Source organism: Tamandua tetradactyla, chromosome 17 (genome assembly GCF_023851605.1).
Source record: "Tamandua tetradactyla isolate mTamTet1 chromosome 17, mTamTet1.pri, whole genome shotgun sequence".
Classification (NCBI taxonomy): Eukaryota; Metazoa; Chordata; class Mammalia; order Pilosa; family Myrmecophagidae; genus Tamandua; species Tamandua tetradactyla.
Window position 1 is genome coordinate 68,413,002 of NC_135343.1, and position 72,089 is coordinate 68,485,090.

General features: G+C 36.4%; 1 long non-coding RNA gene across 1 annotated transcript; it reads left to right on the plus strand.

Annotated features, from left to right (window-relative positions):
* Window positions 1-7,692: 7,692 nt before the first annotated feature.
* On the plus strand, window positions 7,693-37,123 carry LOC143661228 (uncharacterized). The gene is made up of 4 exons (XR_013164461.1): window positions 7,693-7,764; window positions 23,954-24,025; window positions 34,225-34,263; window positions 37,043-37,123. It is a non-coding gene; the product is annotated as an uncharacterized LOC143661228 (long non-coding RNA).
* The last annotated feature ends 34,966 nt before the right edge of the window (window positions 37,124-72,089 follow it).

Genomic DNA, 72,089 nt, shown 5'->3' on the forward strand with positions numbered 1-72,089 from the left:
TAGCATGGAAGGACATCAAAGGAGGGTCTGGGAACACCCATGATGTACATCTGCCATAATATTTTTACCAGGGTGGTTCTAACAGTACTCTCACAGAGGTGTTCTTTAGGTCCATCAAGCAGATTTCTCCTGGCCAAATGCCTCCTCCCTCTTTTCATACCTATTGCTAGGTCTACAGTGGGTCTCACACTTGCTTCTCTTGCTGACTATTTCATTCCTATAACCCTTAACCCATCAGAATGTATGCATTCTGTTTCACAATTCTTGAGAATTGTTAATTATATTTCATCTAATTCTTATATATTTTTGTCACTCCTTAGAATATTTTTTAAAAGGGAGTTTTCCAATTCTGCATTTTTTAGTTATTTTTACTGTAGTAGTATTCATTTTTAAATGTTTTGAAATATAAACAGAAATACTTTTCATTGGATTACTAATGCTCCTGCCAAAAACACAATTGCCCAGTGAAGTAGTAGTCCAGCTGCCTTGATAAACTTTGTTTACATCAATTCCTGATTTCTTGTTTACTTCAAATCTTACTCTATTTCCATTAAAACTACAGGCCACCAAAATAGTCTTTATTTGCATATAATTAGTAATTTCACACTTGTAAACCCCAAATAAAAATATAGGAAAAAGGATGTTAAATCAGATGAAATTATTGCATCACTTGTAGTCTTGAGTATGAACTGGAAGGTAGGAAAATTTACAATACGAAAATGTAAGGAGGAGTTAAGTGTATGGCTTCTACCTCCCTATTTAAGTTCACTTAGTGAAGAATCTAGGATTGCAAGCATGCCAGGTATACCCCTATTTAGGAACACATATCAGAACTTAATATTAACAACTGAGGGTTGTTGAAAATGTTACCCTTCTGTCCCCCCATTGTTGAAGAATCTTTCAGAATTACTGAGTTCAATTTGATGGAGTCCCCTTATTGCTTCTCTGTGTGTTTATTTTTACAATAAAAACTCTTTTACCTTTGCAGAAAAGATGTGTGTTAATAATTGTGTTTATTCTGAATTGCTATTAAATACTAGCAATTGAAAGAGAATAGGGAAAAATTAAATTATAAAGGCGACACTTCACATAGCTTACTGTAAAATGGAGATTAAGATACCACAGCGTGAGGATCGCACAACCACTTATTTTAATAAAGTTTTATTGAAACTCATCCATGCTAATTTGTTGATACATAGCCTATGGTTGCTTTTCCACTGCAATGGCAGAATTTAGTAGTTGTGGAAGGACCATACGGCCTGCAAAGCCTAAAATATTTCTGGCTGGCTCTTTAAACAGAAAGTTTGCTGACCCTATTGCAAATACTTGCTTAGAACACAAAATTTACATAATGGTTAGTTTTAAAAACAATTCATCTCCCTAGCTTTAGTATCTGTGTAATAGTGACAAAATGTCCTATGAAATATTTGAATAAGAACACTAAGGACAATTCATTTAAAATCAATTTCCATGTTGTCATCAACAATGCCTTTTAATGTTATACTTTCAAAACTATTGCTATCTTCCATCTTTTATTGGTAAACATTTTTAAAATGTTCTTTATGTAATGCAAAGAAATCTTGCTGTCTCAGCTATTTTTTTTACCTAAGGAAAAGTGTTTTGCTTGAATTTACAAGTAGTGTGCCATTTTTTAATCAACTGTTTTTACATCTATTACAGCATAAGACTGATAACATCATAGGCCAGTGCCTTTTCTTATATTAACGGGTAGTTCCAAAGGACAAGGTGCCATTTCAAAGAGCATTCTAGTTAAGATGCTCTTTTTTGGTTTCAGATTCTACATTTTCTACAAGACAACAATTGCTGACTTCAAAAATAAGACTCAAAATTAAGAACTAGAGGGCGGGCCACGGTGGCGCAGAAGCAGAGTTCTCATCTGCCATGCCAGAGATCCAGGTTCAATTTCCACTACCTGCTCAAGCGAAAAAAAAAGAAAAAAAATTAAGAACTAGAAATCTGACTGAAGAATTTTCTACATATGCTGAATTTCAAAATCTAGCAGCTGAATGTGTTACCCATGCCTTGAGGAAAATAATTTCCCAGCTTCTATGAACTAGAACTTCTATTATCTCCAAAGTAACTATAAAATTTCTTCTATCATTTCCCTTTGAAGTACAATTAAATGTAAAATTTTTCATTATGAATTTCTCTCACTCCTCACATTCATATCACTGCTTATATTTGACCCATAAATATGGGCTAGGGGATTATCTCTCAACAAGGTGATTCCAGAATAATTGATGATGTACTTTCTATCTCACATCTACTTTAGCCTCCCTTCCATTCCGATATTCTCTTTTCTTGTAATAGCCTATTTTTCGATGCATATTTTAAAATCTTAATTTCACCATCCACAGAAAACATGTGCTGTTTCTTCTTTTTCCTTTCATTCTCTACGTCTCTTTTCCTTTTTAATCATTAAAGCTCACGTGCTGTTTCTCTTCTTTCCATCCCAGTTCTAATGGTCATTTTAATTGTGCCTGAAGTATTCTGGCTTTTTGGCTGTGCCAAACCTTCTGAGCCCCAAAATCTAACTTTTAAGATTAATGGAGTAGTGTCAACTGTTGTTCTTCACAAGCTGGAGCAAAACAAATTGTTTGTAGGGTCATTAGTAGACATTGCTTTGCTGGAAGGGTTTCCCTGTGAGCTATACCTATCATTTTCTTTGTACCACTCTAATACCCACAGGCTGCACACTAATATTTTGAAAATGCTTGCCCAGATGATAACTTCTTGGAAATGTATTAGGTACTGTTTGATACAATTCACAAAAACTAAACCAGAACAAGGATGGAAGCATAGCTGATCCCAGGAATGACTGAATCTAGAGAATGGAAGCAGTGCTAGGCTCACCACAAATAGCCCAGCATTTCTGAGACTGCTGGCTTCACAGCCTCCTATGGCAGCCTGGTTTTTTTCACATGGGAAATGTTTAACTTTTGACTCTAACTACACTCACTGGGGGAAGGTTGTGGTGGCTACTGAACCTCTTCCCTAGTCCCAATTAGAGATGTCCTATAGAAGGACTCTGAGTGGTCATTCTTGGGCACTGAGCCAGGTAATATAACTGATACAGCTTCACTAGGAAATCATGGTAGGAGTCAGGACAAGGGCAAAGTACCCTTATTAGAATAAAATACTACTCATAAAGAAAAGAAAATATGATAAGCAACAGAGCAGTAGATTTTCATTCCTGACTATTATTCCATGGTGTTTTAATTATTGGTAGTCACACCCATTTTCTTCTCTAAATAGTAATTTTGCCAAAGGTAATATCTAAACTTATCATACCTGTTTCCCTAGTACAATGCCTGGCCTATAGTAAAAAAAAGAATACATTTTTATTGAATTAAATTAATAAGATTCTCCCCCTGGAAGATTTCTTTTGATAAAGACAATCAGTTACAAAAAAAAAAAACATAAAAGAGAAAATCATCACTTCTTTACTGTTTGTCATTGCATCTATAGTTTTTCCTCCTTGTTTGTTCTTTGTAACTAAATCTGTTAGCACATTGGTTTATAGCAGTGTTTTATCCATCCTGCTTAACATAATCTGCAGTCCAGTGCCAGCACTCAATAAATGAAATATAACAGTATATTCCTCATGCACTCTCACCATCTCCTAACCAGCAATGTGCTATAATTTATGTGCTGTCTTGGACTAATAATTCTTTTCTTCGGGACATCTCAGATTATATCAGTCCTATTGACCTTTCCCCTTCTACTCTGACTGCCCTAGAGACTTCATCTAAACTTCAGCTTGATCATGAATTTCAGGAGGTTTCCTGATTTTCTGTTGGGTTTCTTGTCTCACAATCAGCCAAGGACTGCCCTATCACAAGTCACTGACCTCTCCACCATCTCACTCCTTTGTCGGCTTCCTAAAACTTTGTCACTCTTGAATAGAGATATGGCAAATGCCCGAGTACAATGTTATCTGTGTTTATACATAATTTGGGAATTAGTGTTTACCATGAATCACTTCAAGTGTTTTCATGAAAGCTATTCACATTTTCAGTGACACCATCAGTGTATATTTCTTTCATTAAGTCAGAATAACTTCAAAAGCAGTTTTACTAAATCATCTACCTCTCTTTATCTTTTAAAAACTAATCTACTATGATCTCCCAATTTTATTTATTGAAGTACTTAAACCACAGTGTATTTCCAACAGTCTCAGATAACATAACTAGCATATGGAAACTGAAATACAGATCCTATTGTAATTATATTAAATTTTCTTTTATGCTGCTTTAATTACTATCAAGTCAAAAACCATGGAATTATAAGTTAAGAGATTTAGTTCAGACTCTGCTGTGACATTTGAGCAAGTAATTTCTCCCATTTTCCTCCCCTTGGACTGTAACAGAAATTTCAAAATAATGTAATAAGTACCTAGTAGGACTTATCTCTTTGTCCCAAGCCTGAAGACTGGGGCACTCATTAGTAGGAAACAAGTAACACTGCATGCTCCATATTCTAAGGCAAACAGCCAATAATTGTTGCCAAATAACACCTAACCAACAGATGGCAGAAATGTGCCTAAGATTATCAGTCATGTCTCCCAATTCATATAAGAAGAGTAAAGAGAAGAGAGGACAGGGATACCTGTGAGTCATCAGCATCCTAGGCTATGTGAGGAATGCAGTATTTCTGTTCGGGGACCTCGATCCTATGTTCAGGATGGGTGACTACCAAAAGCAGTGGCCAGCCATACCTTTCTGGGATGTCACATTAAGCATCAGCCTTGCTGGTCATCCCCCATACCTTTCTCATCTAATTTGAAGAGAACTGGAGACAGATCGCAAGGACAAGAGAGGGCACCAACAGTACCTGCTTCTAGTCCCACTTTAGGCTATGGCAAGCATGTGTGGGTTTCTTGCAGACATTGCAGAAGGTTACTCTTTTGAGTCGCCCTGTCAATCTTGCATCCAAGAGAATGGACTCCCAAAAAGGGCCACCAGCAACAAAACTGAATGGGAAGAAGTGTCAGTGTGGGAGAAAGGGAGGGCTTAAAAAGGTCTAGTGGAGGAATTCTGCAACAGGCAGCCACTGGAAAACCTCTCCAAATAACCCATCCACACCACTCTGCTTTTGGACATGTCCTCCCAAATGTCAGTTAGCCTTAATGAGAGAGTCATCAAAAGCCAATACGAAGTGGATTACAATAGTTAAAAAAAAAATGTGAACCACCCTTCCTACTCTGAACTGGTCTTGAAAAGTTTTTCCTCCAGTTCCTTGATGATACATCTTCAAGAAACTCACCTTCTCACCAAGATAAAGAGACTTGTTTCTTTGTTTAATGTGGGATTAGGTGAGCCTGACATATTTAGGACTGCGTTTACTGATGATAACATTAATTGTTGATGTTAATGACTTCCAACACACACTACTGAATTATTAGGACCATAAACTTTCTTTTGCTAATTTTCACCCCAGGATCACCAAGGATACCGACATATTGGCGTGTTATCACCTGTGAGGGAGGGTTCATGATTCATAGCCTGTACTGAAGACCAGTTTCTGTTTTATTCTTTCCATAAACTTCCTTTATGCCTCAGCACTCCAAATGAGGTCATTCTTTCCCACCCGTCCATCAGAAGTTCTGTGTGTTGGAAATTTAAAGAAGCAGAGATTTAGAACCATTGGAGAAAATTAGGACAAAAGTAGTTCTTGTTAATATCAAAATTTTGAGAAAGTCTTCTTGAATACTCCCCCCACAAAGAGATGTGTTGGCAGGATAGAGTTCTACGATCAAGAAGGGTCAGGAGAAGAAAGAGAAAAGAGTAAAACTTTAGGCCAAGAAAACAGTTGCTCATAGTGGGATTATGGACAAAGGAGCCCTGTAGTACTGCTGAAATCGTTAGAAACAAAGCACAAAATAGTAATAACAAATAAAAGAAATAAGATCACTAGTCCATCACAGTTTTGAAGTATGTACTCTCTAGCTCATATTTAGATAATCATAAACATTCATCATTAAGAAGGTGATTAAATATGAGCTTCTGAAAAATCTCACTTTGTTTTTGGATAAAGTAATGGCATCAATGAGTTTATCAAGAATTATTGGGAAGTAAGAGGGACTTGAGAAGTTTACAAACACAGAATAATTTTATGTAAAGAAAAAGACAAGGTGTGTAAAAGTATTCCATAAATGTCAAAATGTATTATGTATACCTATACATGGTCATTAAATAATATTTGTGAATAGAAGACATGAATTATTTAGCTGTAGGGTACAGTCCATTGTGAAAGTAATTACTGTCAGTTTATGATCCTCAATGTGTTTGTTTATGAAAAAGTCTTTCTGTGAAAATATTACAAAAGACTATGTCATTTAGTGAAAATCAATACTTGTGTAAATCAGTCATCACTGGCAAATGTTGAAAATTGTAGTTTTAGTAAAGGCAAAAATTATGATGGCTAACTAGTTCAAAAGATCATCTTTTTAATGAAGAAAATAAATGTGATCAAACTTTACACTTCAAGATTCTCTGATCATTTCCCCCCAGGGTGATATTTGCCCTAGTTGTACCTTTAGTCTTTATATAATTAGGTGTCCATGGAAAGTAAGACTATATAAATTCATTATTTCAGATTTAAATACAATAGTGTTTTCCTGTTCCATGCATATTTGCTATTTCTTTCATTTACCCATGAAAGGCTTATTTATTAAAGTCCAATTTTATTTGACAATAGAACTAAATATTCATTATGGGAATCAGAGTTCTAAGAATGGCCCTCTGAGATTCCTGTCCCCTGTTTATTCAATCAAAAGTTAATCTACATACTGCTGTGCAGGAATTTTGCAAATGTAATGGAAATCTCACATCAGTTGACCTTCAGATGCAGTCTATTCAGATGGGTCAGATGCAACCAGGTGAGTCCTTTTCTATAGCCCCTGTCACAAGGTGAAGTGAGATTCAGAGCCTGAGGGCAACACAACATGCCCTAACTGGGTTTGAAGAGGGAGGATATCATTGACGAAGTATGTAAGGACCTTTAGTTGCTGAAAGTGGCACCTAGCTGACACAGAGCAAGGAATTGGAGATCTCAGACCTACAGTCTCAAGGAACTGAATTTGGCTCTCAATCCAAATGAGTTTGGGCATGTGTTCTTCCCCAGAACCTAGGGGTAAAAGAGTAACCTGGCTGACACCGGCTTCCGGTCTGGTGGGACCCTGAACAATTCCAACCTACACATCTGTGAACTCATAAGTGAATATTGTTTTAAGCTGCAAAGTTTGTGACAATTTTGCTACACAGCAAGGGTAAGTTAATGTCTTTCATTAAGTGCTAGCTCTAGCTACATGGCTATATACACAATAATATATCCTATCTTTCCAGCTTCAGTATTTTGCCTGTTTTGTAAAGCAGGAAGTATTTTGTCCAATTTGCCAATAAGGCACAGAGAGAAATGACTGGCCCAAGGATTTAGGGATAGAGTCAAGGCTAGAGTTTACATTTCCTGACTTGTATTTGAGAGCTGTTTTCACTTAAATATTTTACTCTTTCTGTTATGAAATTGTCACATGTTATTTATGACTTTTGTTTCTCAATTTGTGCTTTATCAAATCTATTCTGCCATATCATTTTTAAAGCAGATTCCAAGCCTTTCCTTTCCAATAGGTTTCAGAATTTAAACTACTCTCTCCATTCTAAAGCTTTAATGATGTATCAATTCAGAGCCTCCTTCCTCACCCAGCCCTGGCTGAACCAATGGTCAGACTTGGAGCTAGAAGAGGTATGACTTGCTCGATTATTCCTTCACTTTTCTACCCTATTTGGTTTTCTGTAGTTTTGTTTTGGGGACTAGTTGACGGACAAAGAAATAGCCAACATCCAGAAGAAAGTAAAAGAGGAAAAAACAGAAGAGGAAATACTGTTTGGTCAGCATGTCCTGTTATCCTGTAGGGACTCTTGTTGTTGACTATTTGGGCTTTAGAGCTCATCCTTCAAAAAGGAGGAAATATTAGTTGATATGCTGGCTTCAAATGCCCAGGGAAGGAATATCTCTCTTCTGGGAAACAGAGAAAATAACCAAACTCCTGTAAGCATGGGAGAACTCCAAAACAAATAATAAGCAAAAATCTAGGACAAGACAGAGGCTCTGAAAGGCAGGGAAAATCCTGTACATGGCATTTGCCTTAGGCAGACCTTCCTAATAAGAAAGTTCTTTTTTGTTTTGTTTTGTTTTGTTTTTTTCACATAGACAGGCATCAGGAACTGAGCCTGGGTCTCAGGCATGGCAGTTGAGAATCTGCCACTGAGCCACCATTGCCCATCCTGATAGGAAAGTTGAAATTCAAAAAACTTTCTTTCATCACCAACTGGTTATAAAACCAAGAATCAGATATCTCAGGGAATAAATCCCAAAGCTAACATTTTAAAATATTAAAATGTACAGTGTGCAACAAGATAGTACAAGACAAACAAAGGAAAAACAAATGATGGTACAGCCAAAGGAGGAGCATAAAAATCGAGAAAATGCTAATGAATCAGATGAGAGTGTGGATATACCAAACAAAGTCTTTAAAAATGATATTTTAAAATGCTTAAGAAGATGATGGAAAATGCAGAGGAGAGCTTAGCAATGTCAGGAAAATAATGAATGAGCAATATGAGAGTTTTAGTAAGGAGATAGAAAATTTAAAAAGGAGCTGAATGGAACTACTACAGCTGAACACCACAATAAATGAATTTAAAAATGTCCAGGAGGGTTTCAAGAGCAGATTGAAGCTGGCAAAATAAAGAATCAGTGACCTTGAAGACAGACCACTTGAAATGGGTCAGGCTGAGGAGCAGAAAGTAAAAAGAAATATTAAAAGTAAAAATAAACTAAGAAAGCTCCCTGACACCATCAAGCACATCAGTATATGCATTATGAGAGTCTAAGAAGGAGAGAAAAGAAAGGGGCAACAGGAATAGTCAAAGAAACAGACAACTTTCCAAACTTTGCAAAAGACATGAATATGCACATGACTGTGCCCAGAGCACACACACACAGGATAAACATGAAGAAAAATACATCCCTCAATATATCGACAACACTATAAATGCAAAGGACAAGAAGAGAGTTTTGAAAGCTGCAAGAGAAAATCAATATTTTATATACAAGGGTATCCCAATTAAATTGAGTTCTAATTTCTCATGAAAAAACATGGAGGCAAGAAGGCAGTGGCTTGAAATATAACTGCAAGAAAACAGCTGCCTGGCAAGAATGTTATATCAAGTGAATCTTTATTTCGAACATTAGGGAGACCAAAGACATTCTCAGATAAACAAAAGCTGAGAGAGATTTCATCATCATAAGATAATTCCTAAAATAATGATAAAGGGAATTCTTCATAAAAAGGAAAGGCACTAGAGAATGATTGAAAGCAGCATAAAGAAATAAATACCTGCAGGAAAGGTAACCATTTGGTAATATAAATGCCAGTATCACTGTAGTGTATTCGGTATTGAACTCTACTTCTTACTTCCTACAGGTGCTAAAATGCGAATGTATCAAAGGTAATTATGAATCCAGTTTTTTGGATGTGGAATGTACAAAGATATAAGTTGTAACTGGGACCAAAAAAAATGTCCTAACTATATGTTGTCTGCAATAGACTCACCTTAAATTTAGAGATATAAGTGGATTAAGGGTGAAGGATGAAAAAATATATATCATGCAAGTAGTAACCAAATGAGAGCAGAGGTGGCTATATTAATATTGGATAAAATAGACTTTAAGTCAGAAACAGTTATGAGGGGCCAAGATGGTCATTATGCAGAGATTAAGGGGACAATTCAACAAGAAAATGTAAGAATTAAAAGTATATATGCACCTAACAGAAGAACCTTAAATATGTGCAGAAAATACTGACAGACTTGAAGGAAGAAATTGATGGTTCTGTATTAATAGTAGGAGATTTCAATACATTACTTTCTGTAACAAATAGAACATATAGTCAGAAGACAAATAAAGAAGTACAAGACTTAATGATACTCTAAACCAACTAAATCTGAGACATATATAGAACACTATACTACATAAAAATAGAATACACATTCTTTTCAAGTGCACATGGATCACCATCTGTTTCAATAAATTCAAAAATATTGAAATCATGCAATGTATACTCTCTGACCATAGCAGAATGAAATTGGAAATTAATGACAGAGGAAGAAATGGAAAATTCACAAATATGTGGAAATTAAACAACATACTCTTAAACAACCAATAGGTTAAAGAGAAAATCAGAAGTGAAATTAGGAAATATCTGAAGACAAATGAAAATACAACAAATCAAAACATATGGGATGCAGCAAAGGCACTCCTGAGAAGGAAATTTATAGCATAAAATGCTTACAGTAAAAAAGAAGACAGACTTCCAAATCAGAGACGTAACCTCAAAACTGGAAGAATAAAAAACAGGAAGAGAGCTCAATGGAGTAAATAGCAAAGGAAGGAGTGAAGATAAAGGAAATAGAAAAAAATGCAGAATTAACAAAACCAAAAGATGGTTCTGTGAAGAGAACAATACAATTGACAAACCTTTAACTGGATATAAAGAAATAGAGAGGGGCGGGCCGCGGTGGCTCAGCGGGCAAAGTGCTTGCCTGCCATGCCGGAGGACCTCGGTTCGATTCCCGGCCCCAGCCCATGTAAAAAAAAAAAAACAAACAAACAAACAAAATACAATAAAACAAGAAAATGTTTAAAAGATGTTTCCCTTTCTTCCATCCTTCCTTCCTTCTCTCTGTCTTCCCTTCCTCCCTCTCTCTTTTAAAAAAAAAAAAAAAAAAAAAAAGAAATAGAGAGGATACAAACTAAAATCAGAAATGAAAAGAAGGATATTACTATTAATGCTATTGAAAAAAAGAGAAGGAATAAAAGAGAATACTATGAACAACTGTATGTCAATAAATTAGATGACCTAGGTGACATAGAGAAATTCTTAGAAACACATAAGCTACCTACATTGACTCAAAAAGAAATAGAAGATCATACCAAACTAATTACTTGTAAAAGGATTGACTCAATAATCAAAAATCTCCAAAGAAAAACCAAGGACCACATGGCTTCCCAGGGGAATTCTAACAAACATTCTGAGAAGATTTATTCCAATTCTGTTCAAACTCTTCCATAAAATTGAGGAGGATGGAACAGTCCCTAATTCATTTGGTGAGGCCAACATCACCCTAATACCAAAGCCAAATAAATATACCACAAGGAAAAGAAAATTACAGATCAATATCTCTTAAGAATATAAATGCAGAAATCCTTAACAAAATACTAGCAAACCAAATCTAACATTGTACTAAAAGAATCATACAGCATGATTAAGTGGCATTTATGCAAGATTGGTTCAAAACAATGAAAACCAATTAATGCAATACACTACATTAGCAGAATGAAGGGGAAATTGCACTTGATCATCTCAGTTAATGCATAAAAGACTTTTGACAAAATCCAGCACTTTTTCATGATAAAAACACTTAGAACAATAGGAATAGAAGGAAACTTTCTTAACATGATAAAAGGCATATATAAAAGGCCCACAGCCGGCCTCATACTTAACAATGAAGACTGAAATCTTTCACTCTAATATCAGGAACAAGATAAGGATGCACAACGTTACCACAGCTATTCAATATTGTACTGGAAGAGTACAGTTAGGCCAGAGAAAGAAATAAAAGGTATCCAATTTGAAAAGGAAGAAGTAAAAGTTCCCCTATTTCATATTGTTCTAGTTTGCTAGCTGCTGAAATGCAACACCAGAGATGGATTGGCTTTCAATAAAAGGGGATTTATTTAGTTAACGTATAGTTCTTCAGAGAAAAGGCAGCTAACTTTCAACTGAGATTCTTTCTTAGGTGGGAAAGCACAGGACAATCTCTGCTGGCCTTCTATTCAGGTCTCTGAGTTCCAACAGCTTTCCGCGGGATGATTCCTTTCTGTATCTCTAAAGACCTAGGCCAAGCTGCGAGTGCTGAGATGCGGTACACTTTGCTGCCTGGACGGTGCTATGTTGAGTCTCTCATTTAAGTACCAGCCAATTAAATCAAACATCATTCATTGCAGCAGGCATGCTTCCTAGCCGACTGCAGATGTAATGAACAACAGATGAGGTTCACATGCCACTGGCTGATGTCCACAGCAATAGAACTAGGCACCTTCACCTAGACAAACTGACACCTGAACCTAACTACCACACACATGATATGATCCTACATACAGAAAATCCTGAAAAATCCACAACAAAGCTCTGAGAGCTAATAAGTGAATTCAGCAGTGGGGCAGGGTATAAGACCAACACCCCAAAATAACTACTGCTTCTATACACAAATGATGACCAATAAGAAGAAATCAAAGAAAAATTCCACTCACAATATCAATTAAAACAATCAAATACAAGGAATAAATCTAATCAAGGACACAAAGGACTTGTTTGCAGAAAACTACAAAACATTGCTAAAAGAAAGCAACAAGCTAAATAAGTGGAAGGACATTCTGTGTACATTCATGGATTGGAAGACTAAATATCATTACTATGTCAATACTCCCAAAACAATTTATATATTGAGTGCAATCCCAATTAAAATTCCAACAACTGTCTTTGCAGAAATGGAAAAACCAATCATCAAATTTATATGGTAGGATAAGGGACTCCAAATAGCTGAACTCATCTTGAAAAAGAAAAATGAAATTGGACTCACACTTCCCAATCTTAAAACTTATTACTAAACCACAGTAATCAAAACAGCAAGGTATTGGCATAAGACAGACATACAAACCAAAGGAATTGAATTGAAAGCTCAGAAATCAACCTTCACATTTAGGGCCAACTGATATTTGACTAGGTTGCGAGGGTCACTCAACTGAAAAAGAACAGTTTCTTCAACAAATGGTGCTGGCAGAATTGGATCTCCATTGGAAAAAAAATGAGGAGAAGGATTTCTGCCTCATACCATATACAAAAATCAATGCAGGAGCGGGCCACGGTGGCTCAGCAGGCAAGAACACTTGCCTGCCATGCCAGAGGACCTGGGTTCAATTCCCGGTACCTGCCCATGTAAAAAAAAAAAAAATCAATGCATATTGGTTCTCTGTCTCCTGATATTGTTTTTTCTGTCTTTTGGGAACAATGAAATTAACTAAAATTGGGAATGTTGATGGACTGTGGACTCTGGGCCCTTTACATGATGCCTGGTGAATGCAGGTGACTGAAGGATGCACTGACAGAGAAGTAGATTGGCGAACAATGGTGTATTCTTATGAATGAAAGTTGTGCTGCTACAAAAAGGAACAAAGTTATGAGGCATGCAATGATGTGAATGAACATGTGGGACATTTGATGAAACAAAATAAGTCAGAAACAGAAAAACAACAATGGTAAGGTCACCTTTAGAAAATGCTAATAAGAAAATAGGGGCCTAATTTGTAAGCCTTTAGAGAAGACACATTAAGTCCGGAGTGGTGATTATTATTTCTGGATTTTGAGAGGCTTTTTTGTATGTATATAGCCTGATACTTAGAGAGAAGGATGAAGCTGAACATGTTGGGGTTAAAGTAATTCAGAACATAAGGGTAAGGAAGACAGTGTCTGTATTTTAGAACCACACATATTCTTTGGCACCATGAAAGAAAGATTTATTTGATCTGGAACTAAAATTTTCTGTAGTGCATAATCTAATTCACCCTATCTTTATAGCTCATTTGACCCTCTGAAACACAGGGAGCACAGAATGAGAAAGATGTCCTTTAATGCTATATAGATTATTGTAATGCCTGGAAACATCCTTGAGTATATGAAGCAGATAATCAAAAGTATTCTCAAAGTCCCCTGAGGGAGGGGAGAAAGACTATAGAACTATTAAACCTTGCTATCAGGGAATCCTCTGATACTGTGTCAAACTTTAGGGGTGCCAAAATCGATAGGCCATGCCTCAATCATGAGGCTAACTCTTGCAAAGTTTATGTAGGTAGCAGAGAAGCTTAGATTACCTAAAGGCATGCCTAAGAGTTACTTCTGGAGAACCTCTGTTATTGCTCAGATTTGACCTCAGTCTCTCTAAGCCCTACTCTGCAAGTGAAATCATTGCCCTCCCCCCAGATGGGACATGACATCTGGTGGTGAAAGTCTCCCTGGCAATCTGGAAGAGTACTCCCAGGGATGAATCCAGACCTGGCACCTTGGGATCAACAATTACATCCTGACCAAAAAGGGGAAAAGAAGTGTAAGTAATAAAACTCAGTGGCAGAGAGAGTTCAAATAGTCAAGAGGCTACTCTGGAGGTTGCCCTTATGCAAGCTTCAGGTAGACCTTGCTACCTATCATAACCTGCCAACCCCCAATCAGGACCATTCCAGCCAATTCTAAAGAACACTTAGAGCTATATATAAGATTCCACAAAGTTTCCATCCACTAGAGTAACTTTCCAGAAACCTACAACCCCCAGATGGGTCCCTGGTCCAGATAAGCATTGAAAAATAGCCCAGCCTCTCCAGAACATCAGATAGTTCCATCTCCCTACTTCATATTAGTGACAGACCCTTCCAAAATCAAAAATTTAGAATTTCCATAGCCCAAGCAGTCCCAAAGAGAGGTATGGGAGGATCAAAGGTGATGGTGGAATTATACACAGAAGATAGGACTTAACAAATGAATATGAATGCTGAATCATTAAATTGATATCTCTTTCAATCTCCAGTATTTTAGAGCAGCTAGAAGTAAAAACCTAAAATTGTAACCCATGTCAAAGTCTGAAATATGTTCTACAACTAATAGTGGCGCAGTGCTTTGAAATGTATAGTTTTTTTGTGTATAGGTTATTGTTCACAAAAAAAGAAAGAAAGAAAAGTCGATTGTGATGATAAAAAAGTATTTAAGCCCTCTAGCCTCCTATATTCTGGAGTAGCTAGAAGGAAAAATATGAGAGGATCATGTGGTAGGCCATGACAAACTTGGAATCTATCCTGTGATCACTTTTTGAGGAGTGTTTTGAAAACTATTGCTTTTTTATTTCTTTGATTTGTATATATGATATACTATACAATAAAAAAGTTTTAAAAATCAATGCAAAATGGATTAAAGACTTAAATATAAGAGCTAGAACTATCAAACTTCTAAAGGAAAAGAAAAGGAAGCATTTTGAAGATCTTGTGTTAGGCAACGGGTTTTAAGAATTTCCAACCAAAGCACAAGCAACAGAAGAAAAAAAGATGAATGGGACCTCATCAAAATTAAAAACTTTTGTGCCTCAAGGAATTTTATTAGAAAAGTGAAACAACAACTTATGAAATTGGAGAAGATAGTTGGAAACCACCTCTCCAATAAGGTTTTAATATCCAAAATATATTTTTAAAAACACTTTAATTTAACTAAAAAGATGAAACAACCCAATTATAAAACGGGCAAAAGACATTAACAGACATCTCTCCAAAGATGACTTACAAATAGCTAGAAAGCATAAGAAAAGATGCTCAACATTATGAGCCATCAGGGAAATGCAAATCAAAACCACAATGAGTTACCATTTCACACCCAGTAGAATGGGTTCTACTAAAAAACAAACAGAAAAGTACAAGTGTCAGAGAGGATTTGTGGAAAAAGGAACACTCATTCATTGATGGTGGGAATACAAAAAGGTGCAGCCACTATGGAACACATTTTGGCAGTTCCTCAGGAAGCTAAATCTAGAACTACCATATGACCTGGGAATCCTACTACTAGGTATATACCCCTAAAAATTGAAAGCTAGGACTCGAGCAGATGCTTGCACACCAATGTTCATGGCAATATTATTCACTTTTGCCGAAAGATGGAAGCAACCCAAGTGTCCATCAATCGATGAATGGATAAACAAACTGTGGTATATATATATATATATATATATATATATATATATATATATATATATATATATATAATGAAATCTTATTCTGCTATAAAATAGAAGTCAACTCTTGATACATGCAACAACATGGATGAACCTTGAAGATATCATGTTGAGTAAAATAAGCCTGTCTCAAAAGGTAAATATTGTATGATCTTACTGATTTGAAACAATTAGAATAAGCAAATGCATGCAGTCATAATATAGAATAGAGGTTACCAAGGGAAGAGGTGGCGATAGGGAATGGAAAGTTAAGGCTAGATATGTACAAGGTCAATATTTGGAATGATGGAAATTTTTTGCTAATGGACCATGGTAATGGTGGCACACATTGTTAAGGCATTTAATAGCATGAAATATATATCTGACTATGATTAAAAGGGGAAATGCTAGATTGTATATTTAGTAATGGAATAATGATTTAAAAATCCACAGAATTACATTGCACAAACAGTGAACCCTGAGCTAAACCATGGACTTAATAGTATCATTATAAAAATTTACTATCATCAATTATAGCAAATGTTCCACATCAATGTAGGGTTTTGGTGGTGGGATGGCGTATAGCAATCCTGTATATTATGCATGAATGTTCTGTAAATCCACAATTTCTCTAATAAAAATAAGTGGGCATAAAAAAAAAGAAGTTGGTAAAAAAAAAAAAAACTCATGCTTTATAAGGCAACTCAGATTTTCTGAAGCTTGTGTGTTCCTCCAAAATATATTGACCATATGAAATATGTGATCCTTTGGACTGTTAACAAATATAGAATTAACTGAATATAAAATTAGTAATAAGTTACTTTTTAGGATGCTAAGAGGAAAGATGCGACCGTAGTCACAAAGAATATATTTTCAGGTATTTGCATAAAGGGCTACAGGATGTTACATTTTAGGTTGTCCACAGTGTGTTATGGCAAATAATCCATTTGATCAGGTGGCATCTGCTATGGATGACACATCGTTTTGAATTTCTCTACTTAGAGTCATTCATTTTTTAAAAAGCTGAGTAGTGGATGGTGGTAGGAGACAGGAAATTTTATGCATTCCTTGCCTTTTTACTCATAACTTGGAAACTGACAAGATATAACGGTGGAAAAAGTGCATACTGTAAAGCTTCTGAGAGTTTGTGAGTTTCCCATTCTTGTAAAACTTCGCCTCCTTCTTATACTAATTCATGATTCTTGGCTCTTAGGTGAAAAAGAATATAGATAAAATAATACTGAGATGAAAACACATAATAAAAACAAATAAGAAGTTTCTATCAAAAATATAATTATAATTACAAAAAACCTGGAAGTGAAAAACAGGGAATCAAAGCATTAAGGATTCAATTTATAAAAGGTGCATAAATATTGAAAACCACATTTGTTGGGTAGTGTCACAGTCAGGTTCATGTGTTACCTTGGCCAGGTGGTGGTATCTGTTTGTCTGGTTGGGCAAGTGCTGACCTGTCTTTTGCTATGAGGACATTTCATAGAATTAAACCATGATCATGTCAGCTACATCCACAGCTGATTCCATTTGTAATCAGCCAAGGGAAGTGTCTTCTTTAATGAATGATACTTAATCTAATCACTGGAAACCTTTTAAGGAGGATTCCGAAGAGACAAAGCTCTCTTCCTGCTTTGGTCAGCGAGCCTCTCCTGTGGAGTTTGTCCAGACCTTCCATCAGAATAGTCAGCTTCACAGCCTGCCCTACAGATTTTGGACTCTATGTTCCCACGATTACATGAGACGTCTTTATAAATTTCATATTTATGAATATGTCCTGTTGATTCTTTTTCTCTAGATAACCCTAACTAATACAGGTAGCGAGATCACTTCCTTGATAATCAATTAGGTTCTCATGTTCCCTATAAAATGGCAGGCTTATAGGTAGGGGATGGGTGGAAACTCCACTCAACAGAGAGGATTGGAAATTTTAAAAAGAATTATTATGTCCAATGGACAGAGTCTTCTAAAATAGATTTTATGTTGCCTATGAATAAGGGAGTTCATTTAAAATATATTTATTTTTTACTTTAAAATGCAGAAGATTTATTTATTTCTCAGGAACAAATTATCAGGTAGAGTTAACTTTTCAAAAATGGGAGTATAGAGGGTGTAAGTGTAGTTCAGTGCTAGAATTCTTGCCTGCCATGCAGTAGACCAAGTTTACATGCATGTCCCAAACAAACAAACAAGCAAAACAAACCAAAAACCAAACCAAAATATTCAACAAATGGTGCTGCAGTAAGGGGATCCTCACACGGAAAAAGAAAGAAATGTGACCCCCTGCCCTATGGCATACCAAAAAAAAAAAAAAAATGGGAGTATAGTGAGTGGTATCTCAAACATGCACATCCCATCTGTTGAAGTAAAATGAAAACAAGTCAGGATAACGGCGGTAAGTTCGGCCACAGTCAGCCTGTGATAAGCAGGAGGGGCACATGTGGAAGTGATAGCATGTATGTTTTCTAGGAACTCCTGGGGAATAAGTTCTCCATGAACCACTAATTGTAGTAGGCTTAGTAAAACTCCCTCAGACTTTCATGTCCTAATCCCTGAGACCACTGGATATGTGATCTCACGTGGCAAAATGCACGTTGCAGGTGTGGTTAAATTAAGGTCCTTGAAATTGAGAGATTATCCTGGATTATCTGGTGGGAGGGTGATGTAATCACAAGGGCCTTTATAGAGGGAGATAGGTCAGCAGTGGGAAATGAGCAGATGGATGCAAGCAGCAGGAGTGGTGCAAAGGAGGGGCTACAAGTCAAGGTATGCAGGTGGCATCTTGATGCTGAAAAACTCCAGGAAATTGATTCTCCTCTGAAATCTGCAAAAGAATTGCAGCCTTGCCTACACCTTGATTTTAGTCATCTGATCTCCAGAATATTTAAGAGAGTAAACTTGCACTGTTTTAAGCCACTGAGTTTGTGGGAATTTGTTGTAGCAGCCAGAGGAAACTTATATGTTAATATCAGTATTTCTATGGTAATGAAACTATTTCTTCTAATATTGTTACATATTTCAGAAATTAAAGTGCTGGATAACAAAATTATTTTTCAGAGGAATGTTATAGACTTATAAGGAGGTTTTTAACTCAAATGACAAAATTGAAATAATCATTAAGTAAATATAGCAATAGCCATTATTTATCAAGTATATTCTATGTGCCAGACACTCTGCTAATCTTTTAAATTACATTAACACTTTTAATTGAATTCTCATGCAACCGTATTTGTTAAAAGTTAATAGCCACCTTTTGTAGATAAGGAAACAAGGTCTAAGGAGGAATTAAGCTAGTCAGTAGGAGAGCTTTCAAATGCTGCTGCAGGTGCGTGTCCATCATCCAAAGGGCAGCGAGGGCTCAAGGGAAGAAATTAGCTTTAAAAATGGTTATATTCCAGAATGAAATAAAAATACCTCAATTTTTGTCAGAATTTTCTACTTAAAAGGGGATGGGGTGTCATTCTCTATTAATAGTAGCGTATCTGATGACTTTAAATATTGAGCGTACAGTTATATTAAATATGGTGTTGACGTTAGAAACAAATCCATTAGATAATTCTGATTTCTCTACAAATCTAACAAGGGAAGTTTTATGGCATATTGATTTTCCTTTATACTTATTTCACAATCTCAGTTGGAACCTTAAAAGATATTTTTTACATATGTCTACATTATATTGCAATGGCAACTAATATTTTAAATGACATTATCAAATTCTTGCTTCTATAATGTTGCTTCAATCATTTTATAATACGCTATGTCAAATGATTCTTGAATAACAGTAACAGAGTTCCAATTTTAGTATACTCAGAAGGTCTCAATATTGGAATAAAGAAAGCGCAGTATTCAGCCCAGTATGATTGTGCCTGCATATACTCAGTCCTTAGAATTCAAAAGATATAAGGTGCAGCTTTTTTTGAAGAACTATGAATGAATTTTCCCAGCTGCTGTAATGTTTTGTGACATCTAACACACTTGCTTCTCCTTTGGAAATGTTTTCATGGCTAAAATAATCTTTTGAATTAGACATTCTAAGTTGACTAATACATGTGCTTAAACTGTGTGATTTCTACATATCAGATATACATCACTAAGCCAATTTTCCAATTTTCAATAAAGAATAGAATTTCCACACTGCCTGGGAACAGTGTGGAAGAGCTTTTCACCACATTTCCTATCAAGTAGAGGACTGGAGACAAATGACCAATTGTTTGTCTTTAGATCGTCTTTTTCCTAGCTTCTTTGTAGAAAATCACTTTTCCTTCAATATGCAGTTTCTTCAGACAGATTCAGTACATTTATAGGAACACAGATTTTTTTCAACATTATGATTCCAGCCATGGTTCATCTGATTGGGCATTTGCATTTCATAAATGTTAATCCAAAATACTTGAAAACTATTCTCTTCATAGCATACATTTTTGAGACATTGACTTCAGTATTATTGCTCATTCCTCCTATTTCAGAGAAACTCTGATTATCCATGAATTTATTTACCTCACTGTGTTTCTCTCCTTCCCTCTTTCTCTATCTATTGTTTTATTTTCTCCCTCTTTTTTCATTTCTTTCTCTGAGACTTTCTTCTTTTCTTAATTTCCTTCCTTTCCTTTCTCTTGGTAAGAATCCAGTGTTCTTCCCTGGATGATGAATTGGCTGAGTAGTCTCCTGAGTCCTTCCTTTCATGTGTCTCAGGTAGGATGCTAGTAGCTCACACCTGTTTCCCCTCAATCAGAGCAGCTGGGGTTCAGATACTCTTATTTTTTATAATTTCTTTCTTAAGTCAGAGCAGCCTGCCTGCATGCGCCATAATTTCTACACAAGCTATACCTGTCAAATCAAATTAATAACTCTTGGACAATTTCCTCTTCTTATTTAAACAGTTAAGATTTTTAAAAATCATTATCTAGATGTCACGGTAAGATGGTTGGGAGATACTCACCAGGCCACAGTGTAGTCTAATGGAAAAAGCTGGGCTTTAGAATCACACATCTTGCAATCATGGAATCAGTCTGAAGGTAGCAGCACAGCTATGGGTATATGTAATATTTATAACTAATGAACCAATATTGTTGCATTATTAGAAACCAAAGGCCATAGTTTACATTAGGGTTTACTTTTTTTGTTGTAGCATTCTAAGCATTATAATGCCATGTATCCATCATGACAGTTTCATACATAATAGTTTCACTGCCCTAAAAATGCAGTGTACTCTATTTATCCCTCTCCTCTACAATCTCCTGGCAGCAACTGATAATTTTACTACCACTATAGATTTTCCTTTTCTGTATGTCATATAGTTGGAATCATGCAGCATGTATCCTTTTCAGACCAATTTCTTTCACTTAGCAATATAAGTTAAAGTTCTTCCATGTCTTTTATATAGCTTAACAGTTCCTTTCTTTTCATTGCTGAATGTATTAGTTTAAGTTACCAGAATGCAATATGTCAGAAATGGAATGGCTTTCAAAAAGAGATTTTAATAAGGCACAAGTTTACAGTTCTAAGGCCATAAAATCCCAACTAAGGCATCCACAGAAAGATACTTTAGCTCAAAGAAGGTTGGTCTGTGAAGGCACGTGGCTGGCATCTGCTGGTCGCTTGCTCCTGGGATCTGTTGCTTTCAACCTCTGTTCCTGTGGGGGTTCCTCACTTTGCTTCTCCAGGGCTGGCCTTAATCTCTTGGCTTCCCTTGGCTCTCTCCAGATTCTGGCTTGCTTAACATCTCATGGGAAGGACATGGTGACAAATGCTGGGCTCCAAGCATCTCTAAATATCAGTGTCTGACAGCTCTGAAGCAACTATTTTCCAAGCATCTCTATTGACTCTGGTCTCCAAGTATAGCATCTGTGTCAGCTCTGAGGTTTCTTCAAAATGTTTCCCCTTTTAAAGGACTCCAGTAAACTAATCAAGGTCCACATGAATGGATGGAGTTACATCTACATCTCATCAAAAAGTTACACCAGCAAATGGGCATATCACAGCTCTGTGGAGATAATCTAATTAAAAGTTTCTGCCCTATGGTGTTGAATCAGGATTAAAAGAAACAGTTGCCCCACAAAATTGAATCAGAATTGTAACATGGTTTTTCTGGGATACATAATAACTTCAAACTGACACACTGAATAATACTCCATCATGTGAATGTACCACAGTTCATTCATTTGAATGAACTTAATGGTTTATCCATTAACCTACTAAAAGATCTCTCAGTTGCTTCCAATTTTGGCAATTATGAATAAAAACTGTTATAAAGAATCACATGCAGGTTTTTGTGTGAACATGAGTTTTCAACTCATTTGGGTAAATACCTAGGGGCATGATTTCTGGATAAGATGAAAAGCCTATTCTTAGTTTAGCAAGAAATTGTCAGACTCTCTTTCAAAACAGCCTTACCAGTTTGCTTTCTTACTAGCAATGAAGTAGAGTCCCTGGTGAGCCACATTCTTGTTGTTAGAGTTTTAGGCTTTACCCATGCAAATTGGTCTGCACTGGTATCTCATTGCTCTTTTAGTTTGCAGTTTCCTAATGACAGGATGATGAGCATCTTTCCATATGCTTATTTTCCATCTGTAAATCTGCTTTGGTAAAATGTTTCTTCAGACCTTTTGCCCTATAGTAAGGCTCAGCTTCTCTGATACCTACATAAGTTTCACAAGAGTAAGACTCCAGACTACATAAACCTTTCTTCCTTTGGTCTCAAAGAGCACATGTGATTTTAAAATATAGACAGTATCTTCCTTACCTCGGTTGTCTGAATTGATTTAACTCCAACCTGATTGGCTCCATTCTTATCTCTAAATATGGAACTATTAAACCTATAGGTATGCCCAAGGGTTCCTTCTGGAGGACCTCTTTTGTTATTCAGATGTGGCCTCAGTATCTCTGAGCCCAACTCTGGAAGTGAAATCATTGTCCTCCTGTCCTATGTGGGACATGACATCCGGGGGTGAAAGTCTCCCTGGCAGTGTGGGAGATGACTCCAGGGATGAGTATTGTATTAGCACTGTGGGATCAACAATTCCATCCTGACCAAAATGGGGAAAAGAAGTGTAACTAATAAAGTATCAGTGGCAGAGAGAGTTCAAATAGAGTCAAAAGGCTACTTTGGAGGTTGCTCTTATGCAAGCTTCAGTTAGACATTGCTACCTATTATAACTTGCCAAACACCAACTAGGACCATTCCAGCCAATCCTAAAGAACACTTAGGGCAATATATAATATTCCACAAGGGTTCCATGCACTAGAGTAACTTTCCAGAAACCTACAACCTGCAGATGGGTCCCTGGACCAGATAAGTCCTGAAACCTAGAAAGCCCAGCATTCCCAAAACTTTAGATAATTACATTTCCTTACCCCATATTATTGACAGACCATTCTAACATGAAAAAGTTACAATGCCCATAACCCAAACACCCCTCAAGAGAGAGATAAAGAGATCGAAGGTGATGGTGGAGTTATACAGAGAGGATAGGATTTAACAAATGAATATGATTACTGAATCATTAAACTGATATCTCTTTAAGTCTCCAGTATTTTAGAGCAGTTAGAAGTAAAAACCTAAAATTGTGGAGTTGTAACCCATTCTGAACTCTGAAATATGTTCTACAACTAATTGTGGTGCTATGCTTTGAAATTTATTGCTTTTTTTGTATATATGTTATTTTTCACAAAAAAAGGAAAGAAAAGTTGATTGTGATGATTAAAAAAAAACTATTAATGCTCTCTAGCCGCTTATATTCTGGTGCAGCTAGAAGGAAAAATCTTAGAGGATTGTATGGTGGCCCATGACAAACTCTGGGATCTGTCCTGTAACTGCTTGTTGAAAACTATTGGCTATTTCCTTTTTTGCTTTGTATATATGTTATATTATACTATAATTTTTTTTTAAATCAGTTGACCATAGATTTGGTGGTCTATATCTGCACTTTTCATTCAGTTACATTGGTTAATACTTCTATCTTTGTGCTCATACCATGCTGTTTTGACCACTGTGGCTTTATAATAAGTTTTAAAGTCCGGAAGTGTTAATCCTCCCATTTTTTCTTATTTTTCAGTATGCTTTTAGCTATTTGCGGTCAGTTTCCCTTCCAGATGGATTTGGGAAAAAGCTTTTCCACATCTTCAAATTAAGTTGCTGGGATTTTGATTGGTACTGTGTTGAATCTATAGAACAATTGGATAGAATCGACATTTTAACTATATTTAGCCTTCCTATCCATGAGCAAGGAATCTCTTTCCACCTATTTAGAGCTTCTTTGATCTCTTTTAGCAATGTTATGAAGTTTTCTGTGTACAAGTCCTTTACATCCCTAGTTAAGTTCACGATTCTTTTAGTTGCTATTTTGAATGGAATTTTTTCCTTAACTGATTCCTCAGCAAGGTCACTGCTTATGTATAGAAATGTTATTGGTTTTTGCACATTAATTTTATATCTCACCACTCTGCTGAATTTGTTTTTTTGCTCAAGTAACTTTGGTGTAGATTTCTCAGGATTTTCCAAGTATAGTATCATGTCATCTACAAATAATGAAAGTTTTACTTCATCCTTTCCAATTTGGATACATTTTGTTTCTTCATCCTGCTTGAGTGTTCTAGCTAAAACTTCTAGCACAATGTTGAATAATAGTGGTGACAGTGGGCAGCCTTGTCTCACTCCTGATCTTAGGGGGAAAGTCTTCAGTCTTTCTCCATTGAGTACAATGCTGGCTATAGTTTTTTCATACATTCCCTTTATTGTATTGAGGTAGTTACCTTTGATTCTTATCCTTTGGAGTGCTTTCACCAGAAAAGGATGTTGAATTTTGTCAAATGCTTTTTCAGCATCAATCAAGATGATCATGTGATTTTCCCCTTTCAATTGTTAATGTGTTGTATTACATTAATTAATTTTCTTGTATTGAACCATTCTTGCATATCTGATACAAACCTGACTTGGTCGTGGTGTATAACTCTTTTAATGTTACACTGGATTCGATTTTCTAATATTTTGTTAAGAATTTTGCATCTATGTTTACTAGGGAGATTGGCTTGTAGTTTTTCTTTCTTATAACATCTTTACCTGGTTTTGGTATTAACATGATGTTAGCTTCATAAAAAGTTAAGTAGAGTTCCTTTTTCCTCAAGTTTTTGGAAAAGTTTCAAAAGGATTGATGTTAGTTCTTTCTGGAACATTTGATAACATTTCCCTGTGAAGTCATCTGGCCCTGGATTTTTCTTTGTAGAAAGATTTATTTTATGACAGATTGAATTTCTTTACTAATGATTGGTTTGTTGAGATCTTCTATTTCTTCCTGAATCAGTGTAGCTTTTTTCTGTGTTTCCAGGAATTTGTCCATTTCATCTAAGTTGTCTAGTTTGTTGGCATAAAGTTATTCATAGTATCCTCATATGATTTCTTTTATATCTTCAGGGTCTGTGGTTATGCAACCCTTCTCATTTCTGATTTTGTTTGCATCCTCTCTTTTTTTCTTTATCAGTCTTGCTAGCACATCAACTTTATTGATTTTCTCAAAGAACCAATTTTTGGTTTTATTGATTCTTTTTATTGTTCTTTTGTTCTCCCATTCATTTAACTCTGCTTTAATCTGTGTTATTTCTCATCTATTTGCTTTGGAGTTGGTTTGCTATAACTGCTCAAGTTATAGCAGATGAGTAGTTAAGTGCTTGATTTTGCTCCTTCTTGTTTTTTGATGTACACATTTAGGGCAATAAATTTTCCTCTCAACACAGCCTTTGCTGCATTCCATAAATTCTGATATGTTGTATTCTCATTTTCATTCAGTTCCAGATAGCTACTGATTCTCTAGCAATTTATTTTTTGACCCACTTGTTATTTAAGAGTGTGTTATTTAATGTCCGTATATTTATGAATGGTCTCATTCTTCAGTGGCTATTGAGATCCAGCCTCATTCCACTGTGATCAGAGAAAGTGGTTTAAATAAGTTCAATGTTTTTGAATTTGTAAAGATCTGTTTTGTGCCCCAGAATATGATCTATCCTGGAGAATGTTCCATGAGCACTAGAGAATAATGTATATCCTGATGTTTTGGGATACAATGACCTATATATGTCTGTTAGGTCTAATTCATCTATCAATTTGTTTAACTTCTCTATTTCCTTGTTGATCTTCTGTCTGATTGTTCTATCTAAAGAGCAGAGTGGTGTATTGAATTCTTCTACTATTATTGTTGAAACATCTTTTGCTCCCTTCAGTTTTGCCAATGTCTGTCTCATGTACTTTGGAGTCCCTTAATTGGGAAATAAGCATTTATGATATTTCTTCTTAGTGAACTGTCACTTTAATTAATATATAGTGTCCTTCTTTGCCTCTTATGATGTCTTTACCTTTAAAGTCTACTTTGTCTGATGGTATAGCTACTCCTGCATTCTTTTGGTTACAGCTCGCATTAAAAATCTTTTTTTTCCATCCTTTCACTTTCAATCTATTTTATCCTTGTGTCTAAATTGGGCCTTTTCCAAGCAATATGTAGTTGGATTATATTTCTTAATCCATTCAGTCTATCTGTATCCTTTAATTGGTAAGTTTAGTCTGTTAACATTCAAAGTTACTACTGAAAAAGTATTCCTTGAATCCACCATCTTATTTCTGGATTTTACTTGTGAGATCTATATATTCTTTTCCCTCTTTCTCTTTTTGTCCTTTAAGTTCAACTCCATGCCCACCTCCAGACCTCCCTCTCCTGGTCTTTTTTTTTTTCAACTGGCAGAACTCCCTTCAATATTTCTTTTAGGGCCAGTCTCTTGTGTAAGAGAAAAATTTAATCTCTCCTTCAGTTTTGAGGAACAATTTGACTGGTTACAGAATTCTTGGCTTTAAGTCTTTCTCTTTCAGGATCTTAAATATATCATACCACTGCCTTCTTGCCTCCATGGTGCCAGTTGAGTAAGTCTTAACTCAGACTTCTGTGGTTTCCCTTATATGTAGTAGATTCTTTTTCTCGTGCCACTTTCAGAATTTTCTGCTTCTCTTCAACATTTGACTGACTAATTAGTATGTTTCTTGAGGAAAACCTATTTGGATTTACTCTATTTGGAGTTCTTTGCGCTTCTTTGTCTTGTATCTTTGTGTCCTTTAAAAGGGTTGGAAAGTTTTCCCCCATTATACCTTCAACTACTCTTCCTAGCCTTTGACTCTTCTCTTCCCCTTCTAGGACATCAGTGATTCTTATGTCTGTGTGCTTTGTTTTCCTGTCATTTCCTTGCAATCCAAATCAAATTTTTCTTTTTATTTTTTTTTTTGCCATTTGTTGTTTTGAGTGTTTGAAATCAGTTTTCCTGTCCTCTAGTTCACTTATTCTTTCTTCTGTCTCTTCAAATTTGCTGTTGTGTATCTCTAGCATGTTTTTTATTTGGTTCACAGAATCTTTAATCTCTGTGATATCTGCTATTTTTCTATTTACTCTTTTAAATTCCTTTTTATGCTCTTGTAGTGTCTGTTTAATCTCTTTTATGTCATTACTCATCCCATTTATTACATTTAGTATAGCTATATGAACATCTTTGATTAGTTGTTCCAAAGTCTGTGTCTTCTCTGGTGTTTTAATTTGGTCATTAGGCTGGGCTATGGGGCATGGTAGATTTTAAATACATTTATGAAAATGGAGCTCCAAAACAGTCATATATGTGGGCATCAAATATATTCATTCATAAATTCCACAAATATGCAATGATGGCAATAACACAATAATGACCCATTACATGTGAAGCATTGTGGAAGATGCTTGAGATATAAATGTACATAATAGTGAATCAAAAGAATCTGAAAATGGTCTTTGAGACTGTGCCTAGGTATGAGACTATATCTCATGAAACAAAGAATATATTATTTTAAAATACAAGCTGTAGATAGTTCCAGAAAGATGGCAGAATAGGATAGATCGAGTTCAGCCTTGCTCCAAGTAAAAGTTAGAGAAGGGACGGGAGGGTGACTGAGTTGGTGATTCTAGAATGTAACTAATCTGGGAGATTCTTCTGCACCACATAGGGTGACCCTGGCTGCAAAAGCTGAGGAATTGAGAAGCAGAGAACCGGAGCCTATCACAGAAGCCCGGAACCCTCAGGAGTGCACGGATGGGGAGATAGGGACTAGGAAAGCCAAGCCACGTTCCTTGAATGTGCTACCCTCACCAGTGCAGCCCCATGACCCATGACTCACCCCACACCCCACGCACCTGAACCCCATCACCCACCCCCACTCCCCATGCTCCAAGCACCCCCGTCTGGCCAACACCTTGCACACTACACTCTCACCCCAAATGCAGCCCAATCCACTTCTCCTCAGTCCCTCCCAGGTGCCACCTCCCCCTCCCTGCTCCCTGCAGGCTGTCACCAAGCGCGTAAAGGCTTCAGGTGTTTGCTTACATACCCAGGCTACACTCCCCCCAGACCATACAGTCTCACAGCCTCCCCCACCCCCAACCCCCTGAGCTCTTCACAGGGGTACATCAGTTTACAGCACTCCTGGACCGGTACTCCTTGACCAGTTCATGCATATGGCCCCCAGTCACGCCCCCCAGCTCTGGGAAAGAGCTGACCTGCACAGCGGGGTAGCATCCACCCCCAGCGCATGCAGGCTTAACACCAATGCGCTGCCATAGCTCTGCGAATGCACACAAAGGGCCAGTGCCTTAGACCAGTGCACTCCAGGGCCATGCCCCCTAGACTCATGCACCCACAAGTCACATTCTCCCCCACCACTGGACACCCATGTTCACAGGCACCAACATAGCATCCCCAACCTGCGCTAATTCCTGCACTGCAAGGTATCATTGCACTGTTGTGCCCTACATCCTGCTACACATCCATTCTGCAAACACAAGGCTTTAGATGATTGAAGGAAATAATTCATTTTTTTCTTTTTTTTAACATGGGCAAGCACCAGGAATTGCACCCGGGTCTCTGGCATGGCAGGCGAGAATTCTACCACTGAGCCACTATTGCATGGCCCATAATTCATTTTTTATATAATAAAATAACTTGCTGGGATTTGATTGTCATTGCACTGAATCTATAGATCAGTTTGGAAAAAATCAATATCCTAATGATACCAAGTCCTTTTACACATGGATATGTGTATGTTTCCACTTGTTAAGACCTACATTGATTTCTTTCATCAGAGTCTTATAGTTTTCCTCATAAAAATCTTATGCATATTTTGTTAAATTTACAATTGTGCGTTTCTATTTTTTGATTCTAACATAAGTGCTGTTTTGCTTTTAATCTCAAATTCCAGTTATTCATTGCTGAAATATAGGAAAGCAATTGATTTTTGCATATTAACCTTGTCCCATGCAACCTCGCTATAATTGCTTATTAGTTCCAGGAGGTGATTTTTCTCTCAAACCTTACTACATGGCCAATCAGATCATCTGTGAATAGTTTTAAGTCTTCCCTCTTATATTAAGCTTTTCAAAAACATGTCTTAATTGAGCCTTAAAAACTTAAACACAGTAATTAAAGACATTTTGGTACTGAAAACATTAACATGGTTGGGTAAATGGAGAGTTTTGATATAATTAACTGGTAAAACGAGCTAAATTTCATTTTATAATATTTTCCTAAGTGGAGAATAGCCAAGCTGAGAACATGTGCAAAAAGATGAACAAGGTGTGGAACACGAAATAACTGCTTCTGTACTTTTTCATCAGCCACATCAAAGTCATATCTTAGACATTAAATGGTCCCACAAAACAGAAAACCCAAGAACAACAGAGTAGACCCAGAAAAACTCAGATTCTCTAAAGAAGATGATCAACCTCAAAATGGTAAATAAGACTGGGAGTCAAGACACCCTAGTGTTTTCCTGATGGAAAGTGGGCTTGGGGGATAAGGATGGTTATTGATCCATTTGGTCAACGCTCAGTCCCAGAGGGAGTAACTGTTTCAAATTTATACTTTAGATTTTATCTCCAAATGATAAAGAATTCAGTCACAGAGATATACTGAAAGGAAAGAAATAAGACATTTATCCTACAACTGCAAATCTGTGTCCTACTGCCAGTCCACACCTCCTACAATATGCCATAAATGAATATTTAAGAATAAACACTGCGATTCTCCCATGAATAGAACTCTGAAATAGCATTTATGTATATATTTTTAAAACATTATTTGCTAAATTCAAATTAAGTTTATTAAAATGAAAATACACCGCACTTCTTGTAATCCTGCTCTTTCTATTTTAAAATGTTTCAAGAAGAGACGTGGATCTCGCCAAGAGACCCTGTTTGCCTTGGGTCTGTGCCTACCTTGCCCTGTGTTGTTAAATAAGTGGCTTGATATTTCTAAATGTCATTTTCTTACTTATTATATGAAATGGATAAGGTTAGGTGGCTTCTCAAGTCCCTTCCAGCTCCCAACTTCCTGATTTTCCCTCCTTGTCTTGTGGCTATGTTTATACCTGTTTTTCCTTCATTTAACAGACAAAATATTTTTTATTATTTGGATACACTCTTGAGCTGTATGACTCCTGCCTTCCAATACCACAAAAGCAGTGATATTTCAAAGTATAAATAAGTTTTGCGGGTCCATATAGAAATGAAAAATAAAATAGAGTAATAGCAGAATGCCTGGCCTAAAGATTTGTTTTCATGAAACTTATGTTTCCAAATATATTGGTGGAACTGGATTGAAGGAGAAAATGCATTGCTTCCTAATCAAGGTCAGAAAAATCTGAAAGCCAAAATCTAGAGCCCAGTAGGCATTCAACACGTCTATGTCAATGTGTAATACAGTTTAATATTGCCCTCGGTGATTTCAGAGGTGTTTTATTTCCTTATTTCTTGCAAAGTTCTCTTACCAGAAAATCCTCACTAGACAATCACATTGCAGCTGTCGTCAGGCACCTTTCCTCACACTGTCTGCTCACTGGTGGTCTTCGCAGAGCTGCCGTGCACATCACAGTCCTGTTCAACATCCCGTCATCAGTGCCCAAGCCAGGGCACTGACGAATAGCTAGTGAAATTTTATGTTTAAAATGAGAAGTAAATTTAACATTAATCAAAATGCAAGAGAAAAGGATTGTGTTTACCTTTATAAATATGACTATATTTAATTTTTAAGACTTGTTTAAATAATATATAAAAAAATTAACTTTAAAGCTTAACGTAAACGTGATTTTAAAAGTCTAATTAATGAGATGACAACTGTTTAAAGATATATTCATTTGTAACTGTTCCTTCTCATGCAAAAGAGCCCTCTTCGTATATTAAAATATCATTAATTATAAGGGAATAACTAGTTATGTAAAACCATTTCAGTAAAATAATATTCAACACAGCATTTTTTTATTAACCATTTTGCAAAAGGCTATGTTCAACATTAAAAATTGCTTACATAATATTTTAGATTTTAAATCTATAATATTTTAGATTTTAAATACTTTAAAAATACTTTAGTATTTCAAATACTTAAAATTGAATAATAACAAGCAACTAATTTACATGAAACAGAATATATTCTGATTCTGTATAAAATTGTGCATATATGAGCACAGAGAGAAAATGATAATAGAGGTATGAATATTATCAGCTATGGACAGTATGAAGTGTCAGAGATTTCTAGTTCTTTCAACATTCCTTATGCCCTAAGCACACAGCAATAAAAGTGCATTTATTCCATTTAGAATACAGATACATATCACAGTCTCTCTTGCATGTAGGTACAACAATATGATTAAATGGCAGCTCCCAAACACCTCCATGGATGAAGTTAATCAAAACAAGTTCTGAGGTCAAGCTGGAGTTATGGGAAAAGGAAACAGACTTCACCTCTTTCTGGGAGGCGTGGCTGGCACATGTGTACGGAAGACAGGAATCATTTGCGCTCACCTTTGGAAGCAATTTGCCTTTCTGCTTCTTTCTTCTAGCCATGGGGGCATTTAAATTCCATGTAAATTGGAATTGCTGGAAGTAAAATGGTTACAGTTTTGCTTATCAGTTCTCCTTTTAAGGATCTTTCTTAGTTTATTTCAATTTATTGCACAAATTACTTATATGGATTGAATCCTGTCCCCCACAAAGTCATGTTCAGGTACTCACCCCACAGCCTGTGAGTATGTACTCGCCTGTAAATAGGGTCTGTGAAGATGTTCAGGCAGAACAATCAGAGTGGTCGTTAATCTAATATGACTGGAGATGTGGAGGTGGGAGAGGGAGGTAGAGGGGGCAGGTGACGGCCACGTGACGGAGGCTGAGATGAGGTTACGGGCTGCCCATAAGCCACCGCCAGAAGCCCAGCAGGAAGCACGCTCCTGAGAACACCTTGTTTTCAGACGTCTAAGCTTCGCAGTTATGACACAGCCATGCTGCTGGTAAGCCAGCCAGTCCGTAGAGACTTGTTATAGCAGTCCTGGCAGACTAAGACATTTACTAAGCAGTGCACAATAACTCAAAAACACCATACTTTTGTGTGATTCACTTTTTGGAAAATGAAAATCATCCCTGTGGTATACTCAAAGAAAGTGATTTTTTGATTTATTATGGTCTTGAAACATGTAAATAGATTTCTACTATCAATTCAGTATGAAATGATGAAATGAGCCTGGATCATGCTGCCAACACTTTTGCTTATATTTGTTCTTCATATTTAAATTATGATTTGATTTACTTTCAATGTTTCCTGTCACTCTAAAGTTGTACTTTTGTTGCTTCTGTTGTTTTATATTAGGTTTTGTTTGTTTGTTTGTTTTTGCAAAAAACAGAAAAATGAAATAATGCTTGGGTCTAAGAATGCTTGCCCCATGAAGTGAATTTTTCAGGTGACTGGTATTGCAAGGGATATTTTCAGTGAATACTTATTAAGCACCTATTGTGTGACAGCTGTGATGGTATGCTAAAAGTACAAGGATTAAAATTTTATAGTTAATGTTCTTTCAGCTATCACTGATTCTGTAGGGGGCTCTCATTAAGCCTATGGAGTGATATGTTTTCTACACTGAGTCATCAAAAACACATCTCCTTCTTTAATTGGAAGAACTAAGGCAAAATTAGCCAAATATTAGGCTGAAGCCAATACTTCCACCAGTACTTATGTGCCTTCTAAACAGTCAATCATACCATAGTCCTTAGTGAAACAAGAATATTTTTAACAGCATTTATGTAAAAACTAACCAAATAAATGTACTCTGCTTTTTCCCACCAGTAGATAGTATTTAATGAAAAAAAAAGGAATTTTGTGTTTAAAGAGTAAACCATTATTTTCCTTTAATTTTGAGATCTAGCACAAAATTGTATAATTCTTAACATTTAAATTGGAATTGCTGGAAGTAATTTTAATGAAAACTGCTAATTCCATATTATAAAATCTCTGGCATGCAATTGAAAGGATAATGGCATTTTTAAATACCCCACACTCTTGAAAATATTTTAATTAAAGAAAAAGTAACACTCAGCCTGCTATGCTTTTTGGCATTAAAAACAAATGAGGTTTGTAATGATCCAAGGATGTGTAATGGAAACATCTTTTCATTCAGGTCCAAAGGCTTCCGCCTTAAGTTTCCTCCCAACGGCGATGTATACACTAGTGATTGCTCTAATATGCTGAGCTTTTTAAGGATGATTTTCATATATCAAATATCTTAGGATATTTAAAATAATTGTATGAGTCTTTTTTATTTTGGCAATAAGTCAAATAAATATAAATAGGCCTAGATAAATATCTATTTATATCTAGATATAAATACCCATTAACAACAGTACAGGGAGATCTGTTCACTGAGCAGAAAAGTGCATGAGAATTCTATCTGAAGGATGTTCACATTTTCCCATCTTTCATTGTTCAATCATCAATTCTCCTGTATTTATTTGGCTAAGTTAGGGTAATTTACTTGGCTCTGTGATTTAATATTTGCTTGTAACCAACTACCCAAAACTTAGTGGTGTTAAATACAATGTTTATTACTTCCCATGATACATAAAAGCTGGGTGGCTTTTCTGTTCCACATGTCAGCTGGGATCATTTATGTGGCAATGGGCAGTGAGAAGCGTGGCTAGGGATGGAACATTTAAGGTGGCTTCTTCACATGCCATTGTTTTGGTTTTAGTAGCTGACCAGCTGTGAACAGGTCACTACCTGGGTGCCCTAACTGGTTACTGGTTGCCAAGGTAAGGAGCGTAGAAGCAGTCAGGCCTCTTTAGCCCATGTCAGGAGTTGATCAAAACAAGTTCTGAAGTTGAGCTAGAGTCATGGAAAAGGGAAACAGACTTCACCTCTCTCTTGGAAGGGCCGCCTAGCTCATGCCTAGGGAAGAGAGGATTCATTGGTGATCACACTTGGAAACAATTTACCTTTCTCTTCTTTCTCTTAGCTGTGGGGGCAGCTGGATCTCCCAACCATGAGTGGCCAGGTGAGCAGACCCTGGGTACAGGAGCTGTGCCATTCTTGATTCTGTACACCTGACGGAGGCTGAGTGAGTGCTTAGCCCTCATCCCTGCAGAAACCATGAAGGCATGAGACATCAGGAGAGGAGACACCCATGCCGGAGGTTGGGTTTCCACTGAGCAAGTCATCAATGCTGGACTGGGGTCACACCAGTGTGGAGGTGCACAAGGTGGACACAGGGCAAAGTTTAACATAAAGCACCAAGGTGATGGCATCGACTAGACTTGAGCTCTACTCTTCACTGGTCTCATATTTCGTGAAATAGATTATTACTTGGAACACTGTAATATTTTTCCCAGCAGCAGCAAAGCCAGATACTTCCTACAAAAATCCTATTTCTGTACACTAATTCATGATGCCCCGTGGTTGGAAATAACTTTGCCCCTTTTATCTATTGGATAAAATCCTACTCAAATTCATATCCAGTTCAATGTCTCTGAACTGGTTATGAAAATGCTTCAATTCCTCTACCTTGACCCTTTATATCATTAATCTTGAATCATCAATATCTGGTTATCTCTGCATCTCCCCATCAAAGGTTGATCTCCTCATCTGCCTTACACAGCACTGATCGCTATATCCAACCCGACATACTGGGATTGTTCGCGTCTATAATGAATTCTTTGAATTCAGGGCAGAGATAAGCAAGCAAATGCATGAGACACACTATCACTGGCTTTGGCATTACTTCCTTTGAACTTTTGAAAATGGAGTGAGGAGATGTGAAAAGCAGGAGATATGTTCATTACAGTTGCATACCTTTTTCTCATTCTAATCTTTTCTTAATAACATTTGCATTCATTAAGACACTCAGGATTTGGAATGATTGAACAGCAGAGTCTTTGAAGTCATCCAATCTAGCCACCTAATTTTTCAGATTGCAACACAAAAAATCAATAGTTTAGCTGAGTTGTTGGTTTCAGGTTATAGATGAAAACAATATAGAAATTTAATTTAAATATCACCAACTAAATTAAAACAAAAGAGATTTAGATTTGGCCCTTGAACCTCCAAAGATGTCATAGAACTAAAATTATAACTCTCATCTTGAATAGATTAAATTGGTTTAATAAGTAAACAGAACCATAAGTGAATGGATTATGTATAACAGAATCTATATGCCTATTTGAAAATATCTTTTGGCTTTATCACAGATTTCCAAAGAAAAATGGCATTTTGTCTCAAAAATATTTTTTTTATTTCACTCATGGATAAGAAGATACACAAGATTAAATTACAACAAAAAATTAAAATCTGTTAACTATAAGGAAGGATTTCTAAATTCTAAAATTTGTAGCATTTTGATAAGGTATAGAGTAACCTACTTCCTACATTTGATAAGCTTAATGATTTTAGTGGTAAGTAATTTAGCTCTGCCCAACATGAGTGATGCTGAAATCCTCTGAGGGAATTTTCATAATTTTATAATGCTAATGAAATTTCACTCAAAAATCTTGCCATTAAATACTCTCTCTCTCTCTCTTTTTTTTTTTTTTGCTTTACTTAAACATTTTGAAATATGTAAATGTTCATTCTGAGATATTAGTTCTTACTTAGATGGTAAGTATATCAGCGCTTGTGTAAATAGTGGCCTTAGAAATTGTGGTTAAAATCTTGTGTCTTCTTGACTAGGCTATTGTGTCCAGTTGTTTGGTCAACACTATGGAGGTATTCTGGAGATGGGATCAACTTGTACATTCAATTGGCATTAAGTAAAGGAGATCACCCTCCATAATATGGGCGGATTTCATCCACTCAGTTGGAGGCCTTAAAAATCAAAGAGCCGAGGGTTCTAGATCAGGAGTATACCTCGACCCTACCCTTTATTCCTTCCTGGCCTCCCCTTCAGAGCTGGACTAAAAACATCACCTTTACCTGAATTTCCAGCCTCTGGCTGCTTTATGAAATTCAAATTGCCAACCCCACAATCGTGTAAACTAATTCTAGGTAGATAGGTAGGTAGGTAGATAGATAAGTAGGTAAATAGATAATTGTGTGTGTATAACAAGATTTTAAATTACAGAAACAATATTTTTAACACCCACTATCACAGTTTTAAGTATGCTTCTATTGCTCAGTAAAAATAATAATAATAATAAGATGGTGAGAGCAGTGCATAAACAAGCAATATGCCTCAGATTGTAGTTTTCAAAATTGAGTTCTGAATCTTATTCAATTAGAGAAAGTAATCAAAGAAATTTTAGTCAGAACCACATTTTATCTTCCATAACTTCCCACACTCAGCCACAAGGTTAGGCTTTTCTGGGCTGGGAGAGGAAAAAGCACAGAGAAGACCAGTGGTTTGGGAGTCTCAGAAAGGGGACCCTACTGCCTACCCTTCCCCAAGCATATCCATGAGGATGGATAACAGAGCCCTACAACAGAAGCTCTAGTGGTGGTTCCTGTTTCCAATTTAATGGTCTGGAAGGGCAAGAAGCCCCCTGCAGAGACCTTACTTTACCCCGATGTGGGGCTTTGAAGGCGATGAGACTGTGAGGTGCCTGCGTCTGAGGAGACCTACAGCGATCCCATGCACCCAAGTCATGCAGGGAGAAGAGTTTGATTTCCACATACCCTGGGGTGGTAGAGAATGTCTTAAGGAGAGAGCTAGTGGCCTAAAGATGCTGTTAGCAGATCTGAGTGCAAATGTGGCTGCTTCAGAGGATGCACGCTTGTAGGAAGCTGATTATTTTGACAGGCATCTCTAGGAGAAGTTCTGAAATTCATTTTTGTTATCTTTCTAGAACATAAAGAACCACTTATGGAAGGATGCTGCTGTATCTCCTGGGTCAAGCACATGGTCCAAACAATAAATATCTGCTGATGAATAAATGAATTTATTTTAGCATCTGGTATGCATTCTGCTGACCCTGTATCTGAATAGTAGATTCATGACTAACTAGCTGTGTACTCTCAGTCCACTCATAAGCAAAACGAGAATAACACCTTCCCCAATAATAGGCTCATCCACAAAGATTTTCACACAGAAATGGGCAAATATAGATGCTCAAAGATAATATATTTAGTATAATATTGTAGATTTAGGAGGAATTTTCATAATGGCAACCTTAAGAGCTAGATGAATTTATCCTTAAAGCTTGAATTACTGATTAGAAAATCCACCAATATTTGATCATTTAAATGTTTTCAGCAGAGACCAGAAACAGATAAATCAACATAGAACTTGAGGAAAGAATGCATACAAGTATAAAAATACCTCAAAAACAATAATACAATATTCCGTTTGGTTAATGGGTAAAATCACTCCTATTTACTGGCTTTTCTAACCAAAGACGTACTGACCACTAAGCGGCTATCCCCTGAAGCACCCCCAGACTCAGGCTGGAGCTCACTGACGCATAAGCCCACATTGGCACACTTTTGACTGCAGACCTTTGGGATTCAGCTCTTTCTGTATCATACTGAATAGCCTGAAGTGAAAGACAAACATGAGGCCTAGAGCAAAATTTCTTGATTAACAGTACACGGTCTTTTAAAGCGATCCCGTGAACTTTTATCTGAAACATTGCTTGGAGCAGCTGAGGATGGGAATGGGCTGCTGTGAGAGTTGTCAAACAACTGTGGTAAATTCAATATGTATAGATAATAACCTTTGTCTCATTTAATATTGAGTTCACTGTTCCTGATTGCAGTAAATAATCCCTCCCTTCCTCTGGTGAACAGTTGCTTCGTTTTAAAGCCCAAGACCATGCATGAAGACATTTTAGTAAAGGATTTTCAAGCAAAGCCCACACACCACATAGATCTGCCCTCATCAGTGATTGCCTTGGGCTATCTTTTGTGTACTTTCTACTTTCCACAGTTTCTCCTGGGGTTGTCATTATCTCACATTTGTAAATATTTCAGAAGTTCGAACCGTAGGCAATCAATTGCAAATGCTATGGAGGTAGGGAACACATCCATAGCTTTGAAGAGGGTGCATGCTTCATCATTAAAATTAAAATCAATCCATTTTCATTTTCCCCAACTCTATTTCCTCTATAGAAGCGAATGTTGGTTCTACTGCTTCAACATTATAAAATGGCAAACAGAATCTTAGGAGAAAATTTTATGAGATATTTAGAAAAAGAAATGGGAAGAAGAACTGTTTCATTTTCCTTAATTTTGCACCTGTTTGGCTCACCAAAAACTGTAAGGGACTGCCTTGCCTGAAGTGTAGTGCAAGAGCCTTTGATATCTCTGCTCTTTTTCATTCTCATCTTCTGACACCAGATATAGTTTGCTTGAGAATGCACCAAATATAGCTTGCAATCCACCTTAGAGGAGGTGTGATTCTTTGCATTATGAGAAAATATTTATCATTTTGTAAAATGTGTGTCTACAAATACCTGTGGTGACCATATTCAGCTTTAGAGCAAGAATAGGCATCTGATATTCTGCTGACCATGTCCTTTTGTGAATTTGGTCAGGATCCTTAAGAGTACATCACTGTGGACGGACCACAGTAGCTCAGGAGGCAGAGTTCTTGCCTGCCATGCTGGAGACCCAGGTTCATTTCCCAGTGCCTGCCCATGCAAAAAAAAAAAAAAAAAGGGTACATCACAGTGAGTTTATAAAAGTAAGAAAAATAGAACATCTTTCTTTCCTACAAATGACTTCTATTCCATTTGAGAATTCTTTCACTGGTGAATATGGCTACCTCTGTGTTTTGAAGGGCTCTCTACACAAAGAGGAAAGCAATTATGGACTAATAATTGAATATAATGCGGAGAGAAATAAGAAGGTAAAAGTAACAGCCATATACTAAGGGGATCCTATAAGCTCCCTGTTGAATGTGGTTTGGCCTATGGTGTCCTGCAATGGTGGGTCACAGTGAGACAGAGAACCTGGCCGTGATTATCCTTCATGGACTCAAGGCAATTTTAACAAAGGTTGCAGAGATTCAGAGGACACCTGGCTGTAGAAAGTGGGGACCCTCGAATAGATGGAGGTATACAGATGCAGACTCTTTGGGGAATATCAAAGAATGTGAAACACACTGAAAGGACTGAATGTGCAGTATTAGGAAAGGAGGAAACTAGGTATCTTATCTACTACCACAGTTTGTTTTTCACTGCTTTCTATGGAATTCTTCACTGTGGGAGAAAATGATTTGTCCCCACTAGCAAAATTAGAAAATCAACTAGAATCCCTTTTATTTTACACAGTCTCTCAAAACACAGATAAGCCAGTCTTAGATATTATAGCAAGATTTGGAAGTACATATCCAGTTTACTTTGAAATGAACAGTCAAAATCTATGAATTCATAATCTGGGACAAAATATTTTCAGATTTGAATGAGTTGGTGGTTTCTAATGGGTCCTACTAGATTGGTGTCCATATTTTAATGAAGCCATTAGCAATTAGCTTTAGTTAACACCTATACTATTAAGTTTGGAAGAGATTCCTGAGAAAGGGATGGGCAGAAAGGATGATCCCTTTGTCCCCACTTATGCTGATCCCTCCAGATACAAGTTAGAAATACACTGATGAATCTGTAGAGCAAGTTCACTGCCACTGACCCATTGGCAGCAGGAAAAGGTCTGCCTCCTGAGATTCCTGCCAATGTCTCTCACAAGTGCTAATTTCATTCCAGAGATGGAATATGAGATTTCAAGGAAACAATAATGTTCTTTAACCTCTAGGGTGAAAGCTTTCAAGGGGCTGTACCTAATATTTTAGATTTTATCACAATGGAAACCATTGAGTATCCTTGAATCCCTAATGAATATGATCCAATGAGATATATAAGGGGTTTCATGTGTAATACAAGTTTGCAAAATTCAAGCCAATAGCAGTTCTCCCCCTTTTCTTATATATTAACCTGGAAGACCTTTCGGTCATCCAAATGTTGGTTAAAGAAATAGACCCAGAGCCACGATGGCTCAGCAGGCAGAGTTCTTGCTTGCCATGCCAGAGACCAGAGTTCATTTCCCCGTGCCTGTCTGTGCAAAAAGAAAAAGAAAAAGAAAAAGAAATAGGCTCAGAATCAAATGTTTAAACCTACTTTAGCCAACAGAAGACTATTTTCTTTATTGCTTTCTTATGAAATCGAGAACGTGAATGTCACCACACGAAACAAATCAATTAATGTAATCTCAAGAAAATGAAAGATCTTTCTTTGATTTATCAAGCTACAATTTTATCAATTATATTCTTTAGGTAATTTTAATATTTATTTAATATTTAAGACAAACAATATTTGGAGTTAAATAAGAGCAATTCAGTTTTTCATTAAAAAATTCACTCAGGAATATGAACATGAATAGAAAAACTAAATAATAGGCCAGTAAACATTATAAAATAGTGGAATCATTTTTAAATGAAAATTTGGTAATATTAAAATGACTGTACTTCACAGAATGTATTTTAAACAAACTTTCATAAGTATTCAGCATATATGGATATATTTTTAAAACTTATTTTACTAGTTTAACAATTCTTTCATGTGTGTATATATATGTATATATATATGTAAACACATGCATACTTATATATACACATGTGTATGTGCGTATGTGTAGGTGGGTGTGGCAGAGCTGTTAGAACTAGCAAAATAAATAAAATACCTCGCACTAACCTAAATGTCAATACAAAATGAGCACTATATTATGGCTTACTATGTATTCACTATAGGATTGAATTACATGTACAAGCATTAAATGGAAGAATGTCAAAGTTATATTAAGTTTTGGGAAAAAGTACATGACTGAAGGGGGACGAGGTCATTTGGTTCCTAATTTATGCTCTTATGCATTGTCTGTTATTTTTCCCCCACCACAAACATATACTTTTTTTGTAATTATAAAACAAAGTTTAAGGAAAAAACCACACACAGAGTAGACTCCTTTAAATTTATTTTTGGATGAGTTGAGAAACACACTGACCTATGAACAATCGGATATAATTAAAGAGTAACAGTACCAGCAAGAAAACCAGAATTTTAAACTATGACTCAGTATATTATCTACATTGCTAAACTGATTATATACATGAGAACATTTAAAGATGGAGATGCTGCCTTGCAAATGTTTAAAAAAAGAAATGGTATTTTTTTCTCTTCAAAATATTTAGTGTCTACAATTCATCAGTGAGCCAAGTAAATCACGGCTTCTTCAAGTGCAAGGATCGAAACCAATTACCATTAGTGACCATCGGGTGCAGCCGATCCTTTCTGTCCTGTTGCCTGAATCTCAATGATCTCCCAAGTGTGCCCATGCAATTTAACAGAAAGATCAATATACCACAGCAGTTAGCAGCAGCTCTCTTGAAGTGTTTCACAAAACATGCTACATTTCTCTACCGAATAAATGTCAAAACATTCCAACAGCTACAATTCTAGGGAGAAATCGTTCTTCTGAAACATTATTGACACACTTTAACCCACATTTCCCGCTGCTCGCAGGCTTCCTACTGGCCAGTCAATTCTGATTTGGCAAGAGCCGCATCGACATGTGTCCCCTGCTGACTTGCTCTGGTGGCATGAAAGTTATCAGAATCTGATAGATAGGTCTTGGGGTTCAAGAGTCGGTGGCCTAACACTGACCCAAGGTCAAGGTGGTAGCAACCTCTCTCCAGAGGCATGGCTTCATCTCTAATATGCCCTTGATGCCAATCAATATCATTACAGAGCTTGCCTTTCTAAGTATACAAGATCGCTTGATCTAAATGCCTCTAGGATACCTTCTGTAGACCCAAAACTTAAAAGTAGCAGTGGAGGAAGGCAATGTAGACATTACTTATTATTTCCCACTTTATGGAGGTACTGTTTTTAAACCTGACAGTGATGATGATTTTGTATTTCTGTGTATGGGTAGATAGATTAGGTAGATAGACAGTCAGACAGACAGATAGATAAGAAAAATACATTCGTTTTCATTTTCAATTGCTAATTAGACTATTTTTGGTTGATTCACATCAGAAACTCTGACACTGTGACCACATGGTCTAGTGTTCATTTAATGTGTTCTGATGTTTTTCAGAAGCTCTTAGCAGTTGCTTAAAGTACAATCTGATTTGTATATTTTCCTTTGATTTTTCTTTGGCTTTTCTTTTGTTTGGTGTCTTTTTATGACAACTTTCCCTGAGTCAAAGAATTATTTCATGTGAATATGTGAGGTTCTTTCTGTTGCCTGTGTGATAAATTACCCAACATACGTGCGTACTAATAACCATTAAGTGAGCCTAAGCCATACTTACATTTACAAAGACAAATTACTCGGTGGAGCAAGCAAATTCATATACATATGATCGTTAAAATATTTAATAAATGACCATGGAGATATTAGGACTCTTCGCCTTGATTTTTCCTATAAATATCATGACTAGAAGTCTCAGTAGTGATCTTTCCTTTGAATCCTCCCTCTAAAATCAAATTCCTTCTACGCAAGTAAGAGTCCCTTACTATGAAAATAAGATATGAAGCCAGTATTTTCGCAGTAGTTTCTCATTATCTGTTTCTCAAGACATTTTCCAAACACATGGGCTTAAGGTAAAAGAGAAAAATTGCATGAAGATTTAAGTGCTACTTTCTTTGTAAGTCGGCAAGTAGATTTCTCAGGGAAACATCAATCTCTCTTTCTCTCTTTTTCTCTCTTTCTCTAAACACACCTACACACAACCAATGAGGTTCTGAGTAACTCTTCCACGTATGTATTTTAGCTTATAAGAACCCACAACTGAAGCAATATGTAAGAATTACTGAGAGCCAAAATGTCACCAGTATGAGGTGAGATTAAGAAAATAAAATAGCAAGATAAAAACCACTATATAACCCTCATACATATGTACATATGAATCAATTTCTTTGGCTCAAATTTGAGTACTAAGAGTTGACTGAAAAATTATCCCTCTATTTTATAGTTTGAGAATTATTTAAAGTAAATTGTCAATAATTGAAATAAAGGCTATTATTAGCATCTGCTAGATAAATTGCAGATCTTGTTCTTCAACCTTAAACAAAATCCAACTGTTTTTAAAGGAAGATTCTTATAATTAGTGTAATAATACTTATATATATTTTGTGTCCCATAGTTTTAAATATTTTGAGGTCAAGGCTGTTTTCTAAAACTCCACACTATACAAAATATACCTTAATTATTTATTATGTTCCTTACGAATGTTCACCAATTACTTTTTTTTGTATGCTATATGGCAGAGACACATTTCACTATTTTTCCATTACTTTATTGCAGCACTGTTTGTTGAATTATTTGTTGTTGTTTGCTTTGCTTATTTGTTTTTGGGGAAGCACATGGACCGAGAATCTAACCAGGGTCTCACACACGGCAGATGAGAATTCTACCACTCAACTACCCTTGCACCGCCTCACCATTTACTTTCGAAAATCTAATTAACCATTTCTTGAATATTTGCATGTTACATTTTTCTACATCTGTTGATTTTCATCTCATATTTGAAGCGAGTTATTTTTCATAGTCTAGATCAGAAAGCTCAGAAAGATTAAAATATTATTTCATATTTGGTTTCTAAGTTCAGAGGTGTCTGAATCCAAAGCTTATGTTTTTCAATAATATGGTATTCTAATCCTGCCTACCTAAGTATCTAAAAGTTAAAGGTATGGCCACTTGGAGGCAGAATTATTATCAAAGGGAATTTTACCAGGTTTGAAGATGACATCAAGCTGAGAATAACCACTAATGCAACTACTAGCACAATCAGTTTCCAGAAATATTTGGTCAAATTGAAGGGAGCACATTTGTTTTGACTAGTTTAACAGAATTAAATAATTGGTACAATTCTTGCTTCACAAAAATCACTAAAGCAAACAAAAACCCACAACTGGAGGTCAGAATGAAGGAGACAAAATTTAGCTGGAAGTTGTGGTATGAGGTGAGAGTTTGAAAGTTGAGGCTTAAGAGTCCCCTCCTTTATACAATTGCCCTGTGGTCTTGGGCATTTAAATTCTTTAGTGTTCCCTTTACTAATCACAAAGGTGAGGTTAATTATTCCTTCTTTCACTGTGATCAACATATTGTTGAAGAAGTCTGCCAAGCAAGATGGAGGAAAAATAAAATACACATTCTGAAATGGCATAAAGGAAAGAGCCTAAGAGCTTACTTAATACATAGAGGAAAACACGGCATACACTGAAAGCCAATCAGGATGCCATTGACTTATTCAGTTGCAAGGACAGCATCCAATTTCCTTCAAATCCTGACAGGAAAGACATTCAACCTAGAGTTCTATGGTTTTGTCAAATTATCAGTAAAATGAAAAGATATTTCAAAACATACAAGGGGATGGTACACGGTGGCTCAGCAGGTAGAGGTTTCGCCTGCCATGCCTGAGACCCGGGTTCGGTTCCCAGTGCCTGCCCATGCAAATAAAGAAGAAAAAAATGCACAAAGCATGCAAAGATGCCTTAGTTCAGGTGTGCCCTTACTCAGGAAGCTACTGGGGAGCTCAGAAGGATGAAGAAAGAGAGAAAATGGGCCATGACAAACAAAATGCCAGCAGAGAGAAGCTTCGAGCTATACCAGCACAGGCTGGTTCAGTGAGACAAGGGCTGAGGGAAGAGGTTTCTTGCCAGGTGTGGATGTGGGGGCAGTTCAGGCAGGATTATTTGATGAACCGATGGATCATTTAGAGCAAGATAAACTACAAAACAAATTTTTTTTAATGCAAATCATTTTAAATAAAGCAATGGAAGGTACATAAAAAATAATAAAATTACAACATGTTGGCAACTCCAGAAAAAAATTTGTATCAGGAAAAATGTATTACAACATACTAATTGACTCAAATATATACGACGCAAACTGTCGAAGCAATGTAGCTATCACTTCCTTAATTTACCAAAAGTATGTATTAGGAGTGTAAATAGTTAAGGAAAACAAAGAGTTTATTTCCACAAAAAGAAAATAAAAATAATATGAAAATGCATAATTCAAGAAATGCAAAGACAGGCACAATACTCTGAAATATGGAGGTAAATGTTTCACCTTGAACAACCCCTTTCCTAAAAACTAAACAGTTTAAAGAACTCAGTGTGGTTTCTTTTTTGAGCCAGCAGGATTCTGCATCTGTAATCCTTTCAGCAATTGATTTTGGCCAGGTTCCCTGGGATCACAGTCTGAGATAAGGATTTCAGGGCACAGGCTTTATTGAGAGAAAGTTCTCAAGAGAAAAGAAGTAAGGGGAGTAGGATAGGGTGGCAAAAGTTAGTCTCCCCGCATGGGCAGTTTGGTGTGGCTCCCCCGGGAGCTTGGACATGCCGTCACCGCGGAGCCAGTCCCACCCGGAAGCAGGGTGCTGGGCTTTTCACCTGGCTCGGCTGATCAGGGGAAGGTAAGGGCACAGCCTTGGGAGAAGTGTTCTCTCCTGGCGGGGCCGCTCTGAGCCCCTGGTGGCGGGAGCACAGGGCCGCTGGGTGCGCTGCCCGGGCTGGGAAGCGATCCAGAACGCACATTTACAATACCCAGAGAAAAAGGGTTTTTTGTTTGTTTGTTTTAAATCATAAGCCCATGTACTATTTTTTTAATTAAGATTCGTTTTAAAATTTTTAAATATGAGCAGCGTAATTAACAAAACTGCGTGTTTCAAAAACGAATTATAGTTTAGTGAAGTTACTATGTTTGAACAGTTATCCTGTCACTGCAAAAGAAAGAACCGATTTAGCTTCAGTCTCATCTTCTTAAGACAGACATTGTCTGCTCTGAACTATTTTGTGTAGCTTAAAATTGAACGTTTCTGTAAGAGGAGGAGATACATTTAAAGAAGGAAGTGAGATGGCAGAGGGCATGAAAACCTTTATTTGAGCTTTAGGTGGAGAAATTGGGGTTTTGCCTGGAAACTTTTGAAACACAGGATAGCTAATGATAATTAACTTGAATTTAAATATTTAAAGGACTGTTAAGCTACAAAGAGACCAGCCACATTTTTTTACGATTCCAAGAGATATAAAAGAGACAGCAAGAGTGAGTCTTATCAGAAACATGTATCACCTTAACCCGATAAAGTGCTGCCTGGCATGAAGCTGTCTGGACTATGGCAGCTTGGGGGGATGCAGGCCTGTCACTCTATAGACACCTGTTCGACGATTGCTTTATAGGGAATTTCAGATGGAATTCATCATCAGAAGCAGGAAGATTTCCTCAGGATGACCTCTAAGGAACCACTGGGCCCCAGAGATCCTGTGAGACAGCGCACACAATAATTATAATGTCCTGTCGGGCCACCCATCCTAGGCACTCTGGGGGGCCATAAGACTCTTTGAGACCTTAATTCCTCTGAAATATTTAATGAAAAAATCTATAGGGCCCACCCAACAGTGCTTGAACCGCTTAAACTATTATTCAACACATTTTGTTGAATACTTTGCATGTTCCTGTGTACTTTTCTAGGCCCTGGATATATCACTTTGAACAAGACAGAGAATGTCTCTCTGTCAAGGAGTTTGCACAGAGACATACCTGCCGAGCCGAGGAAGATGCAGAGAGAGCAGTTCCGTTTACAGCAACTCCAGGCAAGATGGGAAGCAGCACAGGCCACGCGTGAGCAGTGTGTGCCCATTAAACAGCCTGCCCAGTGCAGCTTTGCCAGGATTTGGTCTGATCATTTACTGCAGTTATCTTTTTAATTCAAAAGCTTTTGGTGTAAAAGTTTTCAAAAAGTTGACATGCTTTTGTTGTATATGATGTAGGGGTAGATCAGCAGGTGGGACAGTTTCCAGCAATGGCACAAGTGAACACAGTTCCAACATTGCAGTGCTGAGAATCCAGAGAAAGTTCAGTTTAACAGTGGCAAAGTGACCATCAAGTTCTGTTTACCCAACTATGGCTTAAAAAAAAATGTCTAATGTCTCTGGGTGAGGCTTGCATTGTCCAGTTTTCTTTGGATCCAGCTTCTTCAAATTAAGCCCTCCCCCAATCACTTTATAGTTGGCTACCTGTCCAGCACCTTCTAGAACAGCCTGTAAATTCCTTGAGGAAGGAGTTCTGTTTTTCATCTTTTTATTCTTCACAGCATCCAAAAATTTGAATTGCACCTATTATATGTTTTTTTCATTTAGGCAGATCGGATGATGGCTGCCTAATCCCTTAAGTTTTTTTTTAATGCAATTTTTACTGAGTTATATTCACATATCCTATAATCATAGTGTACAATCAGTGGTTCACAGTCTCATCATTTGTTTGCACATTCATCATCACAAATTTGAATAATTTTATTACACACAAAATATATATGAGAATAAACATTAAAATGAAAAAGAACACCCAAAACATTCCATGTCCGTTATCCTCCGCCTAATATACATTTATTTTTTTGTCCTTATTTTTTTACTCATCTGCCCATCCACTGGTTAAAGGGAGTGTCAACTGTAAGGTTTTCACAATCCTGCAGAAATACTCTAAAAGTCGTAAAAGCTATATAGTTATACAATAATCTTCAAAAATCAAGGCTACTGGATTACAGTTCAACAGTTTTAGATATTTCCTTCTAGCTATTCTAATCCAGTAAAGAAAAAAGAGATATCTATATAATGCATAAGAATAAGCTCCCAAATGACTTCTCAACTCTATTTGAAATCTCTCAGCCACTGAAACAATCCTTTTACTTTCATAACGTTGGTTTTTAGTATGATTCTTTTTTAAATATGGTTCATTTTTTTAAGCCATAATGGGGTTAAATGAACTAGAAATATTATTAAATACAACATTTAGCTCATCTTGCTAAATACTATGGCAAAGTATGAGAAAAGATCATTTATCCTTTCCAGAATTACTAATTGGTGTCCTGACCCCAGGAGGTTCTTGTTGGCTACTGAGGATCAGATTTCACAGTCCCTGCTCACATACTCTCCCTGCTAAATGCTTCGAATGGAGAGTTCTGCATGCCTTATGCATAAGTATGTGTGTAGCAATTCATCCAGTGATGCATTCTTAGGCAGGTGTAGGTTATCAGACTCTTTTTAGAGGCAAAACGTTTTTTGTTTTTTTTTTTTTGACCTGCCAATAAAGTATGTAATATTCCTCCAAAGAGCTCAAAAAAAAAAATAAAGGCGATTTACATCAAACACCTGGGAGTATGTTGCTGTAATATTATTAGATTTCTACTAAGAAAAGCTTGACATTGCTAAATTCATATTAATTAATAACAAAACCATGTGAAATGATATTTGGGCATAAGTGAGAATAATACTCAACCTACTTGCAGTCAAAAGTTTATCTTTGAAAGGTATCATTGGAAAATGCATGAACTCTAGCTAGTGATATCATTGTCAAAGCTATAATTTTTCTCTCGTTTTGAATTAAAGTTTCACTTTTAATTCATTCCATAAGTTGTCCTCCTCACCTGAAAAGTGAACCCAAAAGGCAAAGTGCTAATAGATTTGTAAAACGGCTTTGGGTGGTGCTGTCATCGGATAACTAAAGAAGCTTGATATTATTTCTCTGATAAGTAAACACAAAAGGGTCAAAAGCCCCTTCTCTATCAGAACAGTCTGCAAGACAGTACCTTAGTCTTTTATAAAAAGACCTCTTAACAAATTGCAGTTAAATGCGAAAGCAATAGAAGTAACTGCAGTTTCCTATAATATGATTTAGCTGAAACTAATGTTTTACGCCTTTTGTCAGCACCAAGACACAGTGGTGAATGTCCAGGTTCCACATTGTTATAGAAATCAGAGACTAAGGCCAGGGCCAAGTTTAAGTTTAATTTCAAGATGAGGAAGCAGCTATGAATAGGGTGGGAATAAGAAAATGTCTTAGCCAGGATTCCCTGAAAACCTAGCAGAGATCAAGTTTCTTTGATAAGATCCTCTCAGAATTGTCCACCTGGGGGAAGACAGGTGGAAGTGTTTGTCCATCAGCTCCCACACGGTCCCTTCAGTTCAGGTGGCACCGTTGGTGTTTCCTTTGAGCTTCCAGGTTGCACTCACGTGAGTACTGTCAAGGAAGCCCAGACAAGGCTGCAGGAGATGGGTGGCCCTGCTGGCACAAAGCCGTCAGAAGCCTTCTCAGAACCATTCACCATAACCCTGATCAGAAGGCCAGCAGAGCGCCTTGGAGCAAGGACCCTGGGCCAGGCTCCCTGGGTCTAGATCCCAGCTCCCTACTCTGGGGCCAGGCTCCCTGGGTCTAGATCCCAGCTCCGTACCCCGGGGCCAGGCTCCCTGGGTCTAGATCCCAGCTCCCTACCCCGGGGCCAGGCTCCCTGGGTCTAGATCCCAGCACCCTACACGGGGCCCAGGCTCCCTGGGTCTAGATCCCAGCTCCGTACCCCGGGGCCAGGCTCCCTGGGTCTAGATCCCAGCTCCCTACCCTGGGGCCAGGCTCCCTGGGTCTAGATCCCAGCTCCGTACCGCGGGGCCAGGCTCCCTGGGTCTAGATCCCAGCTCCGTACCCCTGGGCCAGGCTCCCTGGGTCTAGATCCCAGCACCCTACCCCGGGGCCAGGCTCCCTGGGTCTAGATCCCAGCTCCGTACCCCTGGGCCAGGCTCCCTGGGTCTAGATCCCAGCTCCCTACCCCGGGGCCAGGCTCCCTGGGTCTAGATCCCAGCTCCCTACCCTGGGGCCAGGCTCCCTGGGTCTAGATCCCAGCACCCTACCCCGGGGCCAGGCTCCCTGGATCTAGATCCCAGCTCCCTACCCTGGGGCCAGGCTCCCTGGGTCTAGATCCCAGCACCCTACCCCGGGGCCAGGCTCCCTGGGTCTAGATCCCAGCTCCGTACCCTGGGGCCAGGCTCCCTGGGTCTAGATCCCAGCTCCGTACCCCGGGGCCAGGCTCCCTGGGTCTAGATCCCAGCTCCCTAAATTTCTCTGGAACCTCAGAGAAGACATTTAGCCCTCTGGAGCCTCAGTTTCCTCATCGTTAAAATGGGACTAACAACAGGACCTACCGCACAGGGTTGTATTTGAAATTAAATTAATATTTGTAAAGCAGTTAAAATGGTTTCTGGGAAACATAAGCATGAGACATAAATACCATACAGGAATAACACTTAGTGTGTTAATGGATCAAATTATCTGAGGTTATGGCAGTCATTTTTATCTTGGGTGCATTGAAGGGATCAGGAAGAGGGCAGTATTTTCTACTTGGTCATTGAACCAAGTTTTGAATGGAATGGGGAAATGGAAGCTTCTGTGTTTTCAGACGTGAGCATACAAAAAGAGGAAATAAATGGAAAAGAGAATGAAAGAGTCAAAGACGTAACCCTCGTTTGGAATGTAGAACAGTGAATTGAAGAATTATTTTGTATTTATTCCATATTTGTTTTCAAAGAAACCTCTATTAAATCACTCACTATTGTGTATCCATACCCAAACCCAAAAAAATCCTCTTCAGAAAAGTTTGATTCTGAAAAAAAAAAAAACTGATAATGAGAATTAAGAGAAGTGCTTCCTTCTCACCATGGCTGGCCAGCAAACTTGGAACAAGTATTGTGGTGGGGGTCAGCGCTCTTTTGCTGGACATACTAGAGAAACTACTTTCCCAACCATTCTTACCTGAGTCTATTTGTCTTTATAGCATACTTACATATGTTTCTTTTAGGGCCTCTGAACCCAAAGTGTGGTCCCAGGAAGAGCAACTTCACCATACTGGGTGTTTGTTAGAAACATTTAAAAAAAGTTTCTCTGGCCCTGTACTTGACCAACTCAATCAGAATCACTATCTCAACAAGATCTTCCCGCGACTTGTGTACTCATTAAAGTTTGAGATGTTCTGACTTAGTGTATATTGCACAGGAAAGACTTTGGCTTTTGTTTTGAAATGAAAGGGTATACATAATCATTTGGTTGCTTGATTGCTGCCGAAGCAAACCTAGGTAAACTTTCCTCAAGAGCATCAACACACTCTAAATTTTCATCTGGGTTTCAATTTGTTTCTACTTTCTTTATCATACTGGCAGTTGATTTTAAAATCTCTTTAGTTTAAATTTTGCAGCCTTTGTCTACTTTTGCTGTCCTTATAGAATTGAGATGAGGCAGCAGTCTTTTTACCATGGAAGGTTGGGAACGGAATATGGAAAGAAATAAAAATAAAAATCAGAGACACACAAAATATACATTTTCATATTGCTGTTGCTATGAATGCATCTTGATTCCCACTGCATTATAATTTTCATATATTTCTACTTCTGCTCTCATTATTATACAGCTCCAGGAACTTTAAATAGCAGCATAAAGATATATTTATTTCTAGGCAAAAGCAGAGATGTAGAGAGAAAGCAAGATTATTGGGTTTTATGCAAAAAACTAGCTTTACTCATGTACTTCCCCTAGTACTATTTAATTTATTGAACTCTTCTTTATAATATCAGATGCACAAAACTAAATGAAATAATATTCTCTTGGGGAGTTATGTATAACCTTGATATGTATTCAAACTCCTGTCCATTAGTGCATTATGCCTTCTCTAATTCTAATGAACAGACTTATAAAATAAACTCCTGTTTTGCTTATTAATTTCTAAATAAATCAAAATGACAAGCAATGGGCTTTCTTTTTCCAGTGTCTTTGCCAAGATTACCTTACTAAATGGGGGAAAAAAAGTTTAAAACATCCATAAAATCACATGCATCATTAATGTTTTAATCAATAAATATTAAAATAAAATATAATGCTTTTCTTGAACAATTTACTAACTAATGGCTGCGTTCCTTCTTGACTGGCATCTAAAAGGAATTCTCCCAGGTGCACAGCTTTACTTGAATAGAAATAAAAACTACGGTGAGTCAAGAGAGAGACCATGGGAGAAAGAAAGAAGCTTCATGGCAGCACCTTTCATGCCACCTCTTTCTTGCTTTTGAACAAGGGGCTCCACTGTCATTTGCCCTGGGCCCTTCAGCAAATCACCTGGTTTCTCCTATCGAGACCTTGCACCTTTTATTGTGGAACAGGCCATGTGCCTAATCAGCCAGTGGAGCATTTCTTGCTCTACAGCCTCTGCCCCCACATGCTCTAAGATATATACAAGAGTTGCTTGTGGTTCTCCTGAGCTCACTGACCTTTAAGGAAAAATGCAGTGAGAATATTGTTAGGAAGAGTACCAGCGGGTCCTCAGCTTCTCTTCCGATCAACTTTTCAGGAAGGTTCATGGGTAGGGTGACTACCCATCCCGGGTTCATTGGAACAGTCCCAGTTTACATTTAAGATCCTGGCATACTTATTACTATCACCTTCCTCTACCTCTCATAAGTGTTATCATTTGGATGATTAATGATAAAGCCACTGTACATATCGATATGCTGGGCACTTCAATGGGCTCAAAAAGGACAGGGGTTAGAAGAGATGTTGGGTACCTGATCTCAGAATGTTTATCATCATCCTCTCAGAGAGCTCATCATAGTGTCTATGTTAAACCATGTTTAACCTGCCTGTTAAACCAACACCAGGCAGTGGATTACCTCAGCAACGGGAATGTGTTGGCTTATGGTTCAGATGCCAGGAGAAATACAAAATCAAGGCATTGTCAAGATGATGTTTTTATCCCAAAAATACTGGTGTTCTGTGGCTGGCTGCAGGCCACCCCTTATGCCTAATGTTTCTTTCACATGGCAATGCACACAGCAGCCCCTCCTGGCTCCTCTTTTTCCTCTTTGGGTGCCGTTGACTTCCAAGCTTCTGGCTGATCCTTTGGCTTTCTCTCTATGTCTGAATTTCATCATGCTTATAAAGGACCCTAAAAATAGGATTAAGGCTCATCCTAATTCAGTTGGTCCACCCTCCTTAACTGAAAAAACTCACCTAAAGTTCCTGTCTACAATGGATTCAGACCCCCTAGGATGTATTAAGGGTAAGGATGTATTTTTCTAAGTGCATCAATCCAAACCACCACGTTAACTTTTTGAATGACAACCATATGAAGTAACACACTGTGGCATTCTCCCTTAGGAAAAAAGCTTTCTCTACTGATAGCATACAGCTAAATGCTGAGTGGTTTATTCTGACTCTTTGTTACAGAAATAGGTAGTGGCCTATTCTAGTTTGCTAGCTGCCAGAATGCAATATACCAGAAACAGAATGGCTTTTAGAAAGGGGAATTTAATAAGTTGCTAGATTACAGTTCTAAAGCCAAGAAAATGTCCCAGTTAAACAAGTCTATAGAAATGTCCAATCACAGGCATCCAGGGAAAGACACCTTGACTCAAGAAGGCCAGTGAAGTTCAGGATTTCTCTCTCAAGTGAGAAGGTACATGGCGAACACAGTCAGGGTACCTCTCTCAGCTGGAAGGGCACCCGGCGAACACAGCATCACCTGCTAGCTTTCTCTCTTGGCTTTCGGTTTCATGAAGCTCCCCAGGAGGCGTTTTCCTACCCCATCTCTAAAGGTGGCTGGCTGGTGGACTCTCTGCTTCATGGTGCTGCAGCATTCTCTGCTCTCCCCGACTGTCCTTCATTCTCCAAAATGTTTCCTCTTTTATAGGACTCCAGCAACTAATCAAGACCCATCCAAATGGGTAGAGACATGTTATCACCTAATCCAATTTAACAACCACTCTTGATTAAATCACAACTCCAGGGATATCTAATTACAGTTCCAAACATGCGATACAAAATAGGGATTAGAAGAAACGGCTGCCTTTACAAAATGGGATTAGTATTGAAACATGTTTTTTCTAGGGTCCATACATCATTTCAAACCAGCACATGGCCCATCATGAATATTAGCATGTGCTAGAGGGATAGAATGAAAGCTTCCAGAGAGAGAGGTAGATATTGGCAGCAGAGTTCAAACACCAGGAGTGTATTAGAAGGTGTGTGAAAAGAGAAAAGATTTAAACTTTTATCCATATATTTGCAGTATGAAAATTGAAGGACTAGATCTCAAGTAAGAGTTGAAGGACCAAATTCAGCAACCTCCTGGACAAGTTACAACATCTTCATTTGCAGCAAACAGAAAACCCCAACCAACTCAAAATAAATTAAAACAAGTGGTGGCTATGCACTTTACTAACTTAAGTACTAGAAAAACAAACAAGCAATAAAGGCAAGGCACATTCCCATGGTTATCAGGGACCATTCTCTCCTTCCCATAGCCTTGCCTTTCAAAAGGTCGGTCTAAGACGAAGATTGGTTTTTCTTGGGTTATACACTCTGTCTTGCCAACCACCACTCTGAGCAAGAAAATTGTGGAAAAGAGAATCTTTTTTCCAAGCAGCAATAGAAAAATACTTGCCAGCATGCAACTGGTCCGAAATAGATACAAGAATGCTATGCCATTTGTAATTCGAAAATAAAACTCTTTTTAAGAAAGCAAGAGAATGAGAATATGGAGTTCAGGATGCTGGTGACCTTGGGTGAGGAAGCAGGGATTGTTTTGAAGTGGAGCACTTACACATAGTTAATATCCTATTGTTCATTTTGAGTGGAGGAGTCAGAGGTGTTATTATATTTTTAAATACACTCATAAATACATGAGCCAAAAGAGGACAAATCATGGCACTAGTGATGAGAGTTTGTCATGAATCAAAGATAAAGAGTAATCCAACGCTCAGGTTTAAAAAGCATTGAAAGTAATAAATTGCTATTAACATTTAAAAATAAGCATTTACAATAACCTTTTCTATTTCCCAGTGATATTAATAGTATAATTATTTATTACACTCATAACTATGCATTTAAAAATAACGGAAGAATTAACATTTTAGACGGAAAGAATTGTAATCATTTTTCTTCTGAAGCTCACAATTTCATTCTCTTGCTTCACATACTATACCTTGATATCTTTTATTTTTAAGATTATTTTATTTTCACCCTACCATATTTCTTTGCTATAATAACAGTTGAACATAAATTTGTCTTATTTTCTGTAACCATAAGGTTCTAAATGTACACATTTTTATTGATTGAGTTATTTTATATTTATTAGCAGTAAAGAGTAGTTACAATAAAATATATTAAATATTTAGCAAATATTTTATATATAAAAATAAATAGCTTAAATATTTTTTAATGACATAGTTGCAGGTTTTTTTCAATTAGCTTATGGGCATATAAATAAATAGTTCATTTAGCTAGAATGAGCAATGCTCCAATTCTAATCTATTTTTCATTTACTCAAATTTTATATTTCTATTATAGTAAGCTATGAGAAAATTCTTTCATAAATAAGAAAATGGAAACAGAGAGAGTTTGGTCAAAGCAATATCACTTCTTTATGGTGCATCCAAGTTCTTAGAGTTCTTATAACCTTTTTCTTTACACTTTTAATTGTATATATAATGTATATAGAAAGCAAAGCAAGAAAAAAGCAACAGTTTTCAAAGCACTCGTCAAAAAGTAGTTACAGGACAGATCCCAGAGTTTGTCATGGGCTACCATACCATCCTACCAGATTTTCCCTTCTACCTGCTCCAGAATATAGGAGGTTAGAAGGAATAGACATTGTTTTTATCAACACAATCGATTTTTTCCTTTTTTATGAAAAATAATATATATGCAAAAAAGCAATACATTTCAAAGCATAGCACAACAGTTAGTTGTAGAACAGATTTCAGAGTTTGGTATGATTTACAATTCCATAATATTAGGTTTTTACTTCTAGCTGCTCTAAGGTACGGAGACTAAAAGATATATCAATTTAATGATTCAGCAATCATATTATTTGTTAAAACTTACCTTCTCTGTATAACTCCACCATCACTTTTGATCTTTCTATCCCACTCTTTACGGGTGTTTAAACTATGGCCATTCTAACTTGTTCATATTGGAATGGTCTGTCAATAATATGGAGTAGGGAGATGGAACTAACTGATGTTTTGGAGAGGCTGGGACCTCTAGGTTTCAGGACTTATCTGGCCCAGGGATCCATCTGAAAGTTGTAGGTTTCTGGAAAGTTACCCTACTGCATAGAACCTTTCTAGAATCTTATATATTGCCCTAGGTGTTCTTTATGATTGACTGGAATGGTCCTGGTTTCGGTTTCACAAGTTATGATAAGTTGCAATGTCTAACTGAAGCTTGCATAAGAGTGACCTCCAGAGTAGCCTCTCAACTGCATTTGAACTCTCTCTGCCTTTGATACTGAATTAGTTACACTTCTTTTCCCCCTTTTTATCGGGATGGAATTGTTGCTCCATGGTGCCAAGGCTGGACTTATCACTGGGAGTCATCTCCCACACCGCCAGGGAGACTTCCACCCTTGGATATCATGTCCCACGTAGCGGGGAGAACAATGATTTCATTTACAGAGTTGGGCATAAAGAGACTAAGGCCACATCTGAGCAACAGAAGAGGTCCTCCAGAAGTAACCCTTAGGCATACCCATAGGTAAGCTAAGCTTCTATGCTATCTATATAAGCTTCACAAGAGTAAGCCTCAAGATCAAGGGTTTGGCCTACTGATTTGGATGTCCCTAATGTTTGACGCAGTATCAGGGAATTCTCTGATGGTAAAAAAAATAGTTTCATATTTTTTTCTCCCATCCCTCAAAGGACTTTGCCAATACTTTTTGCTTATCTGCTTAATATATTCTAGGATGTATCTAGGCATTGCATTAAGCTGTACAGGATTAACAGCCCTCATTCTTATTCTGGGTTTCCTGTGTTCCAATCGTTCAAATGAGCTATACAGACAAGTTGAGTTAGATTATGTGCTACAGTAAATTTAGAATCTGGACAAAATAAGCTTTTTTTCCCTTAGTCTCACAGAGTAGATGCAGTTGTAAGATATAGACAATACCTTCCTCACCTCTGTGTTCTGGATTACTTTAATCCTGACCTGATTGGCAGAGTTCTTGTAATCGTAAGTGATCTGTCATAAAAAATTATTTTGAAAGATCTATGAGCTGCTATTGAATTAAGATCTTCTTTGGTTTTATTGAAAACAAAGAACTGGAAATCGCCCGAGTTTTAAAAGTATTTGACTTTTTTCATTTTTATAATATTTCAAACTGTCCTTTTGTTTGGTATCTCAAATGATGTTGCATTCTGGGAAAATAAACAGTGATAATATTGAAAAGTAAAAGAGGAATGGAAACCAGCATGATGAAGGTTTTCAGACAGATCAGTTTTAAGAAAATATATATATTAACTGAGGATCTAAGAACCAATTATTTTAATTTTTTTTTGGAAAATCTTAGTATGCCCCACAATTATACATCTGGAGATTGTTTACACAAATTATTTTGGAAATGTTAGGTTATTTAGGAGAGGAGCAAAAGGGAATAGATGCAAGAGAAAACCACAAACAAATATCTCCTTCAATAAATACAGGAAGAAAATCAAAATCAAGGAGTAGACTGAATGGAAGAGATGATTTAAGAAGGAAAGAAAAATAGAGAATAGCAAATTCTTCCCCACACTAAAATTGGTGAACCATCTAACTCATTTGATCCACCAAATTTTTCTTAAGCTTAAAACAATACACCGTGTCAGTGGTATGCAGATAAACCAGCTTTCAAAAAGCTAAACAAAGCCTTGATTTGTAGTATCTCCATGTGGAAAATACTATCACAAAGACCTGCTTTCAATTTATCAACATGATGTCACCTTATAAGCGAGAATAAAAGTTGACTCCAGCACATCACTAACTCTGAAAGAAGGAGAAGTTCCATTTTCAGTAATAGAAGAGTAGCGTCTAGCCAATTAGAAACTCACACTGACAAAATTAGAGAAGCTGGGTATATACAAAAGGATCTGTTTTGAAGGAATAAGAAAATTCCCTAATGTAGCAGGACTTTAGGGACCATGATTCCAGAAATAAGGGGAACCCCATTAAGTGCACCTAACATTATATGGGCCTGCCCCATCATGGCACGGGACACCTCTTATGTGGTATAGAAGACTTGAAAAGCTGTACAGTTAGAAGACGTTAAGAGCAGCTAATCATTCCCGACCTTGTGGAATCTCCCTGCTGGGGGAAAGTTTATGAAATGTGGATATACTAGGTTATACGGATCTTGTGGGGCTAATATTCCTTAAAGAACAGAAGCATAAGGAAGTGAGCCTGAAGGTTTCACCTGCCACCAGCCAGGAAAATCCTAGAAAGAACCTGAAACCAAGAACTGAATAGCTAAACAGAGCTTTGGCCTATCTCAAGGGAATGAGAAGATCAAATTTAGGTCATTCCTGCCCAAGGAGAAGGGGCCCTAGGAAACTCTTCAGATTTTCAGCTGGGGTACTTGAAATATGAGACCTAAGAGTAAATGTCAATATAAAAATAAATGAGTCCTTAGGAGGACAAGAGATTTTGTTGGTTTGTCCAGAGTGATGCCCCAATGAATCCCAGAGTGATTTGATCAGTGAATGGAAAAGTACTTGCAAAGTCCCCTTCGGGGAATGGTGAGAAAAGGTGAAAATTCAACTTCCCCAAGTTGAATTCTTGATATTCTCACAAGCAGTGTGGAGAACCAAAGCTATAGGCTGAGCCCCCAGTCTTGGGGTTTGTTCATATGAAACTTAACCCCACAAAAAAATAAAATTAAATAAAATAAATAAATAAATGAGTCCTTACAAAGATCAAAATCTAACCCTGAAACAATTCATCCCTGGATCGTATTAAGATGATCTTCACTTTTTCCAGTTGCCTGCTAGAAGATAAAGGCACTCTAAAACTTTAAACATGATTTTATACATGATTTAGTCATTCAATAGTCACCAGATATTCTAAGACATATGACAAAGTGTCAGACTAACAGGTGACCCAGCATTGAAGTAAACATACACAGTTTTCAGAATAATTATGATTTACATACTCAAGAACGTAGATGACATCATGAATAATTTATCAGAAAACTTGGGTATTGTTTTTCCATTGCTAAGTAACAAGTTACTACAAATTTAATGGCTTAAAAGAACACTATTTATTATCTCACAGCTACAATGGGTCAGGAGTCCAGGTATAGTACAGCTGGGACCTCTGCTTAGGGTGTCACAGGCTAATGTGACAGCTGGATGATGTTTTTATCTAAGGCTTGACCTGGAAAGAGTCTACTTCCAGGCCTACTCAGGTTGATAGACATTCATTTCCTCATGACAGTATTGGGTTCTTGTTGGCTCTAAATGTTTAGTGGACTGGGCTGAAGACCACCCTCAGGTCTTCTAGACAACTCACAGTTCTTAGAGGCTGCCTATGTTTTCTTGCCACATGGGTTCTCGAGCAGGAAATTCCTTCTTTTAAAAGATTTCACTTGATTAAGTTGAGGTCATCTAAAACAGTCTCACTATATATTAATTAAAAAAAATAGATTTGGACTCTTAATTGCAGCTGCAACATATTTTTTCCTTTGTCATATTCTATTGGCTAGAAGTAAGTCACATGTTGCAATCCACATGCAGGAGAAGGAGATTAACCAGAATGTGACCACCAGAGATTTGAAATCTTGGGAGCAACCTAGGGTCTGTCTACTATAAAATTGGAATCAATCCATATGAAGCAAAATGAAATGGTAAATTTGAAATTAAAGTAATTGAAATTACTAACTCAAATCTGGGTTTAATAGCAGATTAGACAGAGATAAAGAGGGAATCATTGATCTGGAATACTGTTAAATAGAAAATGTAGAGACTGAAGAATTTTTTGTAGAAAGAAAAAAAAAGCAAAAAAAAACACAAAAAGAGCACAAGAGATATGAGGCATGATTGAAAGCCTAAGTGCATATATAATTTCAGTTCCAGAAAGAGAAAAGAAATAATGAAATAGAAGTAGCATTTGAAGAAATATTGGGGCAAGAATTCTCTAAAACTGAAAAAAGATGTCAAGCCATATATTCAAGAACTAATACACCCCAACAATTTAAATGCATAGAAAATAACTTTTGCACTTCATCAAAAAATTGCTGAAACCAAAGGATAAAGGTAAATTACAAAAATGACCAGAAGAAAAGACACATTGTCTTAAAATAATTTGTAGTAATAAAAATAGTTGAATATTAAAAAGAAACAAAGTCAGATGTCAATTGAATAGAATTAGCAAAGTTCTTCCAATATAGAATTCTAAATGCATAGAGACAAAAATTAGATATTTCCAGATCCCCTTCTACCAAACAAGAAATGAAATTATCACTAGCAGGCAAATTTTATATGAAAATACGCTCATTAAAGAGGACTTCTTCAGATAGAAGGAACATAAGTCCAGAATGGAAATGTAGGAAAAATGAAGAGCTTCCAAAAGAGCAAATATGTGTGCAACTTTAAGTTAATGTTAACTATATAAAACAATAATAAGAATGCCATATAGATTTAAAATTCATATCTTAGTAATATACATGAATAAATAACACATAAAATTTGAAGAGGGAATAGTCATTGAAGAATTCTAGCAGCCTATTTGTTTAGAACACAACAAATTTGCAAACTGATATTGACTTTTATAACTCAAGGATGCATACATTCTTCATACACAACCTAGTCTGATTTCTAGAATAACACTTTAAAATGGAATGTAACAAGCTAATAGTAGGAAGAGAATAATAAAACACAGTTGATTGATGTGAATAAGGTAATAAAGTAGAATAAATGAAATATAGAACAGACAGAAAAAATACAAAGCAAAATAGAACTATACCAATAAGTATATTAAATTATATGTTTATAAAACAAATATATTCCGATAAAATAGAACAAACTACTATTTTCTGACAATGTGTAGACACTGAAAGGTTAAAAGTAAAATAATAAATATCATAAGTCAAATGGAAAGTTAGCTGATATGGTGATACTAATATCAAACAGCAGTTTTCAATACAAGAAACATTACCCCCAGGAATCCCACCAGATTCTCATGGCAAGAATTGAGTAAGAACACAGCTCTGGCAGGGGGAGGAGAAGAGAAATCCTTAGAAATACTCTGAGTCTTGTAGATAATGACAGCCTACTCACCAAGGGAAAAGGCTATGTCAAAGCTTAGTCCAACTGATAGGAGAGCATTCCCTACACTCCCAGCCACTGTGGCCTTCCTTCCTCACCCCAAATGGAAAAAAAAATCATTGACAAGTAGTAGGACAACATGGAGATAAACTAGGTACCATGCAGACAAGGACGAGAATAGGCCTAGGTCAGGGAGAAACAAGCTCTACAACTGGAGAAATACTGGGAAAGTCACAGCCCTGAGACAAAGACTCACTGAAAGACTGAGGTTTAATTGAAAGATTTTAGAACACTCTTCTCTCCCTGGACTTTACACTTCACCAACAGGTCTCTGGTAAGGAACAGTGAATTACAGCAGAAAGAGCTTCAAGACACAGATTCCCTAAGAAGAAATACTTAAGGAAACCCAAAGTCAAGAGGGGTGGCAAAAGCAAGGTCATTAGAAGAAATAGAAATCTTTGACATCAATAGCTACAGCAAACATTAACACAGCCAAACTTCCAGACAGATTAACACAAATCTCACACCAAAGCTCTATTTACTTCCATTCCAACACAACACATCCAGATTTCAACAACAGCAAAATTATATGTATGCCTAAAGACAAGTAAAAACACATTCTGAAGGCATAAAGTAATCATCAGAATGTTTGTCCAGTATGACACAGATGTTGGAATTATCAGATAGGAAATTTTAGATAACTATAATTAATTGGTTACAGTCTTATGGGAAAAAAGTCAGCCACGTGCAAGAGCAGATGGGTAATATAAGCAGAGAGATAGACTCTAAAAGAGAATCAAGGTGAAATATTAGACATAAAATACACTGAAACAGAAATGAATGTCTTCAATGGTTTCATCAGTAAGTGTGATATGGACAATGAAGGAATAAGTGAACTTGATGAATGATCAGTAGGAATTTCCAATGTTGAAATGCAATGAAGAGAAAGAATGAAGGAAATCCTGAATGTCTTAGACAATTTCAGAAGGTGTAGCATACACATAACATGCAGCATATTTGAAGCAATAATGTCTGAGACTTTTCCAAAAGGAATGAAAGAAAACAAATCACAGATTCAAGAAGCTTAGTGAATGCCACACAGAAAAAAATACCAAAATTCCACAACAAGGCATATTGTACTCACACAGTAGAAAACCAAAGAAAAGGATTCAATCTTGAAAGATGCCAGAGTGATGAGGAGAGCACTGCTTTTAAAGAACCTGGATGAAAGTTACAGTGGACTGCTTATCAGAAACTGTGAAAGCAAGAAGAGATGGGCGTGAAATGGTCAAAGCGTTGAAAGTAAAAATCAATCTAGAATTTTATATCCAGCAGAATCATCCTTGAAACTTGTAGATAAGAGTAAACTTTCTCAGAGAAACAAAACCTGGGGGACTTCATCACCTGCAGACATGCTCTATAAAAATTTTTGTTAAAAGGTGTTCTTCAGGCAGAAGGAAAATTATATATGTCAAAAACTGGAATTTAAATAGAGAGAAAGAGGCTCAGAGAGGAAACATAGGTAAGATAAAAGCTTTTCTTCATTTTAGTCTTCACTGCTTTAAAATATTATTACTATTTAAAAATAACTATAATAGTGACAATGAATTGGGTGATTTTACCTTAGAGAAGTGAAATGGATAACAGGAAAAATCACAGTCTTGGAAGGAAGAAATTGGGACTATTCTTTTATAAGGTGCTTGCTCCATATATGGTGTTATTTGAAGTGAACATAGATTATCTAAAATGTATATTAACTCTAGAATAAATTTAAAACTATTTGAAACTCTAAAGAGGTTATAAAATAGAATCATATAAAATGCTCAAATATATCCAGAGAAAGTAGAAAAAGAGGGGACAAACAAAAAAAACTAGAACAAATGTAGTGAAGTAAAAACAGTTACAAACATGATAAATATTAAATCAAATATACCAATCATCAATTTAAATGTAAATGTACTAAATATTCTTATTAAAGAACAGAGATTGTCAAAATAGATAAAGTGAATAAGACCCAACCACATGTTGTCTACATGAAACCACTTTAGATTTAAAGCATAGGTCAAGAATGAAGTAATGGTGAAAAACACACCATTATAAAACTAGCCAAAAGAAACCTTGTGTAGTCATATTAATTTCAGACAAAGCAGACTTTAGAACAAGGATAATGGTCAGGGATAAAGAAAAGCAGTACCAGTATAAAGTATAAAAAAGGAACAATTTAAGCCTAAAACAAGAAGAAAAATAACAAAAATGATATATTGAATCAGTGCAATTGAAAACAATAAAATAATGGAGAAAAATCAATGAAAGCAAGTCTGGTCCTTTGAAAATATTGATAAAATTTATGAACCACCTCTAGCCTGAGTAATCAAGCAAAAAAGAAATATACAAATTACCAGTAATTAATAGTTCACTAATGTCACTACTAGTGGACATTAAAGGGTAATAGACTATGAGCAACTCTGTTCCCACAAATTTGAGAATAGATGAAACTGTACAATTCCATGAAAAGCACAAATTTGTAAAACTCACTCAGGGATCAAAAGATAAAACTGAATAACTTCTCGTCTATTAAAGAAAGTGAATCAATAATTAATAATCATCCAAGAGAGAAGGCACGAGGCCTAGATGCTTTCACTGGTAAATTTTGCCAAATATTTAAGTAAAGAATAATACAATCCTCCACAACCTCTTTCAGAAAATAGAAACAGAGGGATCATTTGTGACACATATAAAAACATTATAATAAATGAAACCTGGAGACCAAAATCTCTATGAACATAGACAAAGTCCTCTACAAAATATTGACAAATTCAATGCAACGATATGCAAAAAGAATTATATACCAGTAACAAGGGAATTTATTCCAGCTAGGAAAAGCTGGTCAAATGTGCACAAATCAATTAATATGACCAACCACTTCAACAGGTCAAAGAAAAAAGTCATATGATCCTAAAAATTGACACATGAAAAGCAATTTTCAAAATCCAACATCCATACATTATAAAAACTCTCAGCACACTAGCAATGGAAGAGAACTTCAATTTGTTAAAGAACTTCTACAAAATGCCTGTAGTGAGAGACTGGATGCTATTCCCTGAAATTGGGAACATGGTAATGAATAGGAGTGGTGACAGAAGACGTCTTTACCGTGTTCCCAATCTCTCACCACACGTACTCAGCATCAGACTGAAAGACATAGCAAGTGCAGTAAAGAAAGAGAAAGAAATTATGCATAGGTGGATTGGAAAGATATAAATAAAGCTACCTTTTTTCACAAGTGACATGATGTTCTATGTAGAAAAACAGAAGGAATTTACAGAAAGTAGCTCCAAAAAATAAACAATTAAATGGGAGGGAACATGATAAAAGATCTCAGGAGGCAACCTGGAAGTTCTCCCAAAGACCATGCGCTAAACTATTTAAAGAACATATAAAATAATGATGGTATTGGATTATAAACGAAAGAAGGAAGTAAAAATCATGAGTCTTTTCTGTATTAATGGGTGAATACATAAATAAATGGAGGGGGCATTCTTACAGAATGTCTTCTTATAGAAGAATTCCAATTAATAACTGAAAAGAATAGGAGAAAAAGAAAATCACCATTAGAATACCACAGTAACAAATGCTATGGATACTCAGTAACAAATGCTATGGATATTTTATGAATGCTCAAATCAGTGGACAATCATTAAAGGTAATAGCATGATGACATAGTCTCAAAGTACCTCTCCCTCCACTTACTGGTTGTTTTAACATATGACCAAAATTCTTTGACACTGACCCATGGGGAGGTAGAGTTTTCTTTCCCTCCTCTTGAGTAAGTGAGGGCTGTACTTGGTGAGTCACTTTTCACTTCTAACAGAATACAGAAAGGTAATATTAATAACTTTATGGTGGAGAAAGCAGGCAGATACTCCTAAACCAAGTGATCAAAGCCAACATCACCAAGGGTAAGTCGCATTGATATCATGTGCTCCCTGACATGATAGTACGAGAAGGACATGTCTAGTGGTTTATTTTTAAATTGTGGTGGCTACTACCTTCACCATAACAGTAAATAGTAACAGAGATAGTGAGCAACTTTGTCTCATTCTTGACTTAATGGCAAAGTTATTAGGTAAGATGTGGACTACATTTATAATTGTACTGAAGAATCTATCAACTTCTGTTTTATTTCATGTGTCTTCTATTTGTTTTACATTTGCCCAGGAAAGTGTAAAAAAAAACATACAAACTGAACAGTAACATACCCTTGTAATCAATAACTACATCAATAAATAAAACTTTGTTAGTATCCAAGAAGCCTCCTTCTGTCCTCTTAAGTCACCACACATAACGAGCGTAAAAAATTTCCTGACCCTCACCATCAGAGATTAATTTTGACTGTTTAGAACTCTTTAAAAATGCAATCATGCAGTATGTACTCTTTTGTTTCTGGTTTATTTTACTGTACATTATGTTTTTAAACTTCACCTATGTTGGAAAGAAGTGGTGAAATTATCCATAAATAGCAAATGCCTCAATTGTATATCTTGAAATCATAGAGATTTTATTATAGTACGTTTATTAAATTAGCATTCATAAATACTAACAAAAATCAAAGAAAATACATGATTATATGTTTTTAATTTTCATATAATGAAAAAGGAGGTCCATTTATCACAGCAAAAAAAAAAATATCTAGATGCCAATTCAATGAGAAATGTCTAAAATCTATGAGAAAACCTATCAAAGTTGAGAGAGAAAGAAAAATATCTGAACAAATGGAAGCATGTGTTCTTATAAAAGAGAACTCAAGATCAGTAGGATGTTATTTATTCCTAAGTTAATGCATAAATTAAATGTAAGTAATAAAAATAGCATGATTTTTTTTGTGTGGCAAGTCAAGGTGATCATAAATTTTATTTTCAATATAAGAAATAGAATAACATAAAAGAAAGCCCTGGGGGAAAAAAAAAGTTTATCCCTTGGGGAGGTAGAAAAAAAGGTTATCCCTTGGGGAGGTTTATATTATAAACATACCATATATTTTTAAAATGGCACAGTATCAGCACATGGATAGAAAAAAAACCGATGGAAGGAACAGAAGAGAAAAATCAAGAAAGAGTCCAAAATTTATACATATAGATAAATAATATAATAAAGGTGACATCTTAAATCAGTTATGGGAAAACTGGCTCTTTAAAGGTGATGCTGAAATAAACTGCCTAGCTATGTGAGAAAAAAATTATGTCCGATCAATTTTACATGTACATAGCAGGTTAAATTCCAAATTAATCAGAGAATTAAATACATCAAATAAAGCTATGCAATTACTAGGAAGAAATAAGTGAATTCTTCATAATTTGGGAGTTGAGAAACTTTTCATAATCATGACTCAAAATCCAGAAAGAATAATAGAAAAGATAGAAAATTCGATTATCAAAAAGTACTTTTGAATGTCTGAAACCTCATAAGCAAAGTAAAATGACATATGAATTGTGTAAAATGTGATTTTTTCTAAAAGTGGTTTGTATTTCAAATAAAGATAACACAAAGAAGATAAAAATCAACAACCTGTAGAAAAATCTGAAATGCTCTTAACTATATGAAAAGATGTTCAGCCTCATTCATGATAAGATATTTGCAAATCTAAACTACACTTCAGTATCGTTTCTCACCTGTTGGTAAAGTCAGAAAGTTTGACGGTACCCTCTCTTGACGGGGCTCTCAAACATTGCCAGGAGGTTTAAAATACTGTTACAATTCCTGTAAAGAGAAACTTAGCAATATCTAGCAAAAGTGCATGAACTAGCAATCCCATTTCTAGAAAGCCACACCAAATTTACCCTGGCAAACATATGAAATGCCTTATGCAAAAGGCTGTTTATGGCAGACAAAAAAAAAAAAAAAGCAAAAAGCTGAAAACAAACCAGATGTTCATCAACAGTGAACAAGGATACATCAACTATGTCTGGCACAGCCGCACAATTGATTCTAGGAAGCAGTAAAAATCAAAGAATATCACTATATACTGTTACTGAGCAATGCCTAAGGTACATCGTTAAGCGTAAATAAAGGTTAGAAGAAAGTGTGTATAATGTGTTGCTATTTATCTAAGAAAGGGGAGATAGATAGATGGATAGATAGATACTTATATACATATTTTAAATAAAATAAATCATAAAAGTAATAAAAACATTTTAAAGTAGTTACCAACAAGAAGGGGAACTCTTGGAAGGGACAAGAATTTCTTTGATAAATCTTGTCTTACAAACATTTGACATTGGAACAATTAAAATATATAATTATAAAATAAAATTAAAATCTAAAAGGCAATCCCTAAAAATACAAAAGAGAAAAAAATAATGTAAATATTTAATCTGCCATAACTACCAGAGAGGAATTAAGCCAAGAAATTTATGACATAGTAATTTAACTGTACATCACTAGTCCAATATATATTGAAAACAAAAAAATAACTGGAAGAACCCTCAACTCTTCACTAATTATACAGTCAGTAGTGTTAGGACTCTAATTCTAAGACTTTTGTGTGTGTAACAGGGAACAAAGTAAATGAATAAATTATAAGATATTCTGATTCTATTATTCCCAGAGTCAACAAAAAAGGGGATTCCTTGTGTCAGGAAAAAATAAGGTAAAGTTTTAAGATAGATGAAATTAAATAAAAGTAATTTGATTTTGAAATAGCAATTTAAACTTATGGTATATATGTATATTTGTCCTTTGTCCACTGCAAAAATATAGAAATAATCATCAACCTTTCCATCCAAATTGTGGTCTGACAATACTTCATGAGGGCTCTTAGGAGAAATCATTTATTTCCAGTCTGGGGTAGAATGCACAAAATGGGACTGAACATCTTGCCTAACCAGATAATAAGGAAACTATCCAAGACCACAAAGTGTCACATCAAAAGGGCTTGTGTCAATTGTAAGAGGGCTCCATTTATTAATAATTGGATAATTTGAACATCAATAAAGATAATAAACACAATGGACTTGAAACACATTGGATATAGTTAAGTCTTTGAATCCTTAACAGTAAAGCAGCAATAACAATAAAAACATAGTTACTGGTAAACAAATTCATTATTTTGAAATCTAGTAAAAATAAAAGGAAAGAACTAAGCATTTACCTTCCCTGTTTATAAAATATAATATTAATAAACAAGTAATAGATGCAGGAAAATATTTTTCACAGAAGTATTCCAAATAAAAATAAGAAATGGCAGAATTTGAATATAAACAATTTTCAATCCTTAGCAAAAAACAGGTCTACACATTAATCATCAACTACTGCCAACTTGATAAAAAAGGGAGAACAGCTCTGGTTACATGGTTTTGCCTAAATGAAAAAGAACAAAACAGAAAAGGAAGGGAAGGGGAAGGCAGGGGAGGAAAGAGAAATGGAGGGGAAGGAAGAAAAAAAATAATATCTGATCAAGCCTCTAGACGCAACTACCAATTTACAGGAACTACAGAGCATATAAGGGCCTGGTAAATGACACCAAGGAGAGGCAATCAGAAAAATTCGGAATGCAGGATCTGCAGGACAAATGACAAGGGTTTGGTTTTGTTTGTTTTGCTTTCAAAAATTGAATTGCAAGGGAATAAAAAAAAACACGAGGGCAATGGAATGTTCTATGAGAAGAGACTTCTACGATTAGAGCAATTATCATATCAGTATGCAATTATCTTTGATATGTTTATGCCCCTTCCCTACGAAAGCGCTTTAAGAACAAGGATTTTATCTTATTGTTTGGTAGGGATAGTAGAAAGGAATATTCGCTTTAGGTAGGGAGTGCTGCGGCATTCTGCTAACTGTGGACAGGAGCGAGTTCCTTAAACTCTCTGAGCAAGTCGCCTCTTATAAATGTGAAGTAAGTTTAATGGAGCCTACCCTAAAGGGGAGTTCGGAAGTTTAGAGATGATGCCTATAAACTTCTAGGGCAATGCATGGCAGAGTTGTCCCTTATTTAACAGTAGTCACACTTTTGAGTGTGTTGAGGGGGTGGTGGAATACTGTAACTCTTTGCTCACCATGAGCCTGGTACACACACAGACACAGACACACACACACACACACAAATGTCTGTTGGATACCTGTGTGAAATCTTGAAACAAGTAAAAAGTTAGCATTACTTCCTGCATAACTGACTCTTACCTTTGGCTGGCAAGTCTTTAATTTACTATATAAAAATTAATTTACTGAATAAATTAATCTCTTACTAAAATTAAGTATATCCCTAACACCGAACAGCATTTTCTCTGAATTCTCATGTCCTGTGTATGTTTCTCCTTTCTATTTATAAAATGCTTGTGAATAAACATCACTTGCTCTGCAAACCACCAGCCATTCCTCAGATTATACAACTAGAACACATAAGTCATTAGTCCAACTTTCAAACTTTATATAATGGCATGTAAGTCTTTGTTCTTTTTGAATAAAAGCTTATTTATATGTTAGGCAGAAAAAGGAGCTGTCCAGGCTATAAAGAAAATGTAATATTAGTGCAGTAAAAAGTGAGGGGGGGGGTGGGGGGGTGATTTTTTTATAGCAGCATGCCTTACTATACATTTGTTCTCCTAGCACCAGTATGATCAATTTCACAATGGAAAATATTCTGAAACTATGTAAGACCAGGTGATTTTTCTCCGTAAGACAGAATTTCCCGTCTGCCTTATTCCATGCACACTTCTTACTTGTAGACCAAATGTCATGGACAAAGCAAACAGAAGTCTCTCCCTGTTCCCCCTTGTAGGCACACTCAACAAACACAATGAGAGACGAGTAAAGAGTTAGCCACTAAACCCATTATTTTTAACAAAACAAAAAAACAGTCATTGGACATTTCTATGACTGGTTTTATTAAGAGATTTTAAATAGAAATGTCAATGTCCAGGTACTGAAGACAGGCTTACAAAGTCCAGAAGACCAGCTTGCAGAAAAGTTGGCATTTTAAAATGAAAATATGTGACGATACAGGCGTCTTTCTACTCACTCCTCCCACAAATTATTCGTTCAGACAGCTTGTTATGTCTTACACAGCACAAAAGAGAGAATGCCTGGTGGACTTGATCAGTTAATTATACAACACATGATGTCAGATCGCACATAATGCTCTATTGGCTGGGGTTTCTATTGCTAAGCTTTTACAAATATTAACTATGTGCTTTCTGTTAGTCTTTTGAAAATTCTGAAAGGGATTCTCAGATATCCAGGCCTTGCTTGTCCTGTAGACAACATTGTAGCTATGACTTAGGACATCAATGAAGTCAGCTTGACCTAAAAAATAAAGTTTGGATCACCCCTTAGAGGCAAATATAATCCACTGAAGTCCCGTGAATAAAGGTTAATCTCAAATAATTAAAGCATACATTTTTTCACTTCCTTTTTTGCCTTTAATTTTTAGTTCATGTGCTGTGAATATTTCATGCAATTAGAAAAGCCTCAACACACATTCTAAATTCATAATTTTCTACTTTTCCTGATTACCTTTGGACACTCTTCTTGTTAATTTGATACCCCGAAATGATGATAGAAAAGCTAGCAGTCAGCTCCTGCCAACCATAAATCAACATTTTTTTGGCACATTGAGTTTTCATTTATCTCTGGTATGCAGCATTTAGGATTGATACATTCAAACTGTATTTTTAAGGACAGCTTTTCACATGAATACAAGCACTGACATTTAAACAAAGAAAATCATTAATCTGAATCTAAACTTGATATTAACCATTCAGGGTTTCACTTCTCTCTTGTCTTTTTTCTTTTCACTTCTCAAGGTCATTTACTGCCATTTCCCGAGACATTTAAAATTTCACCTAGACTGTTCCATTGCCTTGTAGATGAAAACCTAAATGATTATTTTGCAGTTAGAAGACGAAAGTTCGATGAACCTTGACATACCACTCAGGGTATAATTCATATCATAAGGATTTATCTACTTTAGAAACTAAACAGTTAACCTAATCATCTCATTTTATTGCTAATTTGGAAAAGCTTTTTTCCCCCTAAGTACACTCTCACTTTTCTAAATTCACTGCTTATGACCTGAGCCTTTTATCCACTGCTCTATTACCAACGGCTAATCCCTCTCACTTATTGATAATTGGACAAAATGAACAACATGCCAACTCCTGAAAACTGCACACCACTGAGGGGTCTATTCAATTATTCCCAAAAAAACCACATTGGTTTCCATGTTTGGTTCTTTTGTGGCATATCAATGGGAAACAAGTAAGAGATTTTCTCATTGCTTAGGAATTTCGCCAATTCTAACCTGCTTATTGCACATTCTTTCTAAGGAATAACATTTACAGTTTATATCATTCACATCTTTCTTTTTTTTTTTTACACTTCTGTGAATAATTGTAATTCCTGTTTAATGAGATAGCTATTTTGGTGCATATTTAAACTATGGTTACACAATAAGTATTTCTCCCAGAATTCAGTTTATTTTGTCAATCCAATGTAAATTCAAACAAGTGTCTGGGGCTCATGCAGATTTACCACAGGATTAGGCCACAGGCACGACTTTCTATCTGCTTAATTAGTTCTTGAAATTATGGAAGCCCATGATTTGATGCCACATAGAAATCAATGTTATATTTTCTCAAGGGGCCAGTTCCCGAAATTTTAAACCAGTATTAAAACATGTATGCTGGTTTAGAGAGTATTTTCTATCTTTGAGTTTAGCAAATAGTTAATGGCACCAACTCACACAAAACAAGCCTTTGGGGCATACGCTAGGAAGCAGGGACAAAGACTTTGGCAACTGAATTATTATAGAATGAAATTAAATGCTACCACAGGGTGGCATTCAGAGATGCATACAAAGAGCACACAAAGCAGTTCACACATCCCTGGTTGAATTTCTGTTCTTCCCCAGTGAATGGGTGAGCCTTAGTTGTCTTCCAGGCGTTAGAGAGCCCAAGAAGGAAAGCACGTGCCTCTCTGCTTTGGTTCTCCCCTCCACTTTCTTTTTCACTTATCACCCTAAATG